General features: G+C 43.1%; 4 protein-coding genes across 7 annotated transcripts in view; 3 read left to right on the top strand and 1 right to left on the bottom strand.

The window, feature by feature from the left end:
- Positions 1-20666: 20666 nt before the first annotated feature.
- Positions 20667-23861, bottom strand: LOC136453045 (uncharacterized). 2 transcript variants are annotated; one of them, XM_066453622.1, is made up of 7 exons: positions 23625-23861; positions 22513-22570; positions 21985-22056; positions 21810-21905; positions 21433-21525; positions 21172-21284; positions 20667-20921 (listed from the first exon to the last, which is right to left on the bottom strand). In XM_066453622.1, exons 1-6 carry the CDS (start codon positions 23774-23776, stop codon positions 21228-21230), a joined length of 528 nt encoding a protein of 175 aa, XP_066309719.1. In that variant the 5' UTR covers positions 23777-23861; the 3' UTR covers positions 20667-20921; positions 21172-21227. The 2 variants fall into 2 exon arrangements, with proteins under 2 accessions (XP_066309719.1, XP_066309720.1); XM_066453623.1 differs by having other exon boundaries at positions 20667-20912.
- A 113-nt stretch (positions 23862-23974) lies between these two features.
- LOC136453044 (isopentenyl phosphate kinase-like) lies at positions 23975-28173 on the top strand. The gene is made up of 12 exons (XM_066453621.1): positions 23975-24162; positions 24287-24532; positions 25012-25109; positions 25258-25300; positions 25719-25780; positions 25884-25940; positions 26480-26515; positions 26623-26700; positions 26919-26985; positions 27172-27237; positions 27644-27747; positions 27861-28173. Exons 1-12 carry the CDS (start codon positions 24090-24092, stop codon positions 27942-27944), a joined length of 1014 nt encoding a protein of 337 aa, XP_066309718.1. The 5' UTR covers positions 23975-24089; the 3' UTR covers positions 27945-28173.
- A 20544-nt stretch (positions 28174-48717) lies between these two features.
- Positions 48718-53311, top strand: LOC136453043 (clp protease adapter protein ClpF, chloroplastic-like). Of its 3 annotated transcripts, none has more exons than XM_066453620.1 (11): positions 48718-48898; positions 49513-49841; positions 50136-50195; positions 50278-50369; positions 50590-50668; positions 50746-50839; positions 51352-51464; positions 52025-52070; positions 52523-52563; positions 52654-52824; positions 52897-53311. In XM_066453620.1, the coding sequence occupies exons 2-10, from the start codon at positions 49521-49523 to the stop codon at positions 52807-52809; spliced, it is 1002 nt and encodes a 333-aa protein (XP_066309717.1). In that variant the 5' UTR covers positions 48718-48898; positions 49513-49520; the 3' UTR covers positions 52810-52824; positions 52897-53311. The 3 variants fall into 3 exon arrangements, with proteins under 3 accessions (XP_066309717.1, XP_066309715.1, XP_066309716.1); XM_066453618.1 differs by having other exon boundaries at positions 49412-49841; XM_066453619.1 differs by having other exon boundaries at positions 48718-48902; positions 49412-49841.
- A 16659-nt stretch (positions 53312-69970) lies between these two features.
- Positions 69971-71816, top strand: part of LOC136453042 (chorismate mutase 1, chloroplastic) — a 3383-nt gene continuing 1537 nt past the window's right edge. Inside the window, exons 1-3 of the mRNA XM_066453617.1 lie at positions 69971-70210; positions 70991-71204; positions 71289-71375. Of these exons, the coding sequence (XP_066309714.1) occupies positions 70044-70210; positions 70991-71204; positions 71289-71375 (468 nt within the window). The 5' untranslated portion in view covers positions 69971-70043. The remainder of the gene's footprint in view (positions 70211-70990; positions 71205-71288; positions 71376-71816) is intronic.

Raw genomic sequence — 71816 nt, 5'->3', positions numbered from 1 at the left:
TCCTCCCAAGATGTGCCAGTCAATTTGACCCTACAATTGATAAGGAGAGAAAGTTTATCAGTAATTTTGGGCGGAACATGCCGATGTTGCTAGACAGTCCCGAAAGTGCGACCCTGAGAGTCGATATGAAAGAAGATCGACTAAATAGTCGATTCTAGCATATTCATAAGAATAAATCAATTAAAACTCATGGGGTTGTATATGAAGAATCGGTTATCATTCAAAATGAATATCATTATTTAGATAAATATTGGTCAATGGTAATAAGATATTAACAATAATTAGCTTATACTGAGCCAATGACTGCAAATAACTAAACCCCTTTATAAAAGAAACAGTTCATCATCATTCAACCATTTAATAGAGATAAATCTAATGAACATATTAGATCTCATATATCGCTATAACCAGTGGGGCATGAGGCAGAATCATGTAGGCCGTAGATACAACAATAGACTCGACGACCCTAACTTATTACTAATATCAGTAGGGCATGAGGCAGAATCATGCAGGCCGTAATACAATAATAAGATCATGGAGCTAACACATCTTTCAACCTATCGCTACTTTAACGATCTCATGATGCGAACTACTCGTGAAAGCGCTCGATATCGGCTAAAACAGCCGATTCAGGCATAGTGCATAGTTAAGGTCATGCCCTTACAGGAATAGATCTACCAAAGAACGATCTCCACTCCACGATGCTAATAGTGGGGTGTGCGGCAGAATCACATAGGCTGTGATAACGGGCCATGGAATAGTTTTCGCTAGCCAATAGATCTACTCAAGATCAAACATACCTTAACCGCATACTATGCATGATAAAGATTGATGTAAAACAGCCGATAAGACATAATTCATCGTTTAAAGTGTAGATTAGATTAGTTTAGATTAACAAACGATGGGTTAAAAAGATATAAGGCCGATCTAGATCAATCCCAAGTAGGCGAAGTGATATTGCTGTAATTAAATAAACAATGCAAACAATAAGCAATATCGGTAACTTAATGAATCTATCCGAAGGAATGCTACCCTTAGATAGAGCCGATAACTTGACCTTAATCTAGTTTGAGTAGTGGTGGTCGACCGAATCGATGCAGTCGTACTTGAACTAGACAAGAGTTGATAACTAACTTATACCAGAGTCGCAGTGGAGGTCGATCGGATCGATGCAGCCATATGAATAGAGGTATAAGCCATGACGGTACTTACAGACAAACAGTGGAGGTCGACCGGATCGATATAGCCATACTTGCTGAAGAACTCATCGAGATCTACTCTACTCCTACTCCTAAGGGGTGGCCAGAGCAAAAAAAGTAAATAACTTATATTTGATTGATTGTGTGTCCTTTTACAATAGCTGAGGTTTGATATTTATACCCAGAGCCTAAAAATAAATCCTACTCGAGTATGGCTCAGTACAGTCTTTGGTACGAAGAAAACATTCCTATTTTAAGATAACATAGACTCTAATCTTTCCCCTTTTGTAGAGTCCAAAATGTATCTTCTCAATGCCAATCATATCTCATCATTGCTATCTGCTGACATCATTTAAAGAGAATCGATCCCAATGTCGCATCCGAACTGGCAGATATCAATCTTTACGTAATCGACTCCTTGATTGGCACAATCTTGGAAGCATGCAAGTTCCCGCGCTCTTCTCCCAAATTTTGATGTAAACACATGCCCCCAATTTTGGGATAAAATGATTTTATCCCAAAATTCCAGTTCATTGTTTTATCACGCCGCAACTGTTCTATCCTGAGATATATGCACGACTCTTGACTTTCCGACCTAAGTTTCATATAGCATCCCAACAATATCTTTTGCAACCCACTCGGCCTATTCGCTTTCTCCTCCTTTCTCAAGCCAACTTTAACAGTCGATGACGTCATCGTCAAGGCCTCAAACCCTAGCAAACCATCTGTTCTATCAAGCCGTCATCCAAGCGATCCTTGCCAGATTCAAACCAATTTTCGACCGGGATGGCGACCATCAACCACGTCCCTGAGGTATGTCTCCAAGTTTCCATTCTCCAATTATCGACCGCTACCTTGTATTTCTTTTCTTCTCAAACTTATTTTGTCCGATTTCTTAGGAAATGAGGAATGAAATCTTGATTCCATCAGCTGTTGCCCCCAATATCTATTTTCTTGGGCCTATGGGCGATTCTGATCCATCTGATTTCATCTACCAAGAAATCAACCAAATCCCTTTCAAACAATCTACAGTGATTTGTCCTCTTGGAATACTAAAACTCTCTTCAAAAATTGGTCAAAGATGCCTAAGGGATGGAGAAATTGGTTCCCTAGGGTGTCTAAGAAAAAGGGTGGAGATTGGGAGCTTTATGATCTGAATCAATGGCTGACCCTCTTGTTGTCTAGTGAAAGGATCAAGATGCCTAAGAGGGAGGGTGAATTAGGCTAATTCTAAAATTCTTTGTAATAATTAAACCCTACGGTTAGCCCAATTAACCCCTTGTGCCTAGAAAGTGTTTCTATTAATCTACCACACAAAAGTTTAGCAAACTATGTTCCAATCCTACTCTAGCATGGCAATTCTATGAATGTAAATGACAAGAATTGAATTGCTCAAAGTAAATGCTCAAAGTAAAGAGAGAAGGAGGAATACGGCGATGTTTTGCTGAGGTATCGAAGAGTCGCCACTCCCCACTAGTCCTCATTGGAGCACCCACATAAGGGTGTAGCTCCCCCTTGATCGGCGCAAGGATCAAGTGCTCTCTACAGGTTGATTCTTTGACACTCTATCATGGTGAATCACCCACATTCGCTCACAACTCAAGTTGGGTCATCCACAAGCTCCGCCGGATGATCACCAAACTCCCAATCGCCACCAAGCCATCTAGGTGATGGCGATCACCAAGAGTAACAAGCATGAACTCTCACTTGACCACGACAAGCCTAATGAGAAGGGTGGATGCAAACTTTGGTACTCTTGCTTTCACTAATGAGGGCTCTCTTTGGGATTCTCAAATCTCAATTACCTCACTAGGACCTTGCTCTTCTTGGCAATCTCAAGGGTGTTTTTCAGCTGTTGAAATGAGCAAAAGTACCCCCACACATAAATGTTGGAAGTATTTATACACACAGCTAAAAAACGAACCGTTATGTGCCTCTGCGGGGTCACCCCAAACTCCAGTGTTTAAGTTGTGACCGAACGCGTCTGGTCATGATTTTCCCTCTCTGGAACCTTACTGGAGTTGACCGGACGCTAGGACTCAGTGTTCGGTCACTCACCTCTCAGCATCCGGTCGTACTAGATGAAATCACCTTGATCAAATGAACTGACCGCACTCTGCGCCAGCGTCCGGTCACTCCGAAACCAGCGTCCGGTCAGCATTTGACCTTCCATTCACTTCCAACTCTTGATCATACGTGAATGAAGTTTGCTCCAATGGATCTAAGGGCCTTTTTAGGAGCTACCTAGTGCTAGATTTAGCAAGTGTGCACCACACCTAACTCACTAGACTCACCTAGGTCAAGCTACCCATCCATACCCCCTTAATAGTACGGCCAAAGGAAAAATAAAGTCCTAAACTACTCTAAGTGTCTCCTCGACACCAAACGACACTTAGAACTAGTCTATCCTTTAAAAACCAAAACAATTTCCATTGTAGGGGCATGACCACCATGATAGCCCAATCGATCTCCATTACCGTGACCTAACTTAATTGCCTCTACAAAACACATGTTAGTCACAGTAATGATGTGTTGTCATTAATCACTGAAATCCAACTAGGGCCCTAGATGCTTTCATCTGGGATGGAGAGGAATGATTCACTCTTAATTTCTGCATCTTATTTCCAGAACAATGCCCTGAATGCCTTTGTATTCGGTCATGGTCCAATGACCATCACTCTGGCCAATGTTTACATATTGACTGGCCTTAGAATTACTGGATCAATATAGCCTTATGAGTACTTGAGTGCTGGCTCCAAGAAATTAGCCAAAATAGTAGACTGCACGGGATGGGCCAGTTACATTCTGAACCACGTCAAAGATGGATCAGCTGTCAGCGAAAGGGAATACATGGCCTTTCTGAACATGTGGCTAGAAAGATTCATTTTTTGTGGGTCATCTTGTGGTCCAACCTACAATCACAAACTCATGGCAGAGCACCTAGCATTAGGCAAGGATATCCCTCTTGGAAAGTATCTGCTAGGAGCTGCTTATCATCTAATGTACCAGATGGCCACCTAATTACTGAATAATGAACTAGTGCATACTATTAGTGGCCCTCAGTGGTTAATACAACTGTGGCTTAACCTATATATGCATAAGTTTGTGAGGCCTGATCTCAAAAGTTTGAGTTTCCCTTCTTCCAACTTTGATGAGGAATATAGAGGTGAAGAAGGAAGAACTCGACAGTGCATGAGCTATGGTGAGGCGCATCAGCCATAACAATTGATTTCGACATTGGCCATCTCTTCAAAAAGTTCTACAGAGGGTTTGGCATAGACATCCTGACTTGGCTACCATATGATGATGAGAATGATGAGCTAGCTTTCCCATTCAAGTTTTGATTTGAGTTAGGCTGTTCGAACGATGGGGCGACTTCAATCTTCAATTCTTTCATCAAGCCCTGTGTTCTTCCAGCCGAGTTTCATCATGGCCGTGGCAAAATGGATAGAGGCTCTTTCATTCCAGGCAACCTCCCAACGTATGAATTTTACAACCCATCCTTTGTAGCTTGTTAGTTTGGTTTTGGCCAATTGCCTCCTCAGCTATTCTTCAAGAACACACTGAAGCCATAGGAAGATATCAGTGAAGTACTGGAAGCCGGGAGAGTCTTTCAACTAAGATCAGATCTTCCTTCCCTCTATTTGCATGATTGGATTAGAGTCAACCTCTCTTCTACTCTCTTCGACTCCTGGTAGCAAGAATGGCGCTCCCATCTTTTCAATGGATCAGTCCACCCTTTGTGTATAGCCCTAGATGGAGAATTTGCTTCTAACGGAGAGGTAATTTGCCATTTCTTTTCAAGAAAAAATGCTTGATGAATTCCTCTATCAGCCATCCTAATCGACATTTTTAGGATGTTGAATTTGATCCCCCGAGCTTGGATAGGAAGGGGCGTTCTATAGATTACCAGTCACTGTGTCCGGTTTCAAGAATGGGATCGGTTGTGCCTTCACTGAAGAGATTGATGAAAACCCATGCTTCCTCTACTATCATGACGTATTAATCTTCAAAGCGCAAGGTAGTTCAAGGGACAACCTAGAAAACCACTACTAGAAAGAGACTCCGTAGAACGAGGCCATCAGCTGCTCAGGTAAACAATTCATCTTCTTCTCAAAATGATATCCTATTGCTGATTTCATTCCTTCATAGTTATTGAGCATTGTGTCCCAACCTACCCTGGGTATAGAACTACTATCCTAGGCATTCAACTCAGCATCAACAGAACCTCCATCAGCTGATCCACAAAAAGAGACGATTTCGGTTGAAATAACCGATACATCTTCAACAGTAGAAAATGTGGGTTTTATCCTTGATGCTTATTGTGGTATTTTCTTTAACTCCCTTCCTCCAGTCTTTTACCCTTTATTTGACTTCTTACTGTGCCAGATACTTCTTGAGGAGACACCTATGCAAGATAGGGAGCCTGATAGTCCACTCAATGATCCTGTCAACATCAAAGGTGGTCTTGTTGCCGTCGACACTCAGACTATTGATTCCCCAGTTTGGCAAACAACTGATGGTAAGGGAGTTATTTGCTCAATTTATCTCTCCACAGCAATCATGAAGTGAAAATCTTCTGATGCTTGCAGATGCCGATGTCAAGATTTCCAAGCCGATTCAACCAGATATTACTGGTGTATCGTCAGCTGTTCCTCCCCTTTAGATAGAAGCTACCATAGAAATGGTACTATATCTCATTTTACTTGTTCATTTTATTATAAACTAATCCGACCCTCTTAATCAAGATTTCCTCGCACATGTAGGCACCCAACCTTCCAGCTCTGAGCTATTCTTTCAACCTTGGGGAATATATCGATGAGGATGAGGTCAGCTCGTCAGCCACTCCTTCCAAGGAAGCTTTGTCAGAAGAGACTAGAAATCAACTAAGAGATATACTGCCAATGTTTGAGAAGAATATAACCAATTTAGTCTAAGATACTGACTTAACGTAGAGAGTCTTCCTAACCATTAAGGGTAATCCATCCCCAATTCTCTCCAGAGTCTTGTCATCTTTGTCTATTTTTGAAGATAAGGCCCCGAAGGTGAAGAAGACTCAGAGGAATTTTTCCAATCATGAAACCTTGCTAGCTAAGGGGAATTCCAACAGGCAAGAGGCTAAAGAGTTGACACAGCTGATTGATAACTTGAAGAACTCCTCTCTCAGGCCTGATCCAGAGTTGTCTCAACTGGAAATTAAGCGTGTAGAGCTTGAGAATGAGCTAAAAATGTGAAGGCCGCCATTGGTCATTGCAAGTCCACCCTAGCCCAAATATCCAATGTCATCAAACAGAAGAAACATGAATTGTTGGCCAAAGTTAGAGAGGGCAGAGCCATCCAAAGTAGCCTTGAGAATATCCCTGGAACAACTGGGGAAGATAAGCAACAAATTGCAGAGGCAGATACTTCCCGGCTAGAAGTACTAAAAACCATCCAGGATGTTCTAGACTTGTAATCTATATGTTGACATGTATCTTGTATGGAATCAGTGATAACAATATTTTCATTACCTCTTTGTATTTTTGTTTCGACTTAGGAGCCGATTTGAAAGCAACCGATTCCATCCTCCCAATCTTAATCCAACTGAGTTTGAAAATACAACTTTTATTAAGAGAACCCTTTGATGTTCTGCCTTTAGTTGCCCAACGTTGTATTCCCATTGGCATTAGTGAAGTGGCGCTTCGCCTTCTATTAGTTGTGGTTGCCTTTTGTGCATCCCAAGGTGTCCGCCTCTTCGCTCTATGTCTTCAAATACTAGCTGAGGGCTTTGGCCTTGAACACATCTCCACACGTGACTATTCCTTTGCACTTCTCCACCTTCCAAAACCCTATAGCGGTTTTCTTCCCCTCCTATAGATCCAATCAATTTCATGGCCAGCGAGGATAACCGTGGCAAGCGCATGGCAGAGAAGATCCTAGAGGAGAATATACTGGTGAGCTAGCGCTTCCGATGCATGAGGTGAGATTGATGACTTCTGCTCATAGCGACGATCTGTAATCTTCTGCTCATAGTGATGAACTCTTCTATTTTGTTTCTAGGTTTGTTGTGAACGACAGCCTTCGTCCTCTTCCTAGGGCCGGCGAGCCCTCTGATATTGTGTCTTCTGTGCTAGCTTCATCATCGAATTCCTCTGATTCGTACAACGGTAACGATGCTTGGCGCTTCCTTCAGGAGTGGAGGGCGGCTCAAAGCCGCTATTCCGAGGTGACTCAGGAGAATGGCTAGCTCAAGATCCACCTCGGAGTTTCTCAAGCTACTCTTCATGCGGCCGAGGGGGAGGCCAGCGTCGTCCGAGCACGGCTAGCCAAGTCTAACGCCATGGTGGTGGGTAAGATGAATTCTAGGAATGCCTCATTTTGATTTCCATTGTCTTTATCTTGATAGTGTTTTTGTTCCTATGCTTGCCATCCCTAACGGTGTAGTTGGAATCTCTCGAATTGGCGACGAACGTGGTCGCGGACACCGTCAATGCTTAGGGTTCCCCCATCGACACATGTCTCCAAGACATCCCAGCCCGCATTTAGGAGATTGCCCTCCACGGTGTTCGTCATGATGTGCCAGTGGCACTGACCGTGGTGCAAGTCTGTTGATAGAATATCATCGGTAGTCCTCTAAGGGGTATCCCACGAAGGTAGATTGATCAGCAGAGGTGTGTGAGATCAAGAACAAGAAGGCAACAGAGATACACGAGTTAGGCAGGTTTAGGCCATCAGTATGACTAATATCCTACTCCTATGGTCTGTTGGTTTGTATTGGCTATCGTATGATATTGCGTGACTGCAGATGTTTGTATCTTGATGTAGCATGTCCGCTAGGGGGCCCCTACCTCTCCTTATATACTCTAGAGGGGTAGGGTTACAAGGAAAGTAGCATATTTGGTACTATACAATATCTTACGATGCACGCCGAGCAGCGTCGTGCACGCCTTGATCTTGTGGGCTAGGCCACCTCTGATGGTGTGGCCCATGTCTTGTCTTGTGGATACCGAGGGCCATACCCACACTAAGCCTAGGCAAAATACCCGATACCCATTACCCGTACCCGAATTACCTGAACCCGGACCTGAATTACCCGAACCCGAGGTACCCAATCCCAAATTCAGATAGCGATTTTGATTACCCGAAATTAGTTTGGGTAATTCAGGTAATATCCCCCGGTACCCAAACTACCCGAACTACCCAAAGATTTGTTTTGTCTTTGTATTCATCATGTGTTGTTAGCTGAACCATTTAACTTATCACTTTATTAGAATATAATTCTCTCTATTTGAATGAGTGACTGTAATATATTATTCTCTACAAATTGCTATTGAAATTCTATACAAATTGCTGCTGAAATTATGTATAGATCGCTATTGAAATTTAGTGTAGTTTGTTGTTTTCTGTAAATTTGGGTATATCAGGTAATACCCGAACCCGAACCCAAATTATCGGGTACCCGAATTTGCGGGTAGTGTTTTTTTTGGGTAATATCGGGTAGCAATTTTTATTACCCGAATTTTGAATTACCCGAATTACCTGACCCAAAAAAATCGGGTAACCCGAATGCCCAGGCTTAACCCACACAGCTAGTCCCTAAGCCTGACAGTAGGTGACGTAGTCACATGGTACCAGGGTCAGAAAGTAGAAGATCGGCCGAGCAGGCAGCCAATCCCTGGGCGTAGCCACGAGATGAGAAAAGCACACATTCACCGCAAGGTGAAGTGTGCCCACTTAGTCCCCGAGCCTACTAGAAGATGAAGAATGAATCTTGTAGCAAGGTCAAAGAAAAAGAAGTCTGAAAGCTTGTCGACATCGTCTGACATGCGTGTATCAAGACCCCAGACGTGCTGCCCAAGATCAGTACCCTGATCCGAACAGCATGGAGCAGCTTGATAGCACACTAATGAGACATAGCAAAATCCGAGCACTGAGGAGTCTCCAGCGTAGCTGGCGATGACCGAGCACCGAGGAGTCCCCAACATAGACGGCGATGTTAGAGCACCAAGGAGTCCCTAGCATAGGCGGCGATGTTCGAGCACCAAGGAGTCCCCGACATAGCTGGCGACATCTGAGCACCGAGGAGTCCTCAGTGTAGCTGGCGACGTCCGAGCAGCGAGAAGTCCCCGACGTAGCCGGTAATGTCCACACACCGAGGAGTCCTCGGCGTAGCTAGCGATGTCCGAGCACCGAGGAGTGAGGAGTCCTCGGCGTCGCTGGCCATGACTGAGCACCAAGGAGCAAGGAGTCCTCAGCGTCACTCGTGATGATCGAGCACCGAGGAGCGAGGAGTCCCTAGTGTCACTGGCGATGTCCTAGCACCGAGGAGCGAGGAGTCCCAACGTTGCTGGCGATGTCCGAGCATCGAGGAGTCCCCAACGTAGCTGGCGACATTCGAGCAGCGAGGAGTTCCCGACATAGCTGGCAATATCCGAGCAGCGAGGAGTCCCTAGCATAGCCGTTGATATCCACACATCGAGGAGTCCCCAGCATAGCTGGTGAAGTCAGAGCACCGAGGAGTCCCCGGCGTAGGCGGCAATGTCTGAGCATCGATGAATCCTTAGCGTAGGTGGCGATGTCAAAGCACCGAGGAGTCCTCGACGTAGGTGGTGATGTCCGAGCACCAAGGAGTCACTGTGTAGCTAGCGATGTCCGAGCATCGAGGAGTCCCCGGTGTAGTTGGCGATATCTGAGCACCGAGGAGTCCCCAGCGTAGCTAGCGATGTCTAAGCACCGAGGAGTCCCCAGTGTCACTGGCGATGTCTAAGCTCCGAGGAGTCCTCGGCGTAGCTAGCGATGTCCGCAAGGTGAAGTGGGGTGAAGTGTGCCCACTTAGTCCTCGAGCACAAAGAATTCAAGGGCCGAGGAGTAACCGACGTAGCTGGCGATGAAGCACGAGCGACGAATAGTCTGGTCAACTGGTCAGCGGCAAAGTGAACATTGAGTAGAAGCGACCGACAAATAGTCCGATCAATTGGTCGGCGACGAAGTCTATGGACCTAGCGGTTTGACCAATTGATCGGTGGAGAAGCCTGAGCACCAGGTGGTCCAATGATCCTACAATACAAATATGTAGAACGGGTAGTACATGATGTACAAATATATGAACTCCAAAGAAAAATCAGCAATGGCGATGAAATAGCGTAAGTAGCTCGGCGATTAGTTGGTGTGAAGATGTATTTAATATAAACCGCCCAAATAGTTAGTGTGTAGCTGAGTCTCTAGCCCTAGCTAGTTTGTTAACCAAAACATGGAGTGCAGAGCCTGTGCATGTGTAGGAGGAACAAGTGTCGCTAAGGAGCCGCTGCCGACCACCCATAACGCAGAGGGCAGATGCTCATGCACGTGTAGGGAGGAGCCGAAGACAGGGCCATCTCTGGAGGCTTCCGAGCATTAACAGGACTGTTCGGGGGTTTAGAAAATCATTTGGAGACCAAACATGGAGAAAACAGCTCGGAGAAACATTATGGCGATTAACGAAGACTGGAGAATATTTAGAAAAATATTAAAGCGTAACTTAGCTTTAGATAAAATGTCTAGTCGGTGGCGTATGGCACTATCTGGTCGGTGAGAGGATGGACGTCTTCAACCTGGTCAGCGAATCTGCCCCTCAGGGCATGTTGGTAAGCGGCGGCGGCGTTGGTGAACCTGAAGGGTAGGGCCGTAACCCCTGGAGTTTCCCAAGCAGCCTTCGATAGATCTAGATCGGAGGGTGGTCGGCACTAAACCAGAGTGTCTAGAGCCGATTTGGCGATAGAGAGGCAACCAATGAGCTTCAGACCGACCCAATCGATGGATACGATCAGATCGTCGTTGTTGATTTGCCTCCTTTGGTAATGAGGAAGCGAGCGGTGAGTTGTTGATGAAGGCGACCTCAGAGGCGGTTCTAAGATCGGATCTGCAGTCACAGATGTGGGGGTGATCGACGCAGAATTGATCTACACCAGTTCAAGGAGCTCTCAGACTCCATCAGCGTTGATGATCCATGAGATCGATCCGACCATGAAGATCTAGCCGGGCAATGGGAGGGACAAAGAGCCTATGAAAAAAGCCATCTTGTTTGATAAGGAAATAGTACGCAATCCCCTACCTGGCATGCCAATTGTCGATAGAATATCGTCGGCAGTCCTCCGAGGGGTATCCCACAAAGGTAGGTTGATCGACAGAGGTGCGTGAGATCAAGAACAAGAAGGCAACAGAGACAGACGAGTTAGATAGGTTTAGGCCATTAGTATGACGTAATACCCTACTCCTGTGGTCTGTTGGTTTGTATTGGCTATCGTATGATATTGCGTGACTGCAGATATATGTATCTTGATGTAGCCTGTCCGCTAGGGGACCCCTACCTCTCCTTATATACTCTAGAGGGGTAGGGTTATAAGGAAAGTAGCCTATTTGGTACTATATAATATCTTGCGGTGCACACTGAGTAGTGCCATACATGCCTTGATCTTGTGGGCTGGGCCACCTCTGATGGTGCGGCCCATGTCTTGTCTTGTGGATATCAGGGGCCATACCCCCACAAAGTCCAAACTAGGTACGAGCTCCATGCCATGGAGATTGGTTTCCCAATGGGCGATGGCCCTAAGGAACATGTGGACCTGCTCGAAGAATTTATTATGGCAGTGGAGGCCATAGTAGACATCACATCCGCTCAGGATGTGGTGAACAAGGTCTTCGATTAGATTGTATCTAGGGTAATCCGATGAACAAAGACTCTTATTCTTTTCATGAATGTGTCTCAGTGCAATGCCCTTGTGTATGACTATTTTTATTTTTATTCTTTGCTCTGGAGGCGATACATATCGTATCGGCTTTCATGTCTTTTAAGTTCCTTCATTTTTTGAACTAGAGGTGATACCTTTCTGGTACCGGCTATTAGAGCCGCCGACCAAATGAAACGGCTATCAAGTGTTGATCAAATGTTAGGATAATATTCCTTTAAATATTCTACCATGGAACTTTTCATATCAATGGTTAAATGATTGATCAACCTAGAGCAAGCATTTCATTAAATGCAATAAAACTTCGTTTAAGAAATCCATCGATTCTGATCTGCACTTAGGATTCCATTTAGCATTCATACATCGGCCTAAAACCCATACTCAGAACTAATGCTTATTTTTCCTTAATCCAATGGCCGATAGGATCCGTGACAATTCACTAAAACAAACTCTCAAAGCCGATCGCTTGCATCGGTTGTTGGCTTTCATTGATAATTTTAATGAAGCCTCCTTCCCATAACTTGCCAGAAAAGCACTCGAAGTCTCCTAGTTCCCAAAAGACTAGATCGGCTGTTGCGATGCTCATAGATTCATCAGCGCAAACCACCTCGACATAATCTCATGCCACTGAATCAAACACTGATGCATGGTCGATGGTACACAATAGTTCGCATGAATCCAATTATGACCAAGGAGCAAACTATACAACCCTTTTCCATCAATGACGAAGAATGTGGTGAGCAGAGTCTCACTCCTGATTGTTAGTTCGACGTTTATTGCCCCCCGGATCTTAGATGCATTACCTCCAAAATCCTTAAGCATCATGTCAGTCTCCATCAGATCTTCTAGTCCCTTGCTAAGTTTATGAAAAGTGGTGTAAGGCATGAGATTGACAGAAGCACCTCCGTCCACTAACATCTTGTTCATCGGCTTCCCATCAACAAAACATTTCATATATAAAGCCTTTAAGTGTCGATGCTTGACTGGTTTATCAAATATTACTTGTTGTACAACCATTAACTTAGCAACTATTTCCTCATACTCTGATTCATCGAAATCCGAATAAACTTCTTGATCTATTGGAGCTCTAAACTCTGATGGCAATAGAAAAGCCATTTCGATATTAGCCGATGGTTGCTTTCTATCGGTTGTTTGCTTAGTACGCCATACTTGAGGTTTACTGGGTGCCTGAGCCTGTTCTAACTCTTTATTCCTTAGATGTTGCACCCTTCTCCTTTGGCTTCTTGTCAAACCTCCTGGACACCATTGGCCTTCCTGCCAAACATATTCTCTTTCGTTGCCCTCTTCTTCATAATCAGCCCAGTCTTGATCAACCACTCATTTTCCAAGCCGATCATGAACACTTTTATTTTTTAAGCATCGATCCATGTTATTATAATGATATACATCTTGAGTATGGATAGACCGGCGGCTGGATTGAGATTACCTAAACTCCCAATATTGATTGCTGCATTCTAGACAGTCATGTCTCGTAGGTAACTTCAAACCTTTATTCCAGCAATGTCTGAAGAAAGGACAATTCCAATGTGATTCGGCTTGTTTCCTTTAATACATCCCTTCTTCCAGTTGACGCTGGTATTCTTGATCCTTTAACCAATGCTGATAATTCTTTTCTTTCCATTGCTGCCACATATTCAATAGGATCCAAGACGTAACTCATGGCTTTGTCGCCCCATCTTTTGATATTTCTCCCTACTCATATCGGCTCTTTTGTTTAGCACGACGTCTCTTAATTTTCCTATATTCGTCGGCCGATATTTGCATCTTGGGATCGACTGTTCCAGCTTCTCTAGATTTGGTCGATGTTAGGACCTTAGCTTTTCCTTTGATCAGCTTGGCATCAACCATGTTTTGATCTCCAGGGAAAGGATTATCATCAACCTTCATTTTTTGAGGTATATCAAATTTGAGTCTTCCTTGCTGAATAGCCCTCTGTATAAGCTGTCGAAAGATTCTACACTCATTAGTGGAATGAGAAGTGGCGTTATGTAACTTGCAACACTTCTTATTCTTCAACTGATCTAGGGGCAACATAACATGACCATCGAGCAACTTGATCTGCCCCTTTTCAAGCAAGAAATCAAAGAGCTTGTCTAATTTTGTGACGTCGAAGTCATAGCTCTCCTCGATTCCTCTTCCCCAAAGATATGGCACCATCACTGTCTTTTTGCCCCAATTCCATTCAGTCGCAGCAACCTCTTCTTCTTCATCTTCATAGCCGTCATGAACTGAGTATGGATTATAAGCTTCGGCCACTATGGTACTCTTCTGGAATCAGGTATCTCTACGCATACTCTGGAATTGGTTATTGAGCGCTGTAACTTGTTGAGCCAATTGACCCAAGTTGTCAAATTCTTGTCCTAGCAGCTTTTCTTTCCACATTGGCAGCATTCCTTGAATAGCTAAAGCAACTAGTTGATCATCAGCCAAGTTTAATGAGAAGCACAAGTTCCTAGTCTCTCGAAACCTCTAAAGACACTCAGTGCCCGATTCATTAGTTTTCTGTCTTATAGTTGTTAGATCGGTAATCTTCTTTTCTCCAGTCCTAGTATAAAAATATGTATGAAACTTCTTCTCCAGGCCAGTCCAATTGGCAATGGAATTGACTGGCAATGATGAAAACCAAGTGAAGGCTGGCCCTGATAGGGACAAAGAGAAGAAACAAACTCGATGGGCATCTTCAACTGATGCTTTGCCTAATTGTGTAAGATACCGACTGACATGTTCTATCGTGCTTGTACTATCTTGGCCAGTGAACTTAGCGAACTCTGGGAGCCTGTAATTTGCAGGAAGAGCGACCAAATCATACAATTTTAGATATGGGCATTTGTACGAGAAGGTCAACCCTTTTGGCTTCAGACCAAACTGATTCATCATCATCTCGGCCACCTTCAACAGCAACTCATCAGAATTCGAATTTGGATTTCTCTATACCTGCTGACCCATTTGTGGATTAAAATCCCGTGTGTCTTGATACCCTAGATTTGGAATCATATGAAGGGTGTTATAATCTATGCCATAGTGATAACCCTGCTGGGTCCTTTGCTGGCTTGCTGCTTGAAGTATCTGATTATAGACATAAAGATCTATATCTCTAAGGATCCTTTGAATTGAGGGTGCTATTTTTTGAGCCGACGATGGTATGTGGCCTGATGTGCCAAAATTGATCACCTAGTTCTGACCTTGCCCTGCCGGCTATTGCACATGTTGTACTGACGGTCCAGGATTATACTGTATCTAACTCGTAGTAGTACCTTGAGCTTATTCAGATGAACCCTGAACTACCTGGACATCACCATTACCAGCTGGTGCTGCTTCTCGATGGCTGGGACCGACTTGATTAATCTTTTGGGTCGACAGATCTAGAATGTTGTAATAAGCTGGCCCAACTTGACCAACTAGAATCCTATAAATCGTTTCTTTCATGGCGTTGTAGAATGTATCTAAGAAAGCTTTATAATGGCTTAATATGGCATCATGAACAAATTTGTCTACAACTTCCATAAAGAAACACTTGTCTTTAGCTTCAGATGTATCTATCTGCCCCTGTAGTAGAACTCTTGGTAGTGGAAATTTTTGAACAATTATGTTGTCATGTGTTTTGGTGTAGGACAACAAATATTTGCTTTGAAATTCTTCTGTAGCTTTGTCGATGGCATCTTTATCTCCATCAGGTAGATTTTCATAATGTACCATAAGGATATCGTTGTTGTTGTGAACCACCATGACGATTGTGGGGTCCCACTGAGCGTGCCAGAAACATATGTCGACATGGAATTTTGTCCCGTGCCGAGGATACATAACCAAGCCGGAAGGGTCCGCTTGATGGAGTTGAAGATCCACCTAGCTTCAGCATAGGGGTAGTCGATCCTGTGCACTCCTTCCGAGACATGCCAGTCAATTTAACCCTGCAATTGACAAGGAGAGAAAGTTTATCAATAATTTAGGGCGAAACATGCTGGTGTTGTCAGACAGTCCTGAATGTACGGCTCTGAGAGCCGATATAAAAGAAGATGGACTAAATAGTCGATTCCAGTATATTCATAAGAATAAATCAATTAATGCTCATGGGGTTGTATAAGAAGAATCGGTTATCATTCAGAATTAATATCATTATTTAGACAAATATTGGTCAATGACAATAAGATATTAACAATAATTAGCTTATACTGAGCCAATGACTGCAAGTAACCGAACCCTTTATAAAAGAAATAGTTCATCGTCATTTAACTATTTAATAGAGATAAATCTAATGAACATATTAGATCTCATCTATCGCTATAACCAGTGGGACATGAGGCAGAATCATACAGGCTGTAGAAACAACAATAGACTCAACGACCCTAATTTATTACTAATATCAGTGGGGCATGAGGCAGAATTATGCAGGCCGTAATATAATAATAAGATCATGTGGCTAACACATCTTTCAACCTATCGCTACTTCAATGATCTTGTGATGCAAACTGTTCGTGAAACTGCTCGATATCAGCTAAAACAACCGATTCAGGCATAGCGCACAGTTAAGGTCATGCCCTCTCAGGAACATATCTACTAAATAACGATCCCTATTCCATGGTGCTAATAGTGGGATGTGAGGCATAATCACACAGGCCATGATAACGGGCCATGAAATAGTTTTCGCTAGCTAATAGATCTACTCAAGATCAAAATGCCTTAACCGTACGCTATGCATGATCAAGATTGATGTAAAACTACCGATAAGACATAACTCATTGTTTAAAGTGCAAATTAGATCAGTTTAGATTAATAAACAATGGGTTAAAAAAGATATAAGGCCGATCTAGATCAATCCTAATCGGGCGAAGTGATATTGCTGTAATTAAATAAATGATAAAAACAATAAGCAATATCGGTAACTTAATAAATCTATCCGGAGGAACGCCACCCTTAGATAGATCCGATAACTTGATCTTAATCTAGTTCGAGCAATGGAGGTCGACCCCTTAGATAGATCCGATAACTTGACCTTAATCTAGTTTGAGCAGTGGAGGTCAACCAGATCGATGCAGCCGTACTTGAACTAGACAAGAGTTGATAACTAACTTATACCAGAGTCGCAATGGAGGTCGACCGGATCGATACAGCCATACGAACAGAGGTATAAGCCATGACGGTACTTACAGATAAGCAGTGGAGGTCGACCGGATCGATGCAGCCGTACTTGCTGAAGAACTCATCGGGATCTACTCTACTCCTACTCATAAGGGGTGGTCGGAGCCAAAAAAAGTAAATAACTTGTATTTGATTGATTGTGTGTCCTTTTACAATAGCCGGGGTTTGATATTTATACCTGGAGCCTAAAAACGAATCCTACTTGAGTACGACTCAGTACAATCTTTGGTACGAAGAAAATATTTCTATTTTAAGATAACTTGGACTCTAATCTTTCCCCTTTTGTAGAGTCTGATATGTATCTTCTCAATACCAATCATATCTCATCATCGCTATCTGTTGACGTCATTTAAAGAGAATCGATCCTAGTGTCGCATCTGAACCGGTAGATATCAATCTTTACATGATCGACTCCTTGATTGGCACAATCTTGGAAGCCTACGAGTTCCCACGCTCTTCTCCCAAATTTTGGTGTAAACACGTTCTTACTTTATTTTCTGATGCATGATCATTCATTCATTCATCCTTTCTCATACACGCATTCACATATTCATTCATACAATCATTCATTCATCTCATACATCCAAAACATCACATATGCAATTAATGCATCACAACGCTTCGTGTTGCATCACGAAGCGGTAGTTGCCTCATTCAACATGAGCAACGACCGACCGGAGTTTGAAGGCCGGCCTACGGAGGGCTCGAGGCCACCGCACGTCAAACAAAGACATGGGAGAAAACACAGATGAGCCCCAGCGGCCCACGCCCGATATGCTCAGAAGCAGACAGGGTCATCTCAACTTTCCTATTTGATCCTAACCTCGAGCCATGCCCATAGAATCTCCATCGAGAGGAGGCCAGCGGGCCACCTGAGTCGGTCTTCAGAACGACCTGGGCATCTGTCGGGAGGTGGGTTAAGGAGCAGTGGAATGCCACATGAGGGCTATGCCGACCCCGTTACGAACGACGGACCCAGATTCTGCTCAAACGCGCCCATTAGTGAGCTCACCGAACATGTCACTCGAGCCATCAAGGCAAGCGACGTTAGCTCAGCCCCTCCAGTTGTGGAAACCGTGGAAGGGGTAATGCACAGAACTAGACCAACCCCTACCGAACCCAACGAGGCTCAGGAGCACAGGTCGCTCGACGTCGACTCGAGAAATCAACCGACCGCGCAGGTTACGGGCGGGACAAACACGACCGAACACCCCGAACGGTAGAAACATAGGAGTCTGCGGCCCTAGGAAAGAGTACCGAGATACTCAGCCTTCAACCGACTCACCAGTCGGACGCAGGCTCGAGGGCTACACCCACCAGGTACGCTCGCGCGCACCCGCTGGCAAGTCAAAAAAACCCTAGACGATTCTACCCGAATCGCCTGGGGGCTTGGGGGCTCCTGTCGGGTTCATAAACCCGGGGTCCCTAATGAGCCCACTTCCCAGCAAAAACTCGGCCCAGCAGACAGCATTACGAATGACGCGTAACTCCTAGGCCGGCCCAAATACCTAACGACAAGCCGAAAGAGCGATTCAGTCTCCGACCAGAAGGCCTGGCCAAGGAGGGGGCGACGCTCGCTTCCGACTCCGACCCGTTTCTCCGACCGGAAGGCCTGGCCAAGGAGGGGACGACACTCACTTCAGACTCCTGCCTGCTTCTCCGACCAGAAGACCTGGCCAAGGAGGGGACGACGCTCGCTTTCTACTCTGACCCACTCCTCCGACCGAAAGGCCTGGCCAAGGAGGGGACGACGCTCGCTTTTGACTCCGACCCGCTTCTCCGACCGGGAATACACCGAACCTCTGCTTACGGCTTTTCTCCGACCGGCACAGTCGGAGCCAACTGGGAATGACCGGTCGGGGACGCCCATTTGGTGAGGACATAAGAAATCAGGCGGAGCAGATAAGGTAAGGCGCTTAAGTCAACCGTAATAACGAGGACCGTACCCTGCACACCTGTAGGATAGTTCTGTCAGGCCATGCCAAAAGGGTACTTTGTAACCTTCCAGACATGTCAGAACACAAACAGTATTGTAGGCGTCGATATTTGTCCTATAGTATAGTAGGCGCCGATATTTGCCATACCAGACGAACACGATGGAGCATGCCACATGCATCTGGGCATCAACAGTATTGTGGGCGCCGATAAACTGTCTTGTATCCGACGGCGTGGGCAACAAAACTAGGGCACACTATCTCTCTATCTCTGTCTTGAACTTGTAAGGCCATCCCTTTCATCTATAAAAGGGGCTGCGCTCTCTTCCAATAGGAGACAGATCATTTCGACTTTCTCTCTACTAGTTTTAGACGTTCTGAGCACTCGAATAGCTTCACGGCTTTAGAACTCTAAAGCTACACAGAGCATACGTTTCAATACTTAGCGTATATAAGAGCTCCCGTCACTCTTGGCCCCTCAGTCCAGAGTCCGATCGGACCTCTAACACTCCTCATCTTATTCATACTCGTTTGTAACCTTACAACAAACTTCGAGCATCTAGGCTCAGGAATAAAGTCACCGACCGACTCAAACTGTACGTAAAACACGTTGTCTGAACCAATATAAACCCTATATCATTGAGTGCTACGCTATATTCGATCACAATAAATATTTACTTGTGATCACTTTTCGCACCGACGCTTCGTCTCACATACCTTGACGTGACAAGTGCCCGGGCCAATTTTGCTTGCGCCTCTGTTCTGTTCTGAAATCTGTCTCACCTACCGCGTACATGCAAGGTGCGGCACACGACGGATCTTGACGTGACAAGTGCCCGGGCCAATTTTGCTTGCGCCTCTGTTCTGTTCTGAAATCTGCGCTGGTTGCTGTGTTTGCCATCACAAATTCTCCCTCCTCTTCCTCTCAAACGGAAAGTCTGGCAACTGAAGTTACCTATCTCCACAGGATTGAGGATTCCCTCCGTGTCCGTGAGCCTAAGTTTTTTTTTTTTTTTTTTTGTTGTTTTGAAACTTCCGTGAGCCTAAAGTTGCCGATCCGTGCAGCCGACAGAACGATCACCACGTAATTTCCTCACGCTACCACCTCTAGTGGACTAGTGGAAACAGGTACCAGAAGGGCAATGTTCATCCGTTATTTCCTCACGACATCCCTCGGCGAGAAAGGCGCCAGAACAGCAATGCTCATCCGTTACGGTGCATGCCAAGACCAAGAGAGATGAGTCCTACACGGAGCAATAGTTTCCAAACTGGTGGTGTGTGATGGGAGCGCTGCAACCAGCCACCTCAGGTGTTAACATCACGATGAGCATATCAGGACACGCATACGCCAGCACAGAAGTGAGCTCGCCCTTGTGGAGAGAGAAAAAAAAAACGACGGACCCCGGGTGCAGCATAAATGCATGATTATCCTGAGATCGAATCGATCCGATTTCGACAGCTTACCTGATTCCTCTGGACTCAAACTGAGCTAAATAATGGGGGAAACGCACAAGCATGCGTGAGTGTTTGCGTATGGGGATTATAGATTTATAGTACAGAACGGGGCTAGAGAATAAGACAAAGCGATTCAGTGGCGACGAGAACAGTCAGACTGCATTATCGAGGGTCACCATCGGGAATTTCATCAGCTGATAGAGGCCGGATGACGGGTTAAAAAATAGGATGTTCTTAATACTCCAGCATCAGAGACAGTATGTCCTCAGCATTTTAGCATCATCAATGACGACTCAGCCCAGCTCAGCTAAAGGCCCCAACAACAAAATCTGCTTGCTGAAGTTAATGGATTGGGAACTTGGTCTCTCGGCAGTCAGCTCTGTGACTACAAAACTCATGACATGGCAAGATAAGCATCGGCTATGAGTCCCATTCACATCCTGATGAACTGCGTATGGGCATACCTGCACATTCTTTTCACAAGGCATGGAAACATAAGTGTTGTCAGGACCCTAGTTTGCAGAAAGAGTGCAATGCTGAAGAATATTTGAGCCAGCAAAAGAGACATTAAAGCCATGTATATAACAAAGTGTTTTTCAGCGAACGAACAGTGTTTTTCTCTCACAACAAATCAGCATAAGCATAAGCATAAGCCAAATTTCAGCGAAACGAACAGGGCCGATGGCAAAAGCAAGCCCCCCTGAAAATACAAATCTGACCTACCAGATGATGTTCCCTTTGCTCCTTGGTTTAGTTTAAAATGGAGTCTAGGTGCCACCTTATGCTTCAGACTTATCTGTGGATCTCAGTTTTCTGTTCATGTTGTCAAGATAACCCTGTTCAGGAATGGATCATCTTCAGTGTCACCAAAGCAGCTTGAGATGACTTTAACTGAATGAACTATGTATCATTTGTAATGAATTGAGTTGAAACATGAAATCTGTAATAGCAATGTAAAGTCACCCTGGTATTAGGAGTATGTACCTGGAGTATGCAAACTGCAGCAAATTTATCTGTCATTGTTTTGGCCTCATCCCGATTTTTTAGATTCAGAGGATGCAAGAGGGCTTCTACACACTGCAGAAAAGCACAAGAGGAAGATCAAATGATCAATCAAAGCACTCCACTAAAGAAGTTCCTCAAAGAGAGATGGAAGGAGAGTAAAACGTGTATATTAAAGGAAGGAGCAGCACTATAATGAATCTGATAATATGCCTAGCATGATACAACAATGTTATATTTTTTAATGCAATACCACAATGTAATGTAACATCCACATTCAGAAGAAAAGTGCCTGTGCACCTATTAATTCTGTTTCTCATGTATCAGCAAGAAGGTACAGAGAAGAAAAGAGAGTTCACCTTTGAGGTGAAATTTTCATCCCAATATGTGTAGGACAGATCATCAAGTTTCCCTGTTTTACAAAGCTCTCCAGCAAGAAGCCTTACTTGGACTGCCTGATTTACAGACAAAAGAGAACATTAAAAAACATTAAGTAGAACAAAGAGGAATTATACATGAGCATGGGCACTTTACATCAGGACTAGGTCGACCGTGGAGGTTGAATGGATAGCCCACAATGAAACCAGCTATGGAATACTTCGAAACCTATCCAAGTAAACAAAGAAGGCATTAGTGATTACATCTTTCATTCCAATTAAACTGAAACTAATCTTGTAAGTGTATAAGGAAAACAAGTTCAAGAAGTAACAACTGAAAAACTACGACAAATCAGTTAAAATGCTGATCTACGCATAGAACTTTGCATTATTGCAAATAAATGGCAATGCCAACTGCCGAACCTAAAAAAATTTTTTTGTGTGTGTGTGTCGGGGGGGGGGGGGGGGGGGGGGGGGGGGGGGGGGGGGAGTGGGGGAGGAGGGGGGGGGGAATAAATGATAAATCAAAACGAATTCAGTAAAAGAGAATGATGGTGTGATGCACAATCACTCATTATAGGATGATGCTGTATGACATATTGAGTACTTCTTTTGCTAAGGACCAATTTTTGATATATCCACAATATATATGATAACAGAAAGTGAACAGATATTTTCAACATACCAATGTTTTGAAATCATCTGCCATCAAGTTGATGTTTGTCTTTGTCCGACACAAAACACTGCAAGATTCATTCAATAACGGAGCTTATAACAACAAATAATGATACATGAGTCTTTTTGTATCAAGTTATAGATTTGGCTATAATGAAACTAGATATAGGAATATAGCCAATATCCACAAAACAACACATTATCTAGTTGAACTCGTAATTCAAATCTTCTCAGATTTGACTTTGCGACAACAACAGAGGCAATTATTGCAAAACTCCAGGCAAGTACAGGGCAAAAAAAAAAGGTTTAGACTAACACAACCCATCAGAATATAGTCTGACCTGCTTGGCCCAGCCTGATGGGGCAAAGGGCAAACTGATGACGGTTGGGTGTGTTATACATGAAAAATAATGAATTAATACACAGATGGTTTGGTAACCATGTGCTTATCTTGTACTACTAAACGACTAGAAGTCTCTTCTGAGTAATTGCATCTCTATTTCTAATCTACACATAGAGATGAGTAGACATGTGGTCCTTGAATCAAATCAAATATATGTGTAAAAGAAACGAAATGCCATATACTATTTTTGGTATTTTGAGTCTTTCTTTTACCCAACAAATATGATAATCTATAGTTTTAAATTTTTTATTATTTATGCAGTTCTAAAAAATTGATGCAAATAAAGTGGTTGATTAGACCAAATGCATTCCATAGGATGTTTCAGAGATGCACACAATATCCAAAAGATCATAATAGGCTAGCACCACATCTACTACTCAACAATTCACACCATTTCTGTCCCTTCAAAATGCAAAATACAAATAAAACACCTCGCTCCAATCATTGAATACTATCTTGAGTAAGTTAACATCTGAATCGGTACCACAGTGCAATTTAAGCAGGTCGAAAAATTGTAGACTGAAAGAATGCACCATGGAATATAATATTCTTGCACACACATTCATATTTCAACCTGCATCTGCATCTTGAGATGGCAAATATAAGCTTATGTTGGATTACCACAGTGATTTCACTGAATATGTGCCCTACACAAGTTAACATAGAAACAAAATCAAACCTTTAAACATAGCACGGCAGCAATTGTTGGAGGTGCTTACCTCAGAGGCAAAGCGATCCTGTTCTTCTCGTCGGAGACGGCCACCCCGACGTACTTGCTGCCAACGTCGAGCCCGAGCAGCCGAGCCGCCTTATCCTTCGACCCGACCTCCAGAACCTTCCGGAATAGCTCCTCCACTTGCAACAGCCTCATTGTATACCTCCGCCGGAACAACGCAGTGGGCGATAGGTTCGGGGCGACGGCAGCACAGCCGCGTAGGCAACGGCGAGCGCGGACGGCGGTGGCGGCGGAGTTAGGGGAAGGGATGCAGACAAGAAGTGAAGGAACTGAAACTGCCAATTTGGACGGCCTAGATTTAGTAGGATAACCATCTGGGCAAGTACAAACTGGATGCCCCACCGGGCCACCGCGCTAGACAAGCGCCCGCTCAGCTTTCCCGTCCCTCTGGCTCTCCCTTCCCCGAGGCCCCTGCGCGGTCGTTGCGGACCGCAGGAGTGAAGATTCCATGGCGGAGGAGGTGGCGCAGGAGCAACCGAGACCCACGGCGCCACTCCCGGTGCGCTGTATTGTCAAGCTAGGTGCTCTCTCGCGCCCTCCGCAACGACTGCTTGGCTCCTTGTCGTCCGTGCCTTTGTAGCTCTGTGTACAGTGTACTCTTCTCTGGCAATGGTCGATTTGAGAAGCTACGGTGAGGTGGCGCAGGTGGAGCGGCGATTACGAACAAGGGCGATCTGGAGAGCATCAACGAGGAGAACCTACGGTCGGCATGTGCGCAGCTGCGGCATGCCATGTCCGAATCTGACGGCGATGGCGCCACGGAGAAGGTTCTGGGGATGGACTGGAGCAGGAAGCCTGGAGATCCGGCCGACCCGGCCGTGGACGCGGAGTGGATCGCGGGGATGGCTGGGCTGGGGCTCGACACTAACTTCATCGTCGTGCACGGCGCCGGTATTGTTCGGACTCGGAATTGACTCTTACAGTCTTACTGAATTGACTCTGGCTGTCTGTCTTACCCCTGTTATAAAGTTACAAGCTGAACTGGTTGATTTGGTGTGGGGTAGACAGCACATGACTGTTCATATTCTTTTAGATAGAACTTGGAAGCTTGTAATGCCACTGTAATTCGTGCATTATTTAGCAAGTAACATGGCAGAAATGCCTCTCAGTGGAAGAGCAACCGTGCACATTGGACTGCCCAGCTCAGTTAAACACAACTCAACGTCTCAACAGTAGTTTCAACTTCGATTTTATGGGCTCTAGGGTCTTCCTGAGAGATATTTCTAAGAAACTGGAGAAATTAATCAATTTATTTATTACTTACAAACTATTATTAGACTGGTACATTTTATTAAGGTAGAGCCTAAAACAATAGTGGATAAATATAGTTTTAGATCTTAGGATACTGAGTTTGTGATATTCTGCTTCAGGGTCTTTTGGCCACTTTCAAGCAAGTAGATCCGGAGTTCATAAAGGAGGGTTACATTCGACACTGGTCAAGGCTGGCTTTGTCGCTACAAGAATTTCAGTGAGGCCAATTCTGGAATTCTATTTGACGAGGATAACTTGAATTTTGATGTCTAATATTCTTGTCCACTATCTTGTCAAAATGTTTGTGCTTCTCTGATAAATATTCTGGAAGCATATTCTAATGGATTTTTTTTTTTGTAATTTAGGTGACATCTCTCAACCAGGAAATTGTTAGAGCCCTGGCAAGAGGTATGCAGTTTTTTAGGTTACCTGTCCATGTCTTTATTTCCATGTAGTATTATGCCATGTATTAGTCATGGCTACTTCTTACTATGCTCAGTATTTTGTTATTTCTCATATCGATGCTGCTTAGGCACTCAGAATTCATGATTATGTTTCCCCCTTGTCTGCAGTATGTTATGCTATGTTTCCTTGTGTTTTGTTTGAACATATAATTAAGTTCTTATTTGACTCATGGGCCAATGCAAGAATGTATCATCATTTGTCATGAACCATTTTTGCCTGTATCTGCAAATCTTAATGAACTTCCAACAAATCAACTGGCGTATTTGCTTGGCCCTAAATACACCTTGAATTGTTTTTACTAGATTGTCAGTTAGAACCAGTGGTCGTCACAAGACTTATGGAAATGCATATTCTTTTGCAGAAGGAATACCATCTGTTGGGATGTCACCATTTGCTTGTGGGTGGTCTACCAGGCAAAGAAAAGTGAGCAAACTTGAAACTATTGCTTTCTTGCATATCATTCTCTGTTTTGGAATTAGCCAGCTGTTTTACATCCATACCTGATCCTGTTAATATGCATGTGCAGCTTGCATCCGCAAATGCTTCTCAAATAATTCAGTCACTCCATGCAGGCTTTGTCCCAGTAAGTTGTTGTACCAAAGATTTTGAACTGCTATTCCTTCAGAATTTCATATTTATCAAAAAGAGGGCCTGGTGCAGTGGTAGAGTCTCTCCACTTGCTGCCTGGAGATCCTTGCAAAATTAAGCAAGGGTAAGGATGTATAAATATTCTCTTCCCTAGAACCCTTCTTCTGTGGGAGCTTTTGGCACTGGGTACGCACACCTGAAGTTGTTAGCATGAGTGATATAGTTAGTCACCCCCATATTTGACAGCATATGGTGCTACTGGAATATGTATCATATTATTAATTATTGCTTATGCATGCAGTATTTTTATGCATCACTTAATCTAGATTGTACTGGCAGTCTGGTACTCTTGATAGTCCTTTTCTGTACTGCACATTGAACGATACAACAAGTCTTATATGAATTATTTAGTATTAATTATAAGCACGCATTAGATAGTTCCATGTGTTTTCTCAGATCTGCAGCTGGAACCTAAACATGATTGGAAATTAATATAAACTTTTGCTTATAGCATAACACCCTTGTTTCTTGCAGGTTTTGCATGGTGATGCAGTTCTTGATGAATTACTGGTGAGTTTTCAAATCAAAGCATGTCTACATTCTTATTTAGATTTTATGGACTATGAAGTTAATTCATTTTATTCAAACTAAAATTGATCTTATCATTAAATGACCAGGACTGTACCATATTGAGTGGGGATGTCATTATACGACATCTTGCACAGCTTCTAAGTCCGAAATATGTTGTATTTCTGGTACTGTTACCTTCCCTCCTTTACAGCTTTAAAAGTTCTCTGTTATCGATGGAAGATGGTTTGTACACTGTATTGTTTAATTGCTTGTACTGTCTTCCTTGTGGTACTGATAGTTTGTTGTGTTATCCTTTGCTCCCATTCATATACTTCAAATGTTCCATTCATTTCTTTCTATGAAGCATTGACTTCTGTATGGTTCTCTGAAAATTGAGATGTAGACAGATGTCCATGGAGTATATGATCGCCCTCCAACTGACCCAAATGCGGTACTCCTGAGAGAAATAGGTTAGTATTCACCTGGTTGATTTTCATCTGCCCATAAATATCTAGCCTTTACTGTTTTATATGTATTAGTGATTATGGGAGGAAACAGGACAACGAAGGTAATGTGATTGCCATCATTTAAGTTCTAGCTAAACCATGGAAATATGCTTATTCAACAAATTCTAGCTGACTTGTGCTAGTTAACAGAGGTGGATGACAATGGAGGCTGGTCGATTGTAAAACCTGCATTGCTGCAAGGCAACACTAAAGGAGGTATTGTGTCATATTCCTTTTTATTGCTGCGATTGTCAAATGATCCTAGGCCCTAAGACATGTTTAGTTGTACTGAGGAGTTATGTTCCTTCCAAGTACCTGATTCAGGTAGTTTACCAGTGACAACTGACAACTTTCTCACTGACAACCCAGGATAACTGAATAAGCATTGCCAACCTAGTTTTTAGTCACCATTGAGTATGTTCTTCCATATTTTGAATAACGTGGCACCAAATGCTCCTAGTGAAGGTGCAGTACTCCAGAAGCCAACTGTAGGCTCACACTATGGTTTATTAGGCTGAGGACTAGCGACAATGATGGGCTGGTTATATTTCTTCTAAACTGCTTGTTGTAGCCTTGTCCCTTGTGTTTTGTAGAGTAAGATATCTGTTCTCATGTGATGCAGTGGAGATATCAGTAGCAGCACATGACACCACCGGTGGGATGGAGACCAAAATACTGGAGGCTGCAGTGATAGCTAGGCTTGGAATCGATGTGTATATTACCAAGGTGAGAATGCTCTGCTTCCATTTTTCCATTTTGAAACATGGAAATGGCCAAATTTTAGCATTTTTTCTGAATGGATATGACCCAAGCATTATTCAATGTATTATGTGATGCAGGCTGGAACAGAACACTCGCTGAGGGCCTTAAAGGGAGATGTGAGAGAAGATTGGCTTGGAACTATTATACACTCTTCCAAATAGATTTCTTGTTGCAAAACATTCGGACTGGTTACTGGCAATTATCTGTTATATTATATGAGCCATGATGAGCCTTGGGCTTTTGATGATGATTCAGCACGGGTCTATTCCCAACTGTGATCGTAGTTTGGTTCATAAGCGTCAGCCTGATGTTACAAATACTGTTCAGTAACTTTGTTTTGTTTTTCAAAAAGAATAGATGCATTGGTCGCAAGATGTGTGACCTCATTTTATACGTTATAATCGTTTCATTTTCTCGGGCCTTGTTTGAATGTACATGTATTCATCTCAATCCACGAGTGTTGAAGTGGATTGAACTAAATTCCATTCCATTTCACTCAAGGGTGAAGCCAGTGACAAAATGACTCTGGTGCACAACTCAAATGGCATATATAACTCTCTTAAAATATATGGTAAATTTGAAGCTGGTTAAAAACAAAAAATGTTCATTTTGTGAAGTTGTCAAAATGTGAAATGGACTTCACCATTGTGTTCCTCTCGTCGAGACGGTCAGAAAACATATATGGAACGTCTAATTCGAAGTCCGGATGAAGAAGTTATGCCCTCAGAAAAATGCCTCGTTGTTGAGAGTTCCGACCCAAGTCGGGACTTATGACGGGTGTTGGGACTTCCGAAAAGCCTGAAAAAATCTGCTCGGGTGTTTGGGGTTATCCCTACATCGGGAGTTCCGGTAAAAGTAAGAAGTTCAGACTGTCGGGAGTTCCGACACAAGTCGGGACTTCCGACATACCTGATAGAAAATCCTGTTCGGATCTGGCCTTTTGGATTCCGATTCGAACTGTTCTAAACTCATGGAAAACTTAGAAAATAAGGTTTGGAGAGGTTTTCTACTGGGATAAGATCACCCCCCCTCTATATATATGAGAGGATCATGGCCGATTGAGTTCTCATCTATCCAATCGTCATACAACCAATCTATCAACTCCTTACGCCCTAATTTCCCTCTCTCAACCCCTCTTGTTGTTCATTGAGTTTCTCGGCGAGATTCAGCGGCATCCTAGGCGGCCTTGCTGGTCCTAGGAGATCCTCCACATGCTCCTCCCTGACGGGTCTTCCCGGGAGAAGTTCGGGAGCTTTCCAACCAAGAACAAGCTCTACATCAGTCTCATCGGTCTTTAGATTGGTTTGATCGATTACGCCGCGTTCTTGATGCGTTGCAGGTTGTGTGCAACCTCTTTGAGTGTCCAAGGCCCTGCTGGTGTGTTGGTTTGGGGTCATCCTCAACGTTAACATATTTTTTGGTGACTCCGCTGGGGACAGCGAAGCGAATCAAGAATCAATCTACTAGCAACATAGGAGGCAACGATGGTGCTACCACCGACAAGGGTGACAAGACCAGCCCCTTCAATGAGGCTAACATGATCTTTCCTCAATCCATGGACGAGCTTCCAGATGAGTTGCGTCAGAAGCTTCAGGCCAAGCTCGATGCTGATGTCAAGGCTTTCTTGGAGAGCTGCACCAAGAATCGGCACGACAAGGTCACTCAGTTCCGTGAACCCTCCTACGGCGATGCCACCGCTTCCGAATCTTCAGGCGCCGAGGAGAAGGGCAATGGAAAAGCTAAGTATGATGAGGAGGTAAATACTGATGCTTATCCTACTCATGCCAATTTTGCTAAGATATTGATAGATGAAAGAAAATTGCATAGTAATAACCTTCAGCATCTTTCTAATCTACTTCAAGCACGTATGGATAAGTTAGAGGGCAAGACAACCGATTGTGATCAATCGGGTGCCGTGCAGCAACCTCAATTCGGTATGCCTTTGAATTTTTATGAAAATCAAACCTCTCATACTTCCGCTAGCCAATTTCAATCGGCCCCTTCGGCATCTGAAACCGATAATGCCGGTCAACCTGGTGCTAGCACATCTACACATACAGGTGTTGGTGCACAAAGTTCAGGTCAAGCTCTCCGAACCGATTATGGAGCATCAATAAATAGAGCTTCAGCAGGGCATAATATTTTACCAAACCCACCAAAGTCACCTAGTTAAATTTCTACATTTAATGTTACTCCTAATGCTCCTACTACCGATTTTGATGATGCTTTGAATCGGTTTAAGGATGAATTGGCTAAATCTCTTGAGAGTACTTTAGGAGTGCAACTTAAATCTAGTAGGAATACTTATCAAAAGTCGTACCCTTCTACTTATGATTTCATGAGAGCACCTGATGGGTGGAGGGTACCTGACTTTCAGAAATTTAGTGGTGATGATAGTAAATCAACCATGGAGCATATTAGCATGTTTCTTGCACAATTGGGTGAAGCTAGTGCTTATGATTTTATGAAAGTTCGTAATTTTCCTTTATCTCTTACTGGCACAGCTTTTGCATGGTTTACTTCATTACCATCTTGTTCTATTGGTTCATGGGCTGAATTAGAAGAAAAATTTCATAATCACTTTTATAGCGGTGCTCATGAAACAAGATTGTCTCATCTTGCATCGGTTCATCAAGGGCATGATGAGGCCGTCCATGATTTTTTCAAACGATTTAGAGAGATTAAGAACCGATGTTTCCATTTAAATATTTCTGAAAGAGATTTAACTGATTTATACTTTGCTGGTTTATGTTCTAGTATTAGAGAAAAGCTTGAGCATTATGAGTTTCACAATGTTAATCAACTTATGCAAAAGGCCGTTTCAATTGAATCGCACTTTAAAGAATCTCGTGATGCTTATAAATCTCATCATCAGAATGTGCATTTTGTTGGTGATTGTTTAGATGATTCTGATGATGATAATAAAGAATGTCTAGCTGCTAAAATTAAATGGCCAGTAGAGAATAAATTGGTTACTTGTCCTTCTCTCAAGACAATTCATAAAAATCAGAATGAGGAAATGAAATTTACTTTTGATTTCTCTAAATGTGACCGAATCTTTGATGAATTATTGAAATTTGGTTATATTAGAATCAATTATACATTACCTTCAGTTGATGAGTTAAAGAGAAGGGCTTATTGCAAATATCATAATTCTTTTTCTCATGCCACTAATGATTGCAATGTTTTTCGTCGGCAGGTCCAATCGGCCCTTAATGAGGGACAATTGAGTCTTACTGAAATGCAAGTTGACAAGACCCCTTTTCCCATGCACATGGTTGAAGCAGGGGCGCCCGCTGTTTTGATTCGTCCAGAGCAAGCCGATAAAGCCCAAAGCAAGAACGTGATTATCTACGAACCATGTGTAGCACCGAATGTCGAAACGAATTCAGGGCGCAAAGTGGTGCTTGAGAAGGATGATGAAGGCAAGAACAAGTTCAAGATCACCGCTGGATCAATGCAATATTTGAAAAGGTAGCGGTGGTATGAAACGATAGTGGCACAGCAGAGGCCGGCTAGGCCGACTCCACCAGCTGTCCAAGCCGACTCTAGTACACAGCAGGGTCAGTTGGCTCAACCAACTCAAGGAATCAGCTTAGCTAACTCTGCCACCACCTCAACCAAGTCAGCTGAGCCGACTGCGCCAGTCGGCTTAGCCAACTCTCCTGGTTCCAATAGCTCTGGCGCCTCCGGTGTTCGTGTTTTGCGTACATTTGTTCCACAACGACCGGAGATTGGCACCTGGAAGACAAATGAGAAGAAGAATCAGGGAGAATTCATGAAGAAGCAATGCACCTTTGACAGGCTCATGGCCAAGTATAAGCAACAAAAGGCCGATTCCCAGAATCGGTCGTTTAAAAAAAGAGAGTCTACTCCGCCTAAGCGGGAAGATGACAAGATCAAGCAATTGGTGGTGGTGCAACCAACAGCTCCGTCTCAGAGAGTTGTTCCTCATGTTTCTCGCGGGGGTCCCCCGATTCCGCCTTCAGTTACACCGCCATGGGGTCCTTATAGAGTTTGGGTGCCGTATCCTCCGGCAGCACCCGTGCATAGCCAACAAAGGTGGGAAGATCCTGCTGGTTCAATTCCAAGACCCTCCGTCTTTAGCTGATTGAACAATTGTTAATCGAGCTCTAGCGGTACAAGTTAAGATCGTGTGATTACCTCCAGGACTTTGACTCCACATGAGTCAGGAAAGGCACCAATGCAGTAAGTTTATGTGCCTAAGAAGGTTGAGATTCTCGCCGTTCCCCCACCAAGAGCTAGGCCTCAATCAGTTATCACAATCAGCTCCATGGAAGCTCCCGTCACTAATCATGTTGAGCCGATTGTAATCAAAGAAATTCCGGCATCTAAGCAAGATGAAGCTTCCAAAGATGTTTTTGGAATTGAAGAGAAGAAACACGTCGAAGGAGATTCCAAGTACCGGCAACCCGTATGGTGTCCTCGTGGGTTGAATAAAACTCAACGGCGTAAATTGCAGCGTGCCTAACATAAGCAACAGAACAGGGAGAAGCTTGCCAAGATGGAGAATGAAATCCTCAACCGCATACAGGTCGAAATCCCTCTGGAAGGTTGAAACGCCGCTACTGCTGCTGGCCAGTTAGCTAAGTGACTCTAGAGTCGGCTAAGCGGACTCCTGTGTTGAGCCAGTCAACTAAGTCAACTCATGAGTCGGTTGAGCCAACTTTGCTTGCCCTTACTGCTTTGGAAGCTCTAGAGTCAGCTAAGTCGACTTTTGAGTCAGTTGAGCTGACTCCTGCTGTCCCAGGTGCCTCTGAGGTGTCCTCTGATGATTTTGCTACTACTGTTGCTACTCTAGTTGGCATGGAGGTTCCTGAGGTTCCCGATAAGGAGATGGTTGACTATGAGCCTACTCTAGAGAGAGTGGAGGTCAATGTAGTTGTTTTATCTGCTGATTACTACATCGTGGCAGATGACTCCATGGTGGCATAATTTAATTTTGCAACGGAAAGCGCTATATTTTAGAAACCAGATGACTCCATCAACCATCTCAAGCCTTTACATGTGAAGGGCCATATCAATGGCACACCGGCCCATAGCATGTTAGTGGATAGTGGGGCGATAGTGAACTTGATGCCATATCTGCTTTACAAGAAGCTCGGTGGCACTGATGAGGAGTTGATCAAGACCAACATGATGATCAGCGGTATCGAAGGAGTGTAAGGTTGAGATGGCGGACTAGAGGGGAGGTGAATAGTCCTTTCTAAAATTAATTGTGTCGGCTAACCAAAACAAGTACGGAATTAATACTATCAGTCTAGCCAAGACTACACCCCTCTATCTTTATTCTCTAGCACCTTACAAGGATCCTTATTTAGCAACAAAGGTGCCAAGCTAGCTAGAGCTAACCTAACCAATTGTAGAAGTAATGTCACACAAACCTATGCCACTAGTACTCTAAGCAACAAGGGAGCTCCTACACATGCTAGTAAGCAAAAGCACAAAGCCACCTAAGCTCACTAGCAATGCTAAAAAAAACAAGGCAACCAATGCCAAAATAGAGAGTGCAAATACTTAGCTACACAAACTAAGCAAAGTGACTAACAAGATTACACAAACCAAATTAGCCACGCAAGGGAGCTACTTCTATGCTACACAAGCAAGAAGATAACTAGTGAGCTACACAAGCTAACTAATCACAAGAGCAACTACACAAGCACAATGTATATAAAAGTAATCACAAGCTTGTGTAAGAGGATTGTAAACCAACGGGAAGAACAAGGTTGACACGGTAGTTTTCTCCCGAGGTTCACGTGCTTGCCAACACGCTAGTCCCCATTGTGTTGACCGCTCACTTGGTGGTTCGGCGGCTAATTGGCATCACCCACCAAGCCCGCACGTCGGGCGCCGCAAGAACCTACCCCCAAAAGTGAGGGTAGCTCAATGACACGCTTTACTAGAGTTGCTCTTCGTGGCTCCCACGGGGCGAGCACAATGCCCCTCACAAAGCTTTTCTCCGAAGCACCGCACAAGCTTCTTGCAGGCTTCGATGGAGACCACCACCAAGCCATCTAGGAGGTGGCAACCTCTAAGAGTAACAAGCACCACCGGCTAGTAACTCAATCACCTAGTGCCACTCGATGCAACCACATGATGCAATCACACTAGAATCGCTCTCTCACACAATCAGATGATCACTATCAAGCATATATGAGATGGAGGGCTCCCAAGCACTACTACACAAGCCACCAAGGCTCTAGTGTGCTCAGCTCTTGGCCCAAGGCCAAGACCCCTTCTATTTATAGCCTCACGGGCTAAAATAGCCATTACCCCTTCACTGGGCGTTTTTTGGGTTGACCGGATGCGCCGGTCATATCGACCAGACGCAGGACCTCAGCGTCCGGTTGCCCGATGCCTGCCACATGTCATCAGCTTCAAACACTATTCACTCGATCTCAACAGTCAAGTGATGATCGGACGTAGCTACTCAAAGTGACCGGACACAGGACCCCAACATCCGATCATTTCCAGTAAGGTTCCAGTCGCACCCGAACGTGTCCGGTTGGTCACGATCAGACGCAGTGTCAGCGTCCGGTCCTTCTCCAACTTTTCTGTGTCACCTACATCACCGTAAGTCAGCCTGACCGGACGCACCCTATCAGTGTCTGGTCACTTCTAGCTCCAGTGTCTAGTCGAAGACCAACGCCTGCACGCTCTCTACAGCCACTGACTGGACGTAGGACCCTAGTGTCCGATCACCACGTGACCAGCGTCCGGTCCACTCTATGAGACCCTGTCTTTTCTATATAGGGCACCGGTGGCAACGTCGGACTGTCCGCACTCAACAAGCAAACACTCCGCCGGTGGAGTTCGAACCCTTGCCTCCGTTCCTTTGTCAAGTTGATCCACATCAACTCTAACTTCATCTCCTTTGTAAATGTGCCAACACCACCATGTGTATATGTGTTAGCATTTTCACAAATATTTTCCAAAGGATTAGCCACTCAACTTGCCACGCCACTCAATCCTAGCGATGATGTAAAGTTAAATCACTCGAGTGGCACTAGATGACCGATATGCAAACAAGTTTGCCCCTCTTGATAGTACAGCCATCTATCCTAAACCCGGTCATCAACTTCTCTACACACCTATGACCGGTGAAATAAAATGCCCTAGGTTATACCTTTGCCTTGCGCATTTCATTTCATCTCCTCCAATGTCGATGCAACACATGCACCAACATGATCAACAATGATATGAACCACTTTATATCATCACGTGATTATATTGGTTCATCAATCTTGACTTCACTTGCTTTTCATTGTTGCCTTCGTCCATCGACGCCAAGTCTTGCTTAAGCTTCATCGCCACGCTGTCCATCGCTCTAAAGCCTCCAACTTGCCCTTCACGCTCGCAGCCGGTCCATAAAGCCAAGTCATGTCTTGGTCTTCTCCACCTTGATCACATGACTCAATGTCATGTCTCATGTGCAATGAGCTCCTTCATCATCACATGTGTGAGCTTTGCAACATCTCCAAGCTATTTTCACCTTCATGGCATATGTTGCTCACACATATGTACCTATGGACTAATCACCTATGTATCTCACATAAACACAATTAGTCCACCTAGGTTGTCACTCAATTACCAAAACCACACAAGGACCTTTCAATCTCCCCCTTTTGGTAATTGATGACAACTCTATAAAGATATGGAAATTAAGCGCTTTTGAATTCATGTTGCTTGCCCAAGCAATTTTACCATGTGAAAATGATTTTGGACAAGTACCACAAACCCGAGATGGTAGTATTAGCTCCCCCTATATATGTGCTAGAGTGTTTGATTGAAGCTCGCACATATGCATATATTAAAATTGTGGGAGGGTAATTACTACTAAATGATGCTAAGGTGTATAGAATAAACCTTTGAAGCGTGATACCAATTGGAGTTGCACCTTTAAGTTCATCCTTAGCACCATGGTTAGCTAGATATCACTTGGAAATAAAATCACTAGATACCTTGTGAGATCAACATCAAAACCATGGTACTAGCATTACTTGAAAATCATACCAAGTGTCTAGCTATCATCCTATGCATGTTAGTTTTTATTTCATCAATCAAATTTTACAACTAGCATACATCATACAAGCATGCATATTGAATTTAAGAACTTATGCAATACAAGTAAGCACATGAATATGCACATATCAAATGTAATCAATCAAAGTTCATGAGCTTGCTCCCCCTACTTGTGTGCTTCTCTTGTCCAAGAAATTTGATCCATCTCTTTTCTTCAATGTTGCTCCCTCTTTGTCCATGTCCATGTCTAACCTCTACTTCTTTGTCTCAATCTCTCCCAAAGTTTTCACATCTTATCTCTCCCCCTTGTACAATCTTAATCTCAAAGCTTTTATATCTTTGTACAATCTCTCCCCCTTGTACAATCTTAATTTCAAAGCTTTCATATCTTTGTACAATCTCTCCCCCTTTATCATCAATTTCCATAAAAGGTGTACTTCTCATTAATGCAAAGGTATGCATTTGGGATAGATGGTTGAGGCTTGAATCTTGCATTTTTTATGGACATCATTTGATTGGTGGAATGACACCACTTGAAGATACCACTTGTAACCTATACCACTTGTATCTTGTGTAGGGCTTCTTGAGATACCACACATAGGATCTTTGATGTTGATATCAATTTATGATACACCTCCCCCTATGTGATAGCATGGGTCATCCATTTGATACACTTGAGCTTTTGTAGGTGAGGGATGCATTCTTCATTTGATGATCACTTAAAGTTGAAGATCACTTGTGGAACCATCATCTTGCATGATTGATACCATATGTAGATGTGATACCACTTGAAAGAATCTTTTAGTATGGAACCACTTGTTGGATTTATCAATAAGAATTATTTCTTGAACATTTGCTATCTTCATGAGTACCACTTATAGGATATCACTTGTGAGTTGATCTAGACATCACTTATAGATTCTTGATGAAATACTTGAGTCTAGATACCACTTGTAACAAACAAACTAGATATCCATTTACATTGTTATCTTGTGCTTGTACTCTTATCACTATCATGAGCATCTATGGTTGACTTGAATTAAATTGATTTGCCTAAGCTTTCAAGTCTAGTTTGAACCAATGACAAGCTTCTTCACACCTTTTGCAAGAGTTATCTTGCCAATATTGTACTTGTCACTTGTTAGCAATCCAAATTAAGTCAAGTAATTGGGTTCACTAGCTCATGAATAAATTCATATACTAACCACTAGATCAAGTAATCATTCAACCAATAGTGGTAGGTTATGAATTTAAACATTTCATTTGTTATGCATGATCTTATGAAGCATGTACTACATATACTAACCACATACTAGTAAGGGATGAAATGATTATGCACATTACAATGATACCTTTGCTATATTGGAGTAGAGGATAGTCACATAGATTCCAATTCATTACTCCAATAGCAATGTGAAGTCCAATTATAAGCTTGGTGAAGACTAATAGACACCATTTTGAATTCCACTCTTCACCCATATGAAATGAATATCACTTATGATCAAGTGTATTTTCTTGTTGTGGTTGGCTTGCTTCATCTTTTGATCTTTGCTTGCATGAGAGAACTATTTGGAATACCACTTGAAATATCATGACTAGCTTTCTTTTGGGTGATTTTTGCTTTTTCTTAATCAACCCTTTTGATTGCTTCAACTAAGCATCTCAAATGTCCCTCGGATTACCACTTTCATGTTAGCCTTCCAAGTACCATACTTGGTTTACTTACACATAGGTGGCAAGCCCCTACACTAGGGAGAAGTGATCTCTTTCCAAAGAACCATTCTTGATACTCGCTTGAAATAACTTGATTGATTGATCCAAGTGATGGACTTAACTTGATGAGTAACCTTGATTCCTTCTTTAAGTCCTTTTCTTTCTACTTGTTTAAGCCCTTTTCTTTCTACCAAATGATCTCTAATCATATCTAGAATTTAAACTTCATCTTCAACTTGAGTTTGATCTTGATCTTCATCTTATACCAAAAGTGTGCAAAGTACACTTCACAATCAAATAGCCTTGTACTCATATCTTGTTATGCTTTTAGATCATATCAAAACCAACTTAGGTACCTCAATTACTCTTAAACATGTTTTCTATTTGAGGACCTTTCAATCAAAGTGACTCTAGATCAATCCAACATTTGTCACTTTTTTGGCAGATTTTGTACTCTTTAAAGAAATAAGCATATCTCCCAAAGTACAAATCTAAATACCACGAAATTTGGTGGATATGTGCTTCACTTAGTTATCTAGCAGCTGTAAAAATTTGAGCTTCATTTGACTTATAGATTGCTACCAGATTTCAATTATTCCACCAGTGCTATATGCTGAAAACTGCTGCACTATAGCTGACAAATTTCACTCCAAAACCAAGGCATCTCTTATCCAATTCTCATGAAATTTCTACAGCATCTCATAACATAAGTCTAGAGCATGTACACCAATTTTCATGCCAATTCAATAAGTTTTGATCACTCAAACATGGCTAAGATCACAGCTAGCTCAGATTTTCAATATAGGACAGATTTCAATCACTTGAGCTATACTTCATCAAGTATGAATCAAACTTGAAACCAACTTGTTTGAATACTTTCACAAGATATAAATCCATGCAATCCACTTACTAAATGTCATCTCATGAATTTATCGAACACAAATCAATCCAAACTTAATTACTAAGCAATTATCCATTCAATCAACTTATAGCAAGCAATATTGCATATTTATCCAATTCAATCAACTCATATGCACCCAAATAAAATAATCAACAAAAGATATACCTTGGTTAGCTCATAATCATCCAATTAGCAAGTTTTGACTCAAATATTTTTGCAAGCCATCAAATATTCCAATAAATCACCCCAACTTGAATATGACACGTGTATGTTGATAGCACTTGGACTTCACTCAATTTTCACTTGGCATTGGGTTTGGATGTGCACTAGGCTTCATATCTTGACTCAACATATGATGATCAATATGAAATCAATTAAATCAAGTCTCCAATGCCAATGGTACCTACAAACAATCATCCACTTTTTGATGGTACCCAAACAATTTTGGGTCCTCTCAAGTTAGGTGCAACATACTTAGACATAGCCTTAGTATGAATAATGAGATGTTTTGCAATAGCAATCATAGAGGCACCATTACCATCCTTTCTAAGCATAGAATCATCACTAATTGAAATAGGCTTAGAAATGTTACTTAGGGGACATGAATATGCCATGTGTCTCCTTTCCTGGCATGAGTAGCACTTTCTCTTTGCTTGAGCCTTTTCTTCCTTGCTCATGTTGTGCTTCTCATTGCCTTGCTTCTCCTTGTTTGCTTAAGCCTTCTTCTCAAGCTTGTTTGGACAACCTGAAGCTAGGTGGCCCAATGTGTCACAACTATAGCATCTCATGTGAGCAATCTTCTTTATTTTCTCTTCTTCGTTCTTGCTCACTTGCTTTGCATCTTGATTTATCCTTGGACACATTGCTCTTTCTCTTGCTTTTCCACCCCTTCTAGTTTTCTTCTTCTTTATCATCAAATCACCACCATCTTCATGGTTGATCTTGATTTGCTCTTAGGGTATCTTCTCTTGCTCAATTTGTGGCTTTGGTTGAGACTCTTCTAGTTGCTTCACCAATCGTTTGGTTGGGCACATTAAGGTAAGATGATCCCAAGTGTGGCACTTGAAGCACTTAACATGCCTTAGCCTCTCTTCTTCTTTCTTCAACTTGAGCTTTTCTTCATTGGGGCAACCATTTGCAAGATGTCCCACTTCATGGCACTTGAAGCATATGAAATGAGAGAGCTTCTCTTGTTCTTGCTTCTTTATCTCTCTTTTATATCTTCTTTCGCCCCATCTTTTACCCTTGATCTTGCTCTTGTTGAAGCCAATGCCACTTATGTCATTGCGGCTTTCTTGATGATTGACTTTGCTAGTCTTGAAGCCGACGCCACTCTTATCACCAAAGTTTCTTTGAGTATTCAACATATGCTCAAAGGTGACTTGAGAGTTGTAGCACCTCTCTAACTTGTTGCTTAATTTCTTCACTTGTTCATTTAGCTCATTGTTCTCCTTTAAAAGGTTAGTCTCACAAGACATAGAAGTAGAACAAGTATCTATATGTGAAGAGCATGGCATATCTAATAAATCATCATAAGAGGTGGATACATTCTTCTTACCTACATCATAAGGGTTAGCAACAATATGTGATTGATCAATTGACCCATTTGATGAGCTCTTATTATTTTTAAGTTCTTTATAAACAATTTAATGAGAGAGGCATGTTGTTCTAATAATTTATCATGAGATGCAAGAAGTGTCTCATGATTCAATTTTAGCTCATCATGTGAAGATTTAAAAGCATCAAGTAATTTCTTATGTTCTTCACAAGAGTTCTTTAGAAATGAGTTTTTATTTTCCAATTTCAATGTTTTAGCTTTCTCATTTTCTAAAGATATGGTCATGCTAGCAAGTCTACTAACAAGCTCATCATATGAATCAACATAATCAACCACATTATCATTTGATACCTTGGTGTCACCTTGTGACATGAGACAATGTGGTGTAGTTTGAGAGCTTGTAGTAGCATCATCATCATAGCTTGAGCATGAACCAACATCACCATCAAGTGTGCATGGGATAGCATCATCATTTGCAACACTTGTGGCATTATCATCACCCTTGTCAAGTGATCTTGTGGTGTGATCATCATCATCACTTGACCATGAGGTGGAGCAATCTTCCACAATTACTGAATTGTGGCTATGCTCAACACACTCATGTGCCTCCTTCTTGGGCTCATCCTCCTTGAATTTGCCATCATCCCACATGGAGGAATCACTGTAGGTGTGCTTGATTGACTCCCATATCTCACGAGCGGTTTCCACATAGTTTATCCTTTTTATTAAATCAAAGCTCAAAGCATTTGTTAGATAACAACAAGCATGTGCATCAAGTTCATAGAGAACTCTTTGAGCTTTGGTGAGATTTCTATGGTCCAAGACATGAGTGAGACCACTAGTGACAATCCACCAAAACTTAGGTCCCTTTGCACAAAAATGATCAAGCATGTGATTTTTTCAAAGTGCAAAGTTTGTGCCATAAAAAATGTGTCTCACAAACATCTAGCCCACTAGACGTCATCCTCTCGGGTCAGTGAAGACCACAAATGAGAGACCTAGCTCTGATACCACTTATAAGGTCGAGATGGCGGACTAGAGAGGGGTGAATAGTCCTTTCTAAAATTAATTGCGTCGGCTAACCAAAATAAGTGCGGAATTAATACTATTGGTCTAGCCAAGACTACACCCCTCTATCTTTGTTCTCTAGCACCTTGCAAGGATCCTTATTTAGCAACAAAGGTGCCGAGCTAGCTAGAGCTCACCTAACCAATTGTAGAAGTAAGATCACACAAACCTATGCCACTAGTACTCTGAGCAACAAGGGAGCTCCTACACATGCTAGTAAGCAAAAGCACAAAGCCACCTAAGCTCACTAGCAATGCTAAAAAAAACAAGACAACCAATGCCAAAATAGAGAGCGTAAATACTTAGCTACACAAACTAAGCAAAGTGACTAACAAGGTTACACAAACCAAATTAGCCACGCAAGGGGGCTACTTCTATGCTACATAAGTAAGAAGGTAACTAGTGAGCTACACAAGCTAACTAATCACAAGAGCAACTACACAAGCACAATGTATATAAAAGTAATCACAAGCTTGTATAAGGGGATTGCAAACCAACGGGGAGAACAAGGTTGACATGGTGGTTTTCTTCTGAGGTTCACGTGCTTGCCAACACGCTGGTCCCCGTTGTGTCGACCGCTCACTTGGTGGTTTGGTGGCTAATTGGCATCACCCGCTAAGCCCGCACATCGAGCACCGCAAGAACCTACCCCAAAAGTGAGGATAGCTCAATGACACGCTTTACTAGAGTTGCTCTTCGTAGCTCCCGCAGGGCGAGCACAATGCCTCTCACAAAGCTCTTCTCCGGAGCACCGCACAAGCTTCTTGCGGGCTTCGACGGAGACCACCACCAAGTCGTCTAGGAGGTGGCAACCTCCAAGAGTAACAAGCACCATTGGCTTATAACTTGATCACCTAGTGCCACTCGATGCAACCTCACGATGCAATCATACTAGAATCGCTCTCACACAATTGGATGATCACTACCAAGCATATGTGAGATGGAGGGCTCCCAAGCACTACTACACAAGCCACCAAGGCTCTAGTGTGCTCAGCTCTCAGCCCAAGGCCGAGACCCCTTCTATTTATAGCCCCACGGGCTAAAATAGCCATTACCCCTTCACTAGGCGTTTTTCGGGTTGACCGGACGCGTCGGTCATATCGATCGGACGTAGGACCTTAGCGTTCGGTTGCCCAATGCTTGCCACGTGTCATCGGCTTCAAACATTGTTTAGCTAATCTCAATGGTCAAGTGATGACAGGACACAGCTGCTCAAAGTGACCGGACGCAGGCCCCCAATGTCCGGTCATTTCTAGTAAGGTTCCAGTCACGACCGGACACATCCGGTTGGTCATGATCGGACACAGCATCAGTGTTTGACCCTTCTCCAACTTTTCTGTGTCACCTACGTCACCGTACGTTAGCCTAACCGGACGCACCCTGTCAGTGTCCGGACACTTCTAGCCCCAGCGTCCGATCGAAGACCAACGCCTACACGCTCTCTGTAGCCACTGACCGGACGTAGGACCCCAGCGTCCGGTCACCACGTGACCAGCATCCGGTCCACTCTGTGAGACCCTATCTTTTCTATATAGGGCGCTGGTGGAGTTCGAACCCTTGCCTCCGTTCCTTCACCGAGTTGATCCACATCAACTCCAATTTATCTCCTTTGTAAATGTGCCAACACCACCAAGTGTACACCACCATGTGTATGTGTGTTAGCATTTTCATAAATATTTTCCAAAGGATTAGCCACTCAACTTGCCACACCACTCGATCCTAGCGATGATGCAAAGTTAGATCACTCGAGTGGCACTAGATGACCGATTTGTAAATAAGTTTGCCCCTCTTGGTAGTACGGCCATCTATCCTAAACCCGGTCATCAACTTCTCTATACACCTATGACCAGTGAAATGAAATGCCCTAGGTTATACCTTTGCCTTGCGCATTTCATTTCATCTCCTCCAATGTCGATGCAACACATGCACCAACATGATCAACAATGATATGAACCACTTCATATCATCACGTGATCATATTGGTTCATTGATCTTGACTTCACTTGCTTTTCACTGTTGCATTCGTCCATCGGCGCCAAGTCTTGCTTAAGCTTCATCGCCACGCTGTCCATCGCTCCAAAGCCTCCAACTTGCCCTTCACGCTTGCAACCGGTCCATCAAGCCAAGTCATGTCTTGATCTTCTCCACCTTGATCACATGATTCAATGTCATGTCTCATGTGCAATGAGCTCCTTCATCATCACATGTGTGAGCTTTGCAACATCTCCAAGCCATTTTCACCTTCATGGCATATGTTGCTCACACATATGTATCTGTAGACTAATCACATATGTATCTCATATAAACATAATTAGTCCACCTAGGTTGTCACTCAATTACTAAAACCACACAAGGACCTTTCAAGGAGGTGCTCCTATTCTAGCCAGAGGAGTTGCTAACATGGAGCTCACCATTGGAAGCAAGACTTTGGCCACGGTGTTATTCATCGCCGACGTGCAAGGTAGTTATAACTTGATACTTGGGCGTGATTAGATCCATGCTAGTCGTTGCGTGCCATCAAGCTTGCACCAATTTCTCATCCAATGGGTGGGAGATGCTATTGAGGTCGTGCATTCAGATTCATCGGCTAATGTTGCTGCAGCCGATGCTCCTACACTCGGGGGGCATGATGCTAGTGCTTGCTTATCTGGTAGAGATCTTTCTAGTTTTGAATTTATTAGTGTTACCAGGTAAGGTTTTGTTCCTATGTCCTTGAAGCCGATTGATAATCAGCTCAATATCATCATGTAATTATTATTATAATGGATGCTAACGTTGAATGGTTAAAACACCTTGTTGAACAGTATCAGACTAATAAGACCGATGCCTATGAGGCTATTGATGATTTTGATGAGCTTGATAAGTTGGGCCAAGGTTTTACGTCGGCCGACCCTTTGGAACAAATTGATATTGGGGATGGCTCTGTGCCCCGGTCGGCATTTATTAATTAAAATTTGGAAGCCGATTACAAAGTTGAGTTAATCACGCTTCTCAAGGAATATGTTGATTGTTTTGCATGGGATTATACAGAGGTGCCTGAATTGAGCCGAGAGCTTGTTGAGCATCGGCTCCCTATTAAGAAAGGATTCATGTCTTTCAAGCAAAAACCCCGTCGATTTAATTCTACAATTTATGATAGGATTAAAGAAGATATTAATTGGCTGTTGCAAGCAGGGTTTATCCAGCCATGCAGGTATGCAGAGTGGGTCTCTAATATTGTGCCTGTTGAGAAGAAGGATTCTAGGAATATCAGAGTATGTATTGATTTTAGAGATCTGAATAGAGCTACTCCGAAAGATGAGTATCCTATGCCTATAGCCGATATGCTTATCAATGATGCTTCAGGACACTGGGTTATTAGCTTTCTTGATGGTAATGCTAGTTATAATAAGATTTTCATGGCCAAGGAAGATATGTCTAAGACGGCCTTCACATGGCCTGGGTTTGTTGGTCTTTTTGAGTGGGTTGTGATGACATTTGGACTGAAGAATGCAGGTGCTACTTATCAAAGAGCTATGAATTTGATTTTCCATGATTTAATTGGGGGTGATTATGGAGGTGTACATTGATGATATTGTGATCAAATTGACTGCCCATAAATCTCATTTGGCCGATTTGTGTCTTGCTTTTGAGAGGATGCGCCGCTATGGATTGAAGATGAACCCACTCAAATGTGCTTTTGGAGTATCGGCTGGAAAGTTTTTAGGCTTCATAATTCATGATAAGGGCATAGAGGTTGATCCCAAGAGGATAGAGAAGATCAAGAAAGTTCAGGCACCTACGTGCAAGAAGGACTTGCAAAAGTTCTTGGAAAAAGTGAACTACTTGAGGAGATTTATTGCTAACTTGTCTAGGAAAATTATTCCTTTCACCCCTATATTGAAGCTGAAGGATGAATCTGAGTTCACTTGGGGGGCAAAACAACAAGAGGCATTCAAAAAGATAAAGGAATATTTGTCAACACCACCGGTTCTTCGTGCACCTAAGAGAGGAGTTCCTTTCAAGTTATATATTGCTGCAGAAGAGAAGGTAATCGGGGCTGTTTTGACTCAAGAAGATGAAGGTAAAGAATATATGATTCCTTATCTTGGTCGTTGTCTTTTTGATCCCGAGACAAGGTATGCCCATATAAAAAAATTATGCTTATCACTGTACTATGCTTGTGCTAAGATGAGACATTCTCTTTTGTCTAGTACATGTGTAGTTGCTTGCCAGGCCGATGTGATAAAGCACATGTTATATCGACCAATTCTTCGTGGAAGGATAGGCAAATGGGCATACGCACTAATAGAATATGACTTGACTTTTGAACCATTGAAAACATTAAGAGGTCAAGTTCTTGTTGATTTTATTGTTGAGCATGGTATTGATTTAGATGATGAAGTCAATTACCTTACTTTTACTCCATGGAAATTATACTTTGATGGATCGGTTTGTAAAGATGGCCAAGGTGTTGGTATTATCTTATTTCTCCTAATGGTGCTGAAATTGGAATGTTAAGCCGATTAGATTTCTCTTGTACCAACAATCAAACCGAATATGAAGCTCTATTATTCGGGTTGATCATGTTGTGGTCTATGGAAGTAAAACATGTTGAAGCTTATGGTGATTCTTTGTTGGTAGTACAACAAGTTGCTGGTGAATTTCAATATTTAGAAGGATCACTAAGAGCTTGTCTTGGTGCTTGCCTTGATGTTATTGATTCTTTTACCGAATTTCAAATTCGGCATATTCCGAGGCATGAAAATCAAAAGGCCAACATGTTAGCTTAACAAGCATCTGGCTATGATGTCAGTTGATATAATTTCCATATTCAAGAATAGCCGATGCATGAAGATTACCAGTCGGCTAAGCCGACTGACCAAGTTGGCACAGCTGACTACTCTTCTGTTGTGGCCAAGTTGGCTAAGCCGACTACCCTAGTCGTCCAAGCCGACACCTCCAAATTGGCTAAGCCTACTGGCCCTGTTGGCTCAGCCGACTCCCCTTTGACCAACCCAGTCAATTCGCCCGAGAAGCTATCAAATCGGCCCGATATAATGTCCAGTGATGTTGGGGCCGATTTAGAAGATTGGAGGACTCCCTTATTGAGATATCTACGTGATCCAAGTGCCAAAATAGATAAAAGTGTTTGGCGGAGCGCTTTCAAATATGTATTGTATAATGATGAGCTCTATCGAAGAACCACCGAAGATTTACTGCTTAAGTGCTTGGGATCAGATCAGACAAGAGTGGCTATGGGAGAAGTCCATGAAGGCATCTATGGTATGCATCAATAGGCCTTGAAGATGAAGTGGTTATTGCGTAGAGCTGGTTTCTATTGGCCTATTATGATGGCTGATTGTTTTCGCTACTACAAAGGTTACGAAGAGTGCCAGAAGTTTGGAAATATTCAGCTTGTGCCCGCTGCTGTGCTTCGTCCTATCATGAAATCATGGCCTTTTCGTGGTTGGGGGTTAGACTTCATTGGCCAAATATATCTCCCATCTTCGAAGGAACACCGATTTGTGTTAGTTGCTATGGATTACTTTACTAAGTGGACCGAGGGAGTTCCTTTGAAGAATATGACACACAAGAAAGTAATTGAGTTCATTACTAGGCATATTATTCATAGATTCGGCATCCCTCAAATATTAACTATAGATCAAGGGACATCGTTTGTGTCTAAAGAGGTGAGGGAATTTGCCGAATTATATAAGATCAAGTTGCTCAATTCATCTCCATACTATGCTCAAGCCAATGGCCAAGCTGAGTCTAGTAATAAGACTTTGATCAAGCTCATCAAAAAAAATTGAGGAGAATCCAAGGAGATGGCATGAAGTTTTGTCTGAGGCTCTATGGGCACATCGCATTTCAAGGCATGGTGCTACAAAGGTTACTCCTTTTGAGTTAGTATATGGCCAAGAGGTCGTGTTGCCTGTCGAAGTGAATTTGGATGCATACAGGCTTGCTAAACAAAATGATTTATCAGTTGTTGTGTATCATGATTTGATGATGAATAATATCGATGAGGTGACTGATGTGAGATTAAAAGCTCTCAAGGAAATAGAGAAAGATAAAGCTCGAGTTGCCAAAGCATACAACAAGAAAGTCAGGAGCAAATCCTTCCAGGTGGGAGAATTGGTGTGGAAAACCATACTACCAATTAGATCGAAGAGCAATCAATTTGGCAAGTGGTCACCGAATTGGGAAGGTCCTTACAAAGTGATCAAAGTTATATTCGGAAATTCATATGTGCTAGAGACATTGCAAGGTGAACGTCTCACGAGAGCATTCAACGGGAAGTACTTGAAAGGGTACTTTCCAAGTGTTTGGCAAGAAGCCTAAGTGCTCTTCAAACAATGGCCGATATATGTATCGCCCTTAGAAAAAATGGCCGATGTATACATTGCCCTTAGTTACTAAGCAACCGATGAGATGGGTATCGTCGCTGTTTGGTTTTGAATAAGTGTTTTCAGGTTCATGCATCATTCACTTGAAAACAGGGGGCATATGTTGACAACCAAAAATGTTTATTTTGTAAAGTTGTCAAAATGTGAAATGGACTTCACCATTGCATTCCTCTCGTCGAGACGATAAAAAAACATATATGGAACGTCTAATTCGAAGTCCGGATGAAGAAGTTATGCCCTCAGAAAGATGTCTCGTTGTCGGGAGTTCCGACCCAAGTCGGGACTTCTGACTGTAGGAAGTTTCGACGGGTGTCGGGACTTCCGGGAAGCCTGAAGAAATCTGCTCAGGTATCTGGGGTTATCCCTACGTCGGGAGTTCCGATAAAAGTCGGAAGTTCCGACTGTCGGGAGTTCCGACACAAGTCGGGACTTCCGACATACCTCACAGAAAATCCTGTTTGGATCTAGCCTCTTGGATTCCGATCCAAACTGTTCCAAACTCGTGGAAAACTTGGAAAATAAGGTTTGGAGAGGTTTTCTACTGGGATAAGACCATCCCCTCTATATATATGAGAGGATCATGGCCGATTGAGTTCTCATCTCTCCAATCGTCATACAAATCAATCTATCAATTCCTTACGCCCTAATTCCCCTCTCTCAACCTCTCTTGCTGTTCGTTGAGTTTCCCGACGAGATTTAGCGGCATCCTAGGTGGCTTTACTGGTCCTAGGAGATCCTCCACGTGCTCCTCCCTGACGGGTCTTCCCGGGAGAAGTTCGGGAGCTTTCCAGCCAAGAACAAGTTCTACATCGGTCTCATCGGTCTTTAGATTGGTTTGATCGATTACGCCGCGTTCTTGCTGCGTTGCAGGTTGTGTGCAACCTCTTTGGGCGTCAAGGCCCTGCTAGTGTGTTGGTTTGGGGTCATCCTCAACGTCAACAAAGCTGTTTAGTGGTAAAACATTTTTTTACCTGGTGCCTGGGCAATCGACAAGCTAGACCTAGTGTCACTTCTGATTTCACTTCAACACATGTATGTGGATTAAGGTAAATACACGTGCATTCAAGTCCTAAATGGTATCTGCAACATCTTAGGTGCTAGTAAGATTTTGAGGGATGCATCTTGGGCTCATCCAAAACTGGTGAAGCCGTGAAGGAGTGGTCCTGGCCTCCTGGGCCCCTGGCTGACCCGGTATGCTGGTACTGGTAGTATCTGGGCCGTATGCACGGTTCGAGTATTTTCAGTTTCCAGAGCGACTGGTTCAGGTGAGGGGAGAGGGGGTGAGGCGACCAGGCTCCCTTCTTCTCTATCCACACCAACAGTAGCTAGCAGAACTGCAGTCTGCAGAAGCAGTATGGCGCGGCTGTAACTCGGGCACTCGGCCCCGTCACCTTCCTGCCCTCTCCGTTCCCGACGCGCAGGAGCAGTCGCCCGGTTCCGGTAGGTGAGCTATCCCTCCCCACACCACTAGGATTGAAGATTCTCCCCAAATTCGGTTCCATACAGAGCTCTGCTCACCGCGGCGGAGCGCCGCTGCAACGCTGCTCTGCCATGCGCGGTCGCCGCTCGGCCCGGTGCTTGTTCCCCAATGCCTGACGCTTCTCGTGCTCACCCCATCGCCTGCCCCCTTTGCGCGCTCGCGTTAGGCGTCAGTGCGGCCCGTGCGCGTGCGCGGATTAAAGACCCATGCGATTGCCTGTAACTGTGAACAGAATAATAGATTGTCCTCAGTCTATAGACAAGCTAGAAATTGATGTTCCTTGCTTCGTTCTTGTTACAAATTGTAGGGTGTCGTGAACCACTCAGTGTCTCAGTCCTGTCTCCTGAGGCCAAAGTCCCAAGCATTGAATAGTTGACAGAGTACCTTACTAGTTTCAGAGCATTAAGCAATTTGTTAAAGTTTTGCGTGCACGAGGCAAAAGTTGCTGTGCTCATAATATTATTATTATTCAGTTCGTGCTTTGCCAGAATTGGAGATGCCATTTGCCACAGGCGACCTCCATTGATTTGGACCGACCTGCGCAAATTGTGATTGAACTGCCCCATGTTTCAAGCCCATATAATGCAGGGCATCTCGATATGCGGTTCAGTTGCCTCACCCCATGGAGGAAACTGCAGAGGGGCTTGTGTCGCAAGGAACGATGTGAGGCTACCTTGTGAGGTTAATTCAGTAAGCCAGGGATTGTACTCTTTGCATTGGTGTGTGCATAAACCACAAATGAAGGCCAATGGAAGAAGAATGAATGCTGCTGTAAGAACTAATGCTAGATGGTTGTTTGGAGGAGATGGACGTAGCAATGATGCAAGGCTGGAGCGCAGTGAGTCTGCTAATGAAGATATCTTGATCTTCTACTTCCAGATGGATCTACAGACCCGTATACAAGTGAGTAGTTGCTTATTTATTCTTGGGTACTCAACACTCCTCTCTTAAGACAAAACCAGGGGGATGTCTTCTCCCTGTGATCAGATTTTATTTGTTTAAACCGTTGCATTCTATAATCTATCACAAACAGAAGCTACTGCTCCAGCTGCTAATGTTTTTCATATACCTATTATTTCACTGATCTATTGTCTAGTGTATGGTCTATTTACTGAACACTGAACATGCCATCACTACACTGCTGTGAGTATTATTTGATTTTTCCTGGCTCACTCTTGGTTGTTTGGTTTTTACCAGTATGCATTGAATATAGAACAATTTGATGTGGCAAAGCAATTGAGAGAAAAACTAACCGAGGTAACATAAAAACTTCACTTCCAAGTTCATGGGAAGGGAATACATATGATGAGAGCTTGCTAAAGAAGATACCCTTTTGTAGATTGAAACAGAAATTATTAGGCAGCGTGAAGCTAAAAGGGGATCTCCAAAGACTGAAGCTCAAGACAAAGCTCTAAATCTTTTACGTGTGCGGTATGTTACCATTTCAAGCGTTCCATGATAATAAGAAGATTGAGTGCACTTGTACATGTTCTCACATACACATTGTTCACATGAAGAATTCATATGTTCTGGTGCTCCCCTTTGTTATTTGACCTATACCGTAGCAAATCTGATGAGGGAAAACCAGTTATTGGGCAACCAAAATCGATCCATTTGGAAGCTACCTTAAATTTCCCCCCTTTTATTACAGTGCAGATTTGCAGAAAGCTATTGACAGTGAAAACTATGCTTTGGCAGCTGGTCTCCGTGATGACATTGCCAAACTTGAGGTATAAAAAACTGAGGGGGGCTAGTCTTATGACTATTTTGTTCAGTAACTTACATATGAACTTCTAATGTCATGTAGGCCGAGTCTCTTGCCGTATCTGCTAAAGCTCTTGCTTATCAAAATGTGAAATATGCTTTTCGATTAGGGCAGAAAGTACGTCACAATATACATGGTGAGTATTTCTATACAATCTAAATATAGTTCACCTTGTCCTATGTAGCTATGCATAATCTCAATGAATATGCATTTTCTTCAAAACCTTTGGCTCACAATATGGACACTCAAAAGCATTTTAAATTGGTCCTCTTTTTGTAACAATAGGCGTCCACTTTGTGCTATTTGTTTTCAACATTCTCAATATCTTTGAAAGGCACCTTCAAGTCCTTATTTTCATTGTTTCAGTTGGGATTGAACCAGATTCACTAAAAATACTCTACACTATCAGCTTGGACTGAACCAGAACTAACGTAATAACTTCTAGATTTTTATATAAGCTATGTAATTAGGCTGCCTAGTGTGTTTCTTCATTTTCAATCTGTTGATAAAGCTTATCTGTAGCTTTATTCATCCTCATTTGCTTTTGAGATTAAATCCATAGTTTAGTATTTGGTTTTAAAGTTGACTTGGTGAATACTCTAGTTCATCCTGACTTCAATTTTGCACCATCATGCACTCATGCTGAAGGATATAGAGGCGTGATATGTGGCATGGATCCGGTGTGCTGTGAATCCAAGTCCTGGATGGAGACAGCAAATGTGGAGAAGCTGTCTAAAGGTCCAAATCAACCTTTTTATCAGGCAAGTACAGCTTCCAAAGTTGTATCAGTATCCACAGTTTATAGCAGATCTCAGTAATTTTTTCTTGTAGATTATAGTAAGCTATTTTTGTCAAGTTTACACTAAACTGCAGCTGCACTAGACTAGCAGAATGATAACATGTTATATATGACAATCCTGGCAAAGGCTAACTTGTTTGTTCACCTGATCATAACTAACATGCTTGTACAATTTATGAATTCATAATTGTACACTCGCAGACATGTCCTGAAATTGCTAATTATCCTATATCAGGACTTTGATATTGTTTCTATTCTGTGACATTTATTATTGAAATAACCTACCCTCCTGCCGTCCAGCCCATAAGGCCCAGCCGACAGCCCATGATCAGCAGTATTGAGTATTGACATTTGTTAAATGAGCTGTTTCTCTCTGGGTGCACATCCTCTTAGAACCAATTTTCTTAGGTATACAATACAAGTATGTAGCAATGCATTGTGAGCTGATTCTTCATTATCAGTTTCAGTTTCTGGTCTTTTGAGACTTTGGCATGCTATTTAATTTATTGTTTAATGTTTCAGGTCCTGGTTGATGTTTATGTTGATCCAGAACTGCTGGTTGCATATGGTATGCTTTCCTCTTTCTTTTTGTTAGTTGATATTTTTTGTTCCCAGTTTGGCCAATTGTTCTCTCTTCCTTTGATGCACATGTTAATCTAGAGATCTTTTTTTTTTAATTTTATTTTTCCTTTTTTCACTTCTCCCCAAGGGGCAGTGTACGAGAACCATTCCACTATCTATTAATACATTGATACACACCCCTCCTGCTAATTCAAGAAAAAAGAATAGTTGTTCTAATATATGCAATTGAGGGTTTAAATTTGGCATTGCCAGATAAAATAATGCATCTCTTGTTATGATTCGACAATTTCATAGCTATATCTAAAATGAACTTTTATGAGTCAAAGGGTGCATGGAAATTGAAACAGGATAGAGGCTATTCCACAGTTTTCATTATCGAAGATACATGCACCTTTAAAGAAACTTGTGCAGTTTTGATATTTCAGTTTTGAATTTCAGTCGCAGAAGAGAATCTTTCTCCAGCTGAAGAATCAGAAAAAGTGGGTATATGTTCCTCATATGATTGTTGCTCAACACTTCGGGTTGTACTTGTTGAGCTTAAGTAATATTGTTCCCTTTTTGTACTGTAGGGAAGGTTTGATCACCCCTACATTGAATTTCTCTTTTACGGTGAGGACACAGCTGGGGATTTCATCCCTATCAAGCAGCTCCGTGAGAAGTATGACCAGCCACGTTATGAAGCTTCTGGAGATGAAAGTGACAACGATGGCAACACAAATAGCTGAAGCCTGAAGGGCAAGGTATCACTTAAAATGGTATTTGTGCATCATCAAACTGACCTGCAAACTTAGCTTTAATCCCTGTCTATGCAGTGCCTTCATGTTGCTAGAGGTGTTTTGGAACCATTTTTATTCACCGCCACCAACTGAGATGCGAAGTGATGAACTATCTGGTACAGCTTGAGATGGCAGATGTAAGACAAGACAGCCGTTGGCGAACTAGGCATCCTCAGTAACCTGCAGTTATCCTCTGTATATGCCGTCCAACCTTGCAGATCGGAGATTTTTTTTTTAGAGTTTTACTGTCACCAATCGATTAAGCCATGCTACATGTGCCTTGCTTTTACGTTATACCATCGATAAATGTAAACGAAAAATAAAAGAAAGGAAGAAAGAAAAAAATATCCCTATGGATGTTCTGTGTGTAGTTCTCCGAGATCTATCTAGTTCTGTACTGTACCCTCTGATGGACAATTGTGCATATGTAATACTGGCAACTTCTGTGGAATCTCGAATAACTTATGCGAAGGCTTCACATGTAGGCGGTGTTTAAATCTAGTGAGTAAAGTTTAGGATGTCATATTGTGGTGTCATATGGGAGTGTTCGGATATTAATAATAAAATAAATTATAGAATTCCTTAATAACCTGCGAGACGTTTATTAAGTTTAATTAATTCATCATTAGCATATATTTACTGTGGCACAACATTATCAAATCATGGACTAATTATGTTTAAAAAATTCGTCTCGTAAATTAGTCGCAATGTGTGCAATTAGTTATTTTTTAGTCTATATTTAATACTCTATGCATGTGTCTAAATATTCGTTATGATAGAGAGTAAATTTTAGAGGAGGAACTAATCAAGGCCGTAGTAGTTTGGACTCTGCTATCATGGGAATATGGGATGATGTGGAAATAACAATTTCCGTTGACTGCTTGTGCTAGCCTTTCTTTGGGGGAAAAGATACAATCATAATAGAGCTGAAGACTACATTTCTTTGTGACTGCCAAGATGGAGCGCAGAAACGGCGCGGATTCCCTTCTTTTTACACGAGCGGTGGTCAGAAAAGTTACACCATTGGAACTGTTGAAAATTAGTACTGCTCCTTCACGAGTTACCATGTCATGATAAATTTTACAATGGTTAAAAAAAATATAAGACATCCATTCGATGAGATCGGACGATAAAAAAATAGGAAGTACCAATGTAAAAATACCTAAATGTACTAAATAGGTGAGGGCGGTACTAAAATCAATTGTGGCAAGTACCAAAATATGTGGTGCTAAGTTTATTTTTTTATTTTTCGGTTATGGTTACATTCATAATTCTAGCATCTTTGTCGAAGGGCAAAGATGGACCTTTTCGTGGCGGAGGGCTGGTGCACGTCGAGGGGTTGCGGGGCTCAACCGACAAACCTTAGGGGTTCCGGGGCTCCTTTTTATTTGCAAAAACCATGTAGAATATTCCATCCTATGCAGAGTAGTAGCAAACCCTGAATTAATCCCTTGTGTTCATATATAGCTAGTGAAATCACACAATCAGTTAATATTTGAGCGACTTTGCAACCAAATGATTCTTTGTTTAAGATAATGGGTTTTCCCTAATCGTTATGGGAATTGAACTGTCGAGCCAAAAGTGAGACAATAAAACGTTATGGTAAATCAATTATATTCGGACCTATTTAGGTCCCACACCACCTGGAGTAGCTACTAAACCAGTTAATGTCTTACTTATATCTACTACTCAACTAATAATTAGCTAAAAATTATATTCAGACCTATTTAGATTCATACAACTTACAATTTGTTGCTAAAAATTAGTTGAGATTTTATTTTGATCCTCAACTAATAAGCCAGTTTGTCTTGTTCGAGCCTACCGCTTAGCTAACAGTTAGCTATTTACTAATTTCTTCCCGTTAATATAACTAAGGATAGTCTCAACCCAAAGACTATGAAATAGTTGAAAGCATCTAGGCCCCTAGTTAGGTTTCGGTGATTAATGACAATACAAGATTACTATGACTAACGTGTGTTTTGCAGATGCAATTAAGTTAGGTCATGGTAATGGAGATCAATCGGGCAATCAAAGTTGTCATGCCCCTACGATGGAAATCATTTCGGTTTTCAAAGGATGGACGACAAGGTTAAGGATGACTAGTTCTAAGTGTCGATTGGAGTTGGAGAGACACTTAGAGTAGTTTAGGACTTTGTTTTTCCTTTGGCCGTACTATTAAGGGGGGTATGGATGGGTAGCTTGACCTAGTTGAGTCTAGTGAGTTAGGTGTGGTGCACACTTGTTAAAACTAGCTCTAGGTAGCTCCTATGAAGCCCTTTGATCCCATGGAGCAAACTTCATTCACAAATGATCGAGAGTTGGAAGTGAATGGAGGGTCAAATACTGACCTGACGCTGGCTCCGGTGCGATCGGACGCTGGCCGCAGGGTCTGGTCAGTTCATTTGACCGAGGAGAACAAGTCTGGTGTGACCGGACGCTGGAAGGTCAATGTGACCGGACGCTGAGGGCCAGCGTTCGGTCGACTCCAGTAAGGGTCCAGACTTAAGAAAGTATGACCGGACGCGTCCGATCAATACTGACCGGACCCTGAGTATCCAGCGTCTGGTCGAGTCCAGTAAGGGTTTTATACGACCGGACGCGTCCGGTCAGTGCTGACCGGACCCTGCCAGCGTCCGGTCAACTCATTACTACTGGTTCGTGGGTTGAACTGACCGGAGCGTCCGGTCAACATGATCAGAGCGTCTGGTCACCCCGCAGAAGCTCATAACGGTTCGTTTTTCAGGCTGCCTTATAAATAGAAGCTCCACTCATGTGTGGAGTTACTTTTGCTCATTCCAACAGCTGAGAAACATGTTTGTGAGTGCCAAGAAGAGCAAGGTCCTAGTGAGGTGTTTGTGATTTGAGAATCCAAGAGTGAAACTTCATTAGTGAATCAAGAGTAGCAAAGTGTGCATCCATCTTCTCATTAGGCTTCGCGTGGTCAAGTGAGAGTTCGTGCTTGTTACTCTTGGTGATCGCCATCACCTAGACGGCTTGGTGGTGATTGGGAGTTTGGTGCTCACCCACCGGAGCTTGTGGGTGACCCAACTCAAGTTGTGAGCGGCTTTGGGTGATTCGCCACGACGGAGTGTCGAAGAATCAACCCGTAGAGAGCACTTGATCCTTGCGCGGATCAAGGGGGAGCTACACCCTTGCGCAGGTGCTCCAACGAGGACTAGTGGGGAGTGGCGACTCTCCGATACCTTGGCAAAACATCGCCGCATTCCTCTCTCTATTTACTTTGAGCATTTACTTTAAGTATTTACTTTGAGCAATTCAATACTTGTCTTTACACTCATAGAATTACCATGCTAGAGTAAGTTTGGAACATAGGTTGCAAGTCTTTTGTGCGTTAATTTGATAGAAACACTTTTCTAGGCACAAGGGGTTAATTGGGCTATCCGTAGGATTTGATTATTGCAAGAAAATTTAGAATTAGCCCAATTCACCCCCCCTCTTGGGTATCTTGATCCTTTCAATTGGTATAAGAGCCTCGTGCTCACGTTTTTAAGCTTAACCGCTTAGAGTAAGATGTCTCACGGGGATGGACCTCCTCCTATCTTCGAGGGGGATGATTTTCCATATTGGAAAATTCGCATGGAGGCTTACCTAGAAGCTCTAGACGTTGGAATACTTAGAGCCGCCTCTCAAGGGTTCCCAACACCTAAGAATGCCGCACAACTTCAAGGCGATGAAGTGAACTATAAAAAATGGAATACAAAGGCTCGCAACACTATCTTTAGAGGCCTTTGCAAAGATGTGTTCAATCGTGTAAGGAACCACAAAGACGCCCATGCACTATGGTCGGACGTTTGTGCGCTCCATGAGGGAACTAAGAGTGAGCATGAGGAATGCTATCATCTTATGATTAAAAAGCTAAATTCATTTGAGATGCTTCCCAAAGAATGTGCTAATGAGATGTATTCACGTTTGAATGTTCTTATAGAGAAAGTCAATGGGCTTGAACTTACTCAAATGTCGTCATCCGACGTTGTGAGAAAGATCTTGAGTGTCCTCTCCATTGACAAATATGGTCATATTGTGACCGTGCTACACCAAGGTGATCTTTCCACCGCTACACCAACACAAATCTTGGGAAAGATCAATGCTCATGAGATGTATATGCACATTACCCCACAAGATGGCTCATCCTCTACAAAGAAGAAAGAGAAGGACTTAGCATTCAAAGCTAACCAAGATAAGGGCAAAGCAAGACTTGAGTATGAGAGCTCAAGTGATGAAGATGATGAAGAAAGCCTTGCTCTCATGGTGAAGAAGACCGCCAAGATGCTAAAAAGGCTAAACAAGAGTGGCATCAAGTTTGATAGCAAGAAGAAGAAGTTCTTCACTAGCTCAAGAAAAAAGCCAATCTCCAAGATGGATTGCTACAATTGTGGTGAACTTGGTCATCTAGCTCATCAATATACAAAGCCCAAGAAAGACAAGTTCAAGAACAAGAACAAGAGAAAGAAAGATGACTCAAGCAATGAAGATGAAGATGAGAAAAAAAAGAACAAGCCATACAAGAAGAGAGATGGCAAAAAGAGGGACTTCTACAAGAAGAAGAAAGGTGGAAAGGCCTACATTGTCGGTGATTGGCTCATGGACATTGATTCATCAAGTGGATCATCCGATGATGATAGTGACGATGAAAAGGTGGCCGCCATTGCTATTGATCTTGCATCTTCACCGCCATCATTGCCATCATCCTCTACACACCTATGCCTTATGGCCAAGGGTGAACGCAAGGTAACTAAGAGTGATGATAGTAGTGATGATGAACATGCTAGTGATGATGATAGCGATAGCGATGATGATGACTCACCTACATATGATGATCTTGTCAAAATACTAAGAAAATACACTAAGATCATTAGAAAGAGTAGAGCTACAAATGAAAAACTTGATGCTAAAAATGATTCACTCTTAGCTAAGTGTGATACATTAGAAAAGTCTAATGATGAGCTCAAAGAAACAAATGATTCTATATCATCCAAACTCAAGGAGCTCAAATCTTCTAAGAAAGAGCTTAAAGATAAACATGATAAACTTGAGTGGGTGCACAATGAGCTTATCACTAGTCACAACAAGCTAAAAGATGAATATACAACTCTAAAGATCAATTATGATACCCTTGTTATTGCATAAGAATTCTTACCAAATGAGCCACATGATGCTACTAACCATGTTGTTAAGATTGATATAGCTACCTCATGTGATGATTTAATCCGTGAGAGCATTGAGCATGGATCTAGTAGCAAAGGCAAGCAAGTGGTTGAGTGCAATGACTATGATGAGTATGTCAAGCTCAAGAGTGATAATAAGAAGCTCATAAAAGATCTTGAAGAGATGAGAAGTCACAACACCATTGTGCTAGAAACTCTTGATCATGACAAAGAGTTGATCCTTGAGAATGAGAAGCTCAAAGAAGAAAATAAGAAACTCAAGGAAGAAAAGAACAATGATATTCTCAAGGAAGAGAACAAGAAGCTCAAGATGGAAAAAGAGCATCTCAAGGTGGGATTGAGCAAGTTTGCTAGAGGCAAGCATCTCCAAAGTGAGCTACTCATGAATACCGTCATAAAGATGGATAGAAGTGGCATTAGATATATGGCAAGTGTAGAGAAGATGAAGGCCCAAGCTCAACATCAACAATCAAAGCCAAAGCCAAAGAGATATTTTGAGTGTGGATAAGAAGGCCACTTTGCTTATGAGTGTCAAACTCCACCACCGCAACCCTTGCCTAAGCATGCTAGACCCTTTGCTTTCAATGCTCACTACATGCTTAGAAGAGATTCTAGTGGAAAGATGAAAGTCATATTATTAGGACCCCCCAACAAGAGTAGGCCTAAGAAGATTTGGGTGGCTAGTCACTTGTTGATAAAGTGAAGGGCCCTCAATAAGTTTGGATTCCTAAAGTTTGAATCTCGTGTGTAGGTGAACTACAAGATCGGTGAAAGTCATTGGGTTATTGATAGTGGTTGCACTCAACATATGACCGGTGATCCTCGTATGTTCATCTCACTAGATGAAGAGGTAGATGGACAAGAGAAAATAATATTTGGAGATAATTCAAAGGGCAAGGTTAAAGGATTGGGCAAAGTGGCAATATCAAATGATCATTCCATCTCCAATGTGCTCTATGTTGCTTTATTGAGCTTCAACTTGCTATCCATTGGGCAATTGTGTGATCTTGGCTTTCAATGCTTATTCACTGAGAAGGAGGTTGTTGTATCCAAGGTAGATGACAATCAAGTGATATTCAATGGATTTAGATACAACAACTTATATCTAGTTGACTTCACCTCTGAAGATGCAAACTTGAAGACTTGCCTATTCACCAAAACCACACTTGGGTGGCTATAGTATAGAAGACTTGCTCATGTTGGGATAAGCTCACTCAAGAAGCTTATGAAGAATGATTTGGTGAGAAGGTTGAAGGATGTGAAGTTTGAAAAGGACAAGCTTTGTAGTGCATGTCAAGCCGGTAAGCAAGTTGCAAACACTCATCCAACCAAAGCTTTCATGTCAACCACAAGAGTGCTAGAACTCCTACATATGGATTTATTTGGACCAACAACATACAAGAGTTTGGGAGGAAATCTCTATTGTCTTGTGATTGTGGATGACTATTCAAGGTATACATGGGTGTTCTTTCTTCATGACAAATCCAAAGTTGCATCTTGCTTCAAGAAGTTTGTTGAGAGAGCTCAAAATGAATTTAAAGTGAAGCTCAAGAAGATAAGAAGTGACAATGGCAAAGAGTTTGACAACATAAACATAGAATCTTATTGTGATGAAGTTGGAATCAGACATGAAGTCTTCGCAACTTATACTCCTCAACAAAATGGTGTAGTTGAGAGGAAGAATCGAACTTTGATCACTCTTGCAAGGACAATGCTAGATGAGTACAACACCCCTGAAGCTCTATGGGCGGAAGTAATCAACACCTCATGTTATGCATCCAACCGCCTATTTCTTCAAAAGTTCCTTGTCAAGACACCTTATGAGTTGCTCAATGGGAAGAAGCTGGACGTCTTCTTCTTTAGGGTGTTTGGTTGCAAATGCTACATCTACAAGAAGCGGTAACACCTAGGGAAGTTCCAAAGACATTGTGATATTGGTTTTCTTGTTAGTTACTCATCAAAGTCCAAAGCATATAGAGTATTTAATCATGCCACCGGCTTGGTTGAAGAAACATATGATGTGGAATTTGATGAATCTAACGGCTCCTAAGGAGCACATGAGAATCTTGATGATGTATATGATGAACCATTGAGGGAGGCTATGAAGAATATTTCGGTAGGAGACATCATGCCAAAAGATGATGAAGATGATGTACAAGTCATTAACCAACCTTCTTCATCAAGTGTGCCACAAGATGGTGAAAAAGATGGGAGAGTAGAAAATGAAGATACTTATATCTCCCATGAGCAAATGGTGGTACAAGCACAAGATGTTGATGCTCCACAACCTCCTCCTCAAGTGGTCAATAGAAAAAATACACCTCTCCTACAAGATCATCCACAAGATCTCATCATAGGGAGTCCATCAAAGGGTGTAATGACTCGATCTAAAAAACTTACTTCATTTATTGTTCATCACTCTTTTGTCTCTTGCTATGAGCCTACCAAGGTAGAAGAAGCTCTTAAAGATCTAGATTGGATTAATGCCATGCATGAAGAGTTGAACAACTTCACTCGCAATGAAGTTTGGACTCTTGAAGAGCGACCAAAAGGTGCAAGAGTCATTGGAACAAAGTGGGTGTTCCGCAATAAGCAAGATAATCAAGGTGTTGTTGTGAGGAACAAGGCAAGACTAGTTGCAAAGGGGTTCTCTCAAGTTGAAGGCTTGGATTTTGGAGAGACCTTTGCACCGGTTATAAGATTAGAAGCCATTCGTATCCTACTTGCATATGCATCACATCATGAAATGAAACTATATTAAATGGATGTGAAAAGTGCATTTTTAAATGGCTTTATTAATAAACTAGTCTATATTGATCAACCTCCTGGGTTTGAAGACCCTAGATATCCTAATCATGTTTATAGGTTATCCAAGGCACTATATGGGCTTAAGCAAGCCCCAAGAGCTTAGTATGAGCGCCTTCGGGACTTCCTTATTGAGAAGGGCTTCACCATTGGGAAGGTCGACACTACACTATTCACCAAGAAGCTTGATGGACATATCTTCATTTGTCAAGTGTATGCTGATGATATCATCTTTGGATCATCAAATGAAGACTCATGCAAAGAATTTGGTGAATTGATGTCAAAAGAGTTCGGGATGTCCATGATTGGTGAGCTTACATTCTTTCTTGGTTTTCAAGTCAAGCAAATGAAAGAAGGCATCTTCATCTGTCAAGAGAAATACACTAAAGATCTTTTCAAGAGATTCAAGATGGATGAATGTAAGCCAATTAAGACACCAATGCCTACAAATGGACATCTCGACCTAGATGAGGGAGGTAATCCGGTTGATCAAACTCTCTACCATTATATGATTGGTAGCTTGTTATATTTAACTGCATCTAGGCCCGACATCATATTTAGTGTGTGTATGTGTGCTAGATTTCAAGCTAGTCCTAAGGAAACACATTTAATTACCGTAAAAAGAATCCTTAGGTATCTTAAGCACACACCAAGCATTGGCCTTTGGTATCCCAAAGGAGCTTTATTTGAATTAATTGGCTATTCCGATTTGGATTACGCCGGATGCAAAGTTGATAGAAAGAGCACATCCAGAGGGTGCCATTTGCTTGGTAGATCACTTGTGTCTTGGTCCTCCAAGAAACAAAATAGTATGGCTTTGTCCACCGCTGAAGCAGAATACATTGCCACAGGTGCTTGTTGTGCACAAATACTATACATGATTGCTAGACTATGGTGTAGTTCTAGAAAAGGTACCTCTTTTGTGCGACAATGAAAGTGCGGTAAAACTTGCAAATAATCCGGTTCAACACTCTCGCACCAAGCATATAGATATCCGCCATTACTTTCTAAGAGATCATGTGGCTAAAAATGATATATCACTAGAAGGTGTAAGATCCAAAGATCAATTAGCGGATATCTTCACTAAACCGCTAGATGAGGCTACTTTTTGTATATTGCGGAATGAGCTCAATGTACTTGATTTTAGTAACTTCACTAAAAATTGAGCTTGTGTTGTCCCTTGCATTCATTGTAATATACAACATGCTTAAATTGTGGCAATGCATATAGGGCTTGTCTAATATGGTTAAGATAACTGTTGAAAAGCGTGTGAAGAAGCTTAACCTTGGATCAAACTTGACAAGCAACTAGATTTACTTACAAGTATTGCATATGCATGAATATTGTTTTGTCGTTTTGTTCCATTTGCCCTCTTGTTGCCTATTTTCTTAAAAAGAATTATAGCCTAAGGCAAAATATTTTAAAAAATATGAGGGTTTGAGAGAGGTCACTCACATCAGTCCTAATTGGTGTTTATTTGGATCTTATTCAAGTTGGGACTTGATTGGGAACAGGCAGCGCGATGGGAGTTTGAAGATTTGCTGGAAAAAGTGCACTGAACGCTGCACCGAACGCTGCTGTCCAGCGTCCGGTCAGTTCACAGGAGGTGAACTGCTGCTGAAGGAGTGACCAGACGTTGTGTCTGTGCGTCCGGTCAGGAGGACCTTCAGCGTCCGATCGATCGAAGGAAGAAAAGGCAGTACTGACCGGACCCTGCCTACGTCCGGTCATGGACCACCGGACACATCCGGTCCTGATTCCAAAGGAATTGGACCTCTTTGGAATCGACTAGACGCTGGGTGGTAGCGTCCGGTCGCTACCACCAGAGCGTCCAGTCAGTGGATCTCGCGCGATTTCAGGACTCTTTTCCGTTTCCTTCTCTATCGCATTCGGGACCCTCATTTAACCGCGCCTTCGGGCTCTTTTCTCCTTGACCTAATCTAGATAGCCCCCAGCGCCACCGCATCCCGCCGTGCCATGCTCCAGCCTCGCCGCACCACCGTAGCTCCATCCCGAGCTCGCATCTCCCACGCCTAAGATTGCCACGGCGCCACAACCCCCGTGCCGTTGCTCCTTGCGCCAGCCTCGCTGGTCACCACGCCGCCGCTGAGGAACCCTCTACCGAGCCTCACCACCCGCCTCTTGCGTGTCTGCGACGCCGGAGTCAAGACCGAGGGGCTCTCAAGGCCATTGATCCAACCATTACCCTACCTCCTTGATTGGTAAGGCAAGACATTTTCAATCTTGATCTATTCAATTGTGACCTAGATCAAATTGCAGTGCACTGATTCCCCATTGCATTCAGGGCTTTTGACCTAACCCTAGCCGATTTCGAGGTTCCCCGCGTGACATCTCATCTTTTCTCGGATCGTCGTTCGTCAGGTAGAAAGCCATTCAATTCAAGTTCGTATCTACATTGCTTTCTCTATTAGGATTTCGCATCTATTAGATATATTGTATTTATCTGTATGTCCATCTATTCTATCGTGCAGCGTGTCGTGTCGCTGAGTTTCGTGTGACAGTTGTTAGATAACTCGGGGCCAAGCTCGTGAGTACGGATTGAGGCCAAGCCTCGAAAGCGGCAGTTTGACAGTTAATCTTGGTCAGTGATAGTTCATCATCTTGTCAGTTCAAATGGCTCACACCAAGAATGTTGGTGGTGGCCCAAGTGATGATGATCGGAGGCCCCTGCCTCGCCAGCCTGCAGGATCGAAGGGCAAGTCAACAAAATAGGTGACATCTAAGAAGCACAAGTACCCCGACACAGAGACAACAAGAGCAGCAGCTGTTGCAGAGGCCGCAGAGCGTGCCGAGAGAGGTGGTGCCTGCAACAGAGTTGTCATTGCAGATCAGCCGATTTCACCAGCAGTAAGAGCTACGATTGAGGAGGTTGAGCATCATCATGGTAGTCTAGCTGGGACCGCCATGTTTGTAGGATGACGGGTTGCATTGAGGAGGGTCAGTCAGCAGAGCAGGAGTCAGTTCAGCAGACTCAGGAGGGAGAGCAAGCATAGCAGACCCAGGAGGCCGAGGGGACAGAGCCGGCACCCCAGCTTCGCCGCTCTGGATGGACCCGTGTACTAGTCTCGCCGAGGCCATCGACACAGCGGAGGGGATCACGTCCACCACCTAGACCATAGGGTCCACCTCCAATGGTGCATCTCGACTTGAGGGCCGCCACGGCCAGACAGGTTCAGCAGCTGCGATTTGTAGAGTTTGAGGTTTGGTTTCCTCCAAGGAGGGATGAGAGAGCAGCTGTGGGTTTCTACACGCCACTGCAGGAAGATTTCTATAATGCTTATCTCAACAGTGGGGCAGTGTTCAGATCTCAGAGTCTGTCAAATAGAGTCTATTGTGGCAGCAGCCAGAGAGCACATTCGGCCTTACTTATCATATTTGCCAGGGTTGATAGATTTGATTGGATAGACGGGAATATATGTACCATCTTGGGTTCATCAGTTTTATGCTTCACTCTTCATCGATCCACATCATAGATTTATTAACTTTGCTTTCAGAGGCAAAGACTATAGAGTGATGAGTGGCAGGGCTAGAGAGATACTGAGGCTACAGGATCAGCCTGTCAAGATGCATGAGGTTTGTTATGGACAGCAGGAGCCTCCCAGGTGTCCTCATGAAGGGTTGGTGCCCCCTACAAATTTAGTGCAACATTGCTTTAAGGAGCCCTTTGGTGAGGGGTCGAGCAAGAACCCTAGTGACTTGACTCCTACAGCGAGAGTGCTAGAGGCCATTATCAGGAGGACACTGCTTCCCATGTTGGGATACAGGGAGGGCCTGACTCGCTTACAGCTTTAGCTTCTCAATGCCTTGATGCAGTAGACAGTATTTGATATCTGGGACCTCCTTCTTTCAGAGATGGAGGATACAATAGCTGAGGGATTCAAGGGTCATAGGCAGCTTCCCTATGCTCATTGGATCACGTTTCTCATCCACAGAGTAGTGCTTGATAAGCCCCCAGGTATGATGGATGAGTATACAGGTACCACCACAGAGTTCCCAACTTACAACTTGTCACAGAGGATCAGACACAGCACTCCTCAGGCACCCAGACAGCCTAGCCGTCGTCCCGATGTGCCAGAGTCCGTAGCTCAGTAGGATGAGATTATTAGAGGGATTGCAGCCACTGAGGAGGAGGAGCTAGAGGCACAGCAGGAGGTGAGCGAGTATAGTGACAGCTCTGACGACGACTACCAGCCTATTCCTCAGATGCCTCCATGCAGACACGATGCAGAGGTCGGTAGCTCTAGTTCTGCTCCACCTGCTCCGTAGACAGACCTCGCTCTCATTGCTATTCTTGAGCAGATGCAGCAGACACAGGATAGACAGGCACAGGAGACAGCTGCTTCTTTTGCCTAGTTTCAGGCTCGACAGGACGAGTTTTAGAGGCAGCAGCAGGCCATGCAGCAGCAGCAGATGCATCAGCAGTAGATACTCTTGCAGTAGCAGCTTATGGGTTTCATGCAGCACGTAGTGACAGCTCTTGGGGCCCCACAGCTATAGTCTTCGCCCCAGCTTGCTCCGCCTGCCACCACTTCAATGACTCTAGTAGTACAACCCAGTGGGCTCTAGAGTCAGGGATAGCCTCCAGCTCAGTTTGCTTCACCTCTTGTATAGGTATCCCAGTGGTTAGCCTCACCCATGGTAGCCCCGTAGTTCACTCCACTTCAGACGGGCTTCACACCAGAGCAGTCTTCCTCGCTATTCGTGCCTGACACGTCAGTCTCCAGGAGTCTTGGAGCATCTTTCAACGAGCTGACCGGCATGCCTACTCCGCCTCATATGCATACCGCCGGTACGTCTACAACAGCTCTAGGCGCAGTGACTACTCAGAGGCTCCCCTCGTCTGTCGCATCATTAGATCCTACGATAGACATACTAGCAGCTTCACAGGCAGCACCAGCCCCAGCTCAGACCCAGACCACTTCAGTGACACTTCCTACCATAGAGAGTCAGTTAGTTTAGAGCTCAGGGTCAGATGATGATGGTGCCTAGTTTCAGCTTGCCCCACGTTCTTCAGCGCCCGGCTCATCCGCTGCAGCCCCGCCGACCGACCCCTAGGTTTTGGTGTTTGACGCCAAAGGGGGAGAGGGTTCGAGTATGTAGACTCAGGGGGAGCGACATTTAGGGGGAGCTAGTTATATAGTATTAGCTTATTATATACATTTGGAGTTTTATTTATGTGATATACTATTACTTTTGCATTCGTGTGTTTACTTTCACGCATATTATTCTATCTATGTGATAGTGTTATCTATGTGATTGTGATATATGACATGTGTGCCTTCTACTTTGCATTATTTAAATGTCATATCACTTGTGTTATGCTCATTTGCCTTTGCTTCTGCGTTTATACTTCGATGCAAATGAGCTTTGTTAATCGTACTCATGCTTAACTCACATCCTTTGAGTACATTGTGTTGGCTTGGGTCATATAAGCTTGACTAACAATTTTGTTCTTATCGACAAAAGCTTATATGAACCAAGTCCGTCAAAAACCTCACTCTTTCACATACTCGAGGTGGTATTGTCATCAATCACCAAAAAGAGGGAGATTGAAAGCATCTAGATCCCTAGTTAGATTTCGATGATTAATGACAATACAAGATTACTATGACTAACGTGTGTTTTGCAGATGCAATTAAGTTAGGTCATGGTAATGGAGATCAATCGGGCAATCAAAGTTGTCATGCCCCTACAATGGAAATCGTTTCGGTTTTCAAAGGATGGACGACAAGGTTAAGGATGACTAGTTCTAAGTGTCGATTGGAGTTGGAGAGACACTTAGAGTAGTTTAGGACTTTGTTTTTCCTTTGGCCGTACTATTAAGGGGGGTATGGACGGGTAGCTTGACCTAGTTGAGTCTAGTGAGTTAGGTGTGGTGCACACTTATTAAAACTAGCTCTAGGTAGCTCCTATGAAGCCCTTTGATCCCATGGAGCAAACTTTATTCACAAATGATCGAGAGTTGGAAGTGAATGGAGGGTCAAATACTGACCGGATGCTGGCTCCGGTGCGACCGGACGCTGGCTGCAGGGTCCGGTCAGTTCATTTGACCGAGGAGAACAAGTCTGGTATGACCGAACGCTGGAAGGTCAATGTGACCGGACGCTGAGGGCCAGCGTCCGGTCGACTCCAGTAAGTGTCCAGACTTGAGAAAGTGTGACCGGACGCGTCCGGTCAATACTGACCGGACCCTGAGTATCCAGCATCCGGTCGAGTCCAGTAAGGTTCCAATAAGGGTTTTATGCGACCGGACGCATCCAGTCAGTGCTGACCGGACCTTACTAGCGTCCGGTCAACTCATTACTACTGGTTCGCAGGTTGAACTGACCGGAGCGTCTGGTCAACACGATCGGAGCGTCCGGTCACCCCGCAGAAGCTCATAACGGTTCGTTTTTCAGGCTGCCTTATAAATAGAAGCTCCACTCGTGTGTGGAGTTACTTTTGCTCATTCCAACAGCTGAGAAACACGTTTGTGAGTGCCAAGAAGAGCAAGGTCCTAGTGAGGTGTTTGTGATTTGAGAATCCAAGAGTAAAACCTCATTAGTGAATCAAGAGTAGCAAAGTGTGCATCCATCTTCTCATTAGGCTTCGCGTGGTCAAGTGAGAGTTCGTGCTTGTTACTCTTGGTGATCGCCATCACCTAGACGGCTTGGTGGTGATTGGGAGCTTGGTGCTCACCCACCGGAGCTTGTGGGTGACCCAACTCAAGTTGTGAGCGGCTTTGGGTGATTCGCCGCGACGGAGTGTCGAAGAATCAACCCGTAGAGAGCACTTGATCCTTGCGCGGATCAAGGGGGAGCTACACCCTTGCGAGGGTGCTCTAACGAGGACTAGTGGGGAGTGGCGACTCTCCGATACCTCGGCAAAACATCGCTGCATTCCTCTCTCCATTTACTTTGAGCATTTACTTTAAGTATTTACTTTGAGCAATTCAATACTTGTCTTTACATTCATAGAATTGCCATGCTAGAGTAAGTTTGGAACATAGGTTGTAAGTCTTTTGTGCGTTAATTTGATAGAAACACTTTTCTAGGCATAAGGGGTTAATTGGGCTATTCGTAGGATTTGATTATTGCAAGAAAATTTAGAATTAGCCCAATTCACCCCCCTCTTGGGCATCTTGATCCTTTCAATAGTTTTCATACTTACAAAGTCAAGTAGATACTACATATAGATATCACATTTTTTCACTGAATAGTTTCTTCAAAATTAATTTTTATTCAATCAAATGTCTTCTACTCCTTTAGTTCTATAATAGGGATTCATTTAAGTGATTTTAAGACAAAATAAGGTGCTTGGCAAAAGACCACTTTGTCCTCACTAATTAGGATGGAGGTAGTAGTTCAGCTGTTATTTTTCTTAATTAATGCTGGTTGTTTTGGATGATGCTAAGTTTAAAAGGAATCTCAAAATTTCCTATCAAAAAAGACAGAGGAGAGTAGGGGTCAAGGACCTAGAATACCTTGTATTTTGGTACAAATTTGAACTTTGGCTCTTTATATTAGAGGACGGAGGGTGTAGATTATACCATACCAATCATATGTCTTCTTATATTGGCTTTCATGTAGACGTAGTTTCTTATATAAGAACCCATTCCTTCTCTCTCTTCACTAGTTATAATGTCACATCAGTATCTCTTTTAGTTAGCACATTAATTAATGTCTATACAAACCATTTGGTTTCTATGTTGAGAGTGCCATAATACCATAGTTAGCTGCATGTATATATTAATTATTAATATAGAAACCACCTAGGTGATTTCCACGCGCGTGGTTACCATCCGAGGCAAGGGTGGGGGCCAATCAATTGTATAGTGTTTTCTCAAACACATCTCTTGATTTTCTAATGTTAAGTGTCTAAATAAAATAGATATATTGTGAACTGCTGATCTATGAGTAATGTCTTTTTTTTTTAATCTTCAGTTTAGACATTTAGCATTTTTCTAGGACGAAGAGATTCAAGATGATTTATCAAAGTGGATAGTTTTTAAGCAGACATCTAGATCTCATTGTGGTACAGTACAAAATGTTGGCCACGAGAGTAACGAACAATCACACCAAAGGATCTATTGTGCCGATATTTTGTCCTCATTTTACCTGACTCAGCTACACGTGTATCAACGATGACCTTAATTTTATGAATCACACAGTCGGTAAGATCCAATTTAAACAGGATTATCGACACTCTGTAAGCTATAACTTGCCAACATTTTGTCTTCACTGTGCGTAACTCAGCTACACGTGTTTCAACGACGACCTTAATTTTACGAACCACGCGGTCAGTAAGATCCAATCCAAACAGGACTGGTGACACTGTGAGCTAGCATTTCGTCTTCACTGTGCGTGACTCAGCTACACGTGTTTACCTTAATTTTACGAACCACGTTGTCGATAAGATCCAATCCAAACAGGATTGTCGACACTCTGTGAGCTGGAACCTGCTAGCATTTTGTCTTCATTGTGCGTCACTCGGCTACATGTGTTTCAACGATGACCTTAATTTTACGAATCACGCGGTCGGTAAGATCCAATCGCTCTGTAGGTTGGAACCCTCTGTAGGTGAATCTTGGCTCCGCCTCTGTCCATCCTCGTCAATTATCGCACGTGTAAATAAAAAGGTGAAAATGGCGATGCCACCGCTCCTGACCCGAAGGCGGGGATGCTCGCACTCAAGCCACCACGGCCCGGCAGGCGGCACGGGGCAGCGCCAAGCGCCGCCCAAGGTCCACCAAATCAGAAGCGCTCGCTGCCACCCTATCGGACCCTCGGCCACGCCATCCAGGCATCCAGCTTCACGCCTCCATCGAAAACCAGGACGGCACGCCCGCGCGTCTGACCACCCAACAAAGGCCAACCTACCCTCGAGCCGTTTCTTCTTCACGCCGTTGCCCGGTTGGCCCCCTGGATGGCTGGATCCATGATTCCGGTCCCTCTTCCCCATCCTCCTGGTCGCCTGTCTAGCCACGACTGGCAGACTGGAGTCTCTCGTCACGTTGCGTCCCCATGGGCCACGGTCATCGGCCCCTCCCCACCTACCACTCCCTCCCTCCGCCCCACGTCCACCTTCTTTTGCAAATAAAACCCCCGGCATTTCGTGGCCTAACATGCTCTTTCCCCCACTTCCTGCGAGCGTCCCGAATTAAGGTGCTCGTGGTGGTGGTGGTAGGTGGCGATGGCCTCCAAGCTGGGCACCAAGGCCGCGGCGGCGTCGCCCGCGGCTGCTCACCGGGGAGGTCTCGCCCGCGGGCCGCAGGGTACGAGCCGCGTTGCCTTCGGACCAGCAGCGTCCAGGGCCAAGGGGCTGCGCGCGGCCAACAACTCCGTGACGCCCATGGCCAAGTATGAAACCTCCTTCACTAATAACAAATTGTTTGATTCAATGAACGGTTGTTGCGCTTGGTTTCTGGAAGGTATGTGGGGGTGGCGCTGGATCCGGATGATTTTGTGCTTGTGCTTGTAGGCCTGGTCGTGGTGTGGTACTTTCCGGGTCTTATTTGGAGTTGGATGTTGGTTCCCAGTTGGGGTAGTTGTTGTGGTTTCCTTTTGTGAGATTCGCCCTTCTGAACCTGATCATCCATGTTGTTTGAGATGCTCATGGCATCCAATTTGTGGCTGGTGTGCTAATTCTAGAATTTGGGGACCTCCTGTCGAACTGTCCCGCGGAGCTTATTATTGGGTTAACGAATGACATGATGTTTGATTATTCTACTCCTTTTGCTTAATACCATACCATGTGAGGTTGAATTATTTGGTGGTAGACTTGACCTTGGAAGTCATGACTTATCCCCAAAGTATGCTGTAGCCTCTAGTCACTATGTATATTGTTTGTAACTAAACCGTGGAAATTTCCACACCTCTGACGACTCAGATGCTGTAATTCCTTTGTGACGAAATCTCCTTGATTTTTATGAAACTATTCCGGATACGTAAGTGGAATCTTAGCTCTTAAGGAGGAAACTGACATGGACGGCTATATATATATATATATATTAATCTTGTTGCTTTTTGCACAAAGGCTTACTGTCTTTGTGATGCTTAACTCTTTCTTTTTACGAAATCCACTATTAGTTATACTGAAGGAACTGATCATTCTTTATCTTAATGGTGCGCTTTTATTAGGGAAGAGAGGGTTGATCGAAGTGATATATTTGAATTGGATAGCATTAGACAAGTTTTGATTAGACTAGAAGACAGCATCATATTTGGCCTCTTGGAGAGAGCCCAGTATTGTTACAACGCTGATACATATGATAGCAAAGCTTTCCACATGGATGGTTTTGAAGGATCTTTGGTTGAATATATGGTTAGAGAAACTGAAAAGCTCCATGCACAGGTGAATCCATTTGGACATTTTTTTTACAAAAACAATTGATCATGGCATGTGAAAGAATAACATATGCTAATGTTTTTAACATAGGTTGGGAGATACAATAGCCCAGATGAGTACCCTTTCTTTCCTGAGGATCTGCCTGAGCCCCGGTTGCCACCTATACAGTACCCAAAGGTAATGCACGTTCTTGGTTGTCAAATGTTTCTCTTGATGACTGTTTTGGTTTCTTTGTCACTGTAAGAGATATAAACCATCATTTGCAATCTAATGTACCATTTTCTTCATGGAGGTAGATAAAATAAATGTGTTTCTGGATACAGTTGTTTGGCATCTGAATTAAAAGGCTTGTACAGCTAGCTAATATATTGAGCAATGCTCAGTTAGTGAACAACATATAGGTAGTGACAGTGTGCTGTGACTTGTAGAATGTACTATCATTATTGCAAATGCCACAGCCCACAGACCTTAGATACAAGTGACCAAAAAAGTTCCGTGTTTATTAATATGTACTCTACTTTCTTCAATATATTATGGAATGAGCTCAACAGCTCTTTATTGTATTACGTTAAGCGATGGGGTTATTTTTTGTTTTTTATTACAACATATGCTCTTTTG

This window comes from Miscanthus floridulus, chromosome 5, assembly GCF_019320115.1.
Source record: "Miscanthus floridulus cultivar M001 chromosome 5, ASM1932011v1, whole genome shotgun sequence".
NCBI classification, from domain to species: domain Eukaryota; kingdom Viridiplantae; phylum Streptophyta; class Magnoliopsida; order Poales; family Poaceae; genus Miscanthus; species Miscanthus floridulus.
The sequence above is the reverse complement of the archived record's forward strand: the minus strand, read 5'-3'. Positions and strand labels throughout refer to the sequence as shown.

Excerpts from the sequence above, each read along its gene's own strand:
- LOC136453045 (XM_066453622.1), bottom strand. The coding sequence starts at position 23,776 with ATGAGGCTGTTGCAAGTGGAGGAGCTATTCCGGAAGGTTCTGGAGGTC. Across the intron at positions 22,571-23,624 it reads AGGATCGCTTTGCCTCTGAG|TGTTTTGTGTCGGACAAAGA; the intron begins GTAAGCACCTCC and ends TGAATCTTGCAG. Across the intron at positions 21,526-21,809 it reads ATGAAAATTTCACCTCAAAG|TGTGTAGAAGCCCTCTTGCA; the intron begins GTGAACTCTCTT and ends GCTTTTCTGCAG.
- LOC136453044 (XM_066453621.1), top strand. The coding sequence starts at position 24,090 with ATGGCGGAGGAGGTGGCGCAGGAGCAACCGAGACCCACGGCGCCACTC. Across the intron at positions 24,533-25,011 it reads CATCGTCGTGCACGGCGCCG|GGTCTTTTGGCCACTTTCAA; the intron begins GTATTGTTCGGA and ends ATTCTGCTTCAG. Across the intron at positions 27,238-27,643 it reads GCAAGGCAACACTAAAGGAG|TGGAGATATCAGTAGCAGCA; the intron begins GTATTGTGTCAT and ends CATGTGATGCAG.
- LOC136453043 (XM_066453618.1), top strand. The coding sequence starts at position 49,503 with ATGTTTCAAGCCCATATAATGCAGGGCATCTCGATATGCGGTTCAGTT. Across the intron at positions 50,196-50,277 it reads TGAGAGAAAAACTAACCGAG|ATTGAAACAGAAATTATTAG; the intron begins GTAACATAAAAA and ends ACCCTTTTGTAG. Across the intron at positions 50,669-50,745 it reads ATGACATTGCCAAACTTGAG|GCCGAGTCTCTTGCCGTATC; the intron begins GTATAAAAAACT and ends AATGTCATGTAG.